This window comes from Adiantum capillus-veneris, chromosome 30, assembly GCF_014529385.1.
Source record: "Adiantum capillus-veneris isolate H3 chromosome 30, ASM1452938v2, whole genome shotgun sequence".
NCBI classification, from domain to species: Eukaryota; Viridiplantae; Streptophyta; class Polypodiopsida; order Polypodiales; family Pteridaceae; genus Adiantum; species Adiantum capillus-veneris.
The window spans coordinates 71,631,716-71,703,804 of NC_140960.1; the positions used below are offsets into that span (position 1 = coordinate 71,631,716).

At 44.2% G+C, this 72,089-nt stretch overlaps 1 protein-coding gene across 3 annotated transcripts; it reads right to left on the minus strand.

Annotated features, from left to right (window-relative positions):
• Window positions 1–17,881: 17,881 nt before the first annotated feature.
• On the minus strand, window positions 17,882–60,085 carry LOC147418173 (uncharacterized). Of its 3 annotated transcripts, none has more exons than XM_086507438.1 (5): window positions 59,928–60,085; window positions 59,206–59,773; window positions 18,862–19,071; window positions 18,577–18,738; window positions 17,882–18,492 (listed from the first exon to the last, which is right to left on the minus strand). In XM_086507438.1, exons 2-5 carry the CDS (start codon window positions 59,717–59,719, stop codon window positions 18,413–18,415), a joined length of 966 nt encoding a protein of 321 aa, XP_086363564.1. In that variant the 5' UTR covers window positions 59,720–59,773; window positions 59,928–60,085; the 3' UTR covers window positions 17,882–18,412. The 3 variants fall into 3 exon arrangements, with proteins under 3 accessions (XP_086363564.1, XP_086363565.1, XP_086363566.1); XM_086507439.1 differs by having other exon boundaries at window positions 59,206–59,791; window positions 59,928–60,077; XM_086507440.1 differs by lacking the exon at window positions 59,928–60,085 and having other exon boundaries at window positions 18,862–19,075; window positions 59,206–59,419.
• Between the last annotated feature and the right edge of the window lie 12,004 nt (window positions 60,086–72,089).

Here is a 72,089-nt window from a genome sequence, read left to right on the forward strand (position 1 = left end):
TTCCTTTTGTTGTTGAGCTAACTCTCGATTTTGTCGTCTCTTTACGGTACGGCTCAACTTTGGCTTCTCTGTAGCCTCTAGTTGTGTGATGTCAATGGGTTGTGGACTACACCATATAACGCTTTGAAGGTATTCACCCCAGTTATCTACCAACTTTCGATGAGCATCACATGCCCCTATATAATTAAGCCATTCTACGGTAGATTTCTTTTCATTTATTCTAGCACGCACATTTTCTCGATATTGTCGCCTCTTATATCTCTTACCCTTCTTGTTTAATTCTTGATTACGGTCAATTTCTAGTGAAGACTCACTAGATGAAGCACTACTTGTGTCTCCTGCTCCCTTGGATATATTATCATCTAGGTTACCACTGGGCCCTGAATGGTTTGTCCCCACATTTTCACTAAGATTTAACTCAGATCCTTTGTCCTCAGAGTCAATTTCAACTGATGATTCTGACCCCAAATCGTGTGGGCTATAGTCTTGTGAGGCGCTACTGGTTTCAATGCCAGTCAAACTTTCATCTTGTAGATCATCAGAAGCTATATGCATTGCTTCTAGCATGTTTAAGGGTACAAGTGGTGGTATTTCATCCCCCTCAGGTGTTACCCAGGTCGTCCCCCTATTTCCCCAAGTGTCTATGGTTGCTGCTAGGTGGACCCAATCCACATTGTCCGACTCAGTCATCCCAGGTAGTACATCCATATAAGGAGAATCTTCCCCAACATCAGTATCTGCTTTACACATGTAACAATACTGCAATGGGGCCGAGTGAACTGTGGTGTCAGATCTATGATCGATTATAAACCTGTTTCCTAGAGGATGTGCTCGACCCGTCACAAGATCCACTCGAATGACAGAATCCTGGAACTGCAAGTAGACATGGTTTTTAGACCAGTCATGCATCATTTTTCCTTCCCTCATGAAAGGACGTCCTAAGATCATCTCCGATGCCATAGTGTGTTTGGAGAAATCCATAACAATAAAGGTAATCCTTATTTTGTTGTTTGGAGAAATCCATAACAATATAGGTAATCCTTATTTTATGTCCAAAGACCTTGATCTTGAGATCTTCTAGCATCCCAATAGGTTTAACAATAGACCCATTGGCCATCTTCACTACTATGGTTGTGGTCGCAAGGTGAGGTCTTCCCATAGTTTCCCAGCAATTTTTAGTCACAATGCTAACCCCAGTGCCACCATCAAGGATTCCCTTCACAGTTAATCCCTTAGTAGTGATTGGTATAGTCACATTAGATTCATCACCCTCAAAGTATTGTCCCAACTTGTTAAGAGGTATTTCTATAACAAGGTTCTCATCTAGGTTCGGTTGTGGATCTATGTATTCCTCCTCTATTGGCATCTTCCCAACTCCATCCATCTGTGCAAATTGTGGTAGCCCAAACTTCAATTCTCCATTGAGGAAGGCTCGAAGGGCTGAGACTAGCTCGGGGTCTTTATATAGTTTGGACATGATGGTGGTTCTAACTTCTGAAGACATGAAATCCATCAATTTGGCAATGTTTAACGGCACCTTTTGGCCTTGAGTCCCTTGACGTGGGGAAGATGGGATCTCCATTTCTTCGATAGGATCAGGTAGTCCCTCTGTAAACATTCTTTCCATCAAGAAGTGAGTACGCCCACTTTCCCATGACTTTAAGTCACTTTCTTCTTGGATGACACTAGGTATGTCCAAGGGTCTATGGACTTGGTGAGGTTGTTGTTGCGTAGGGAACACTATGTCTGTAATCTGGATCTTCCTAGGTGCTGGTTCTAGATCCCTTTGGGTATCTTCTACCAAACTCCTTAATTGCTTGACTCGCTCAATCTCCTCTGTAGGGTTTGGGTAAGTTCCTATCTTCTTTTTGGATCTTGGCCATTGTGGCTCATGAAGATCTTCCTTGTTGGTTTCTATGTTAGTGGTCGTTTTGGTCTCCATGGTTTCACCTGAATCAGAATCTTCTTCAGCGTCGTTCATATATACGGGGTCGTCACCAGTCCCTATGTTGGTCTTTGAATTGGGGTCTGACTTCGCTGCTTTTTGCGATCTCTTTCGTGTTTTCTTCTTTTTCTGAGATTGGGCAATTGATGCCGTGTCTCTTTCCTCAAGAATATAATTTTGTTTTTGGAGCATCGATCGTGTGAGTACGTTTACTGGTACCACGGGTGTACTTGGTGATGGCTCCTCGGTAACTTCAATCAAGTTTAATGGCGTGATCTTCGGTGCATTTGGATTATTTGGACATTGGGCAATCAAATGATCTATGCCACATCGATTACACATGAGTATCAGCATTGTAGACGTGCTCGCTTGATTGGTTTGCATTAGTGTGGAGTTCTTTTGTAGCCTAATAGGACACTCGGCTACACGATGTGGACCTCCACACTCATAGCATTGAAGAGGTGGTCTCTTAGCAGTGTAATTTATATTTGGGCCTCTTGCCACAAGAGCAGCTACTTGATATACAGGTTTGACTTGTCCCCAATAGTCCTCCATGTAGTATTGTGGACTTTCTTCAAGCACATCCATTCCATAGGCGATATTAGGATCTATATCTTCCTCATAGCCTTCCAAAAAAGAAATAGATGACTCACAACCCACTTGATTCACAGAAGTGATTCTCGGATGTGGTGGTTGCGGTCCTAGCACTAGAGGTGGTAAGGGTGTTGTTTGAACAACATTTTGGGCCCTAGGGACCATGTGTTGTGCTGTTTGTTCAAGAGGTGGGGCCGGCATCAAGGCAGGCACTCGAGGTGTGTTTGTCCATGCTAAGGTTGGTCTATTGGCCATCGCACGCTTAAATACTATGCAATCCTTAGCTTGATGACCATACCTCCCACATGCATTGCAGTTCCCATTGAATTTCACTCTAAAAGTTGGGCATTCACTGGTACTATGCGGTCCATAGCATATTGAGCACCATTGCTGCTCCCTTCTTGGATACATATGATTGTTTTGCGGAGCACGATTTTCTCTAAGACTCTCTTGAATAGCCTTGGTGAGATCTGCTAAAGTCATCTTAGATATCTTTGGCTCCTTAGCAATAGGCTTTAGGGTCATTGGCTGATGCCCTGATGCTTGCGAGCTAATAGATTTAGGCTCAACAGACACTCTTTCTCTTTGAATCATTAAATTATCCTCCAATTGGATCGCATTGGTGGTGACTGCTTCCCAAGTGGTGATACCTCTAATGACTAGGCCATTGTAGATATCCTCATGTCGTAACCCCCTAATGAATCTATCAAGCAATTGGTTATTGTTGAAGCGCTCATTTGGATTACAACGAGAATTCAAATGCTTCAAGCGACTTATAAAGTCTCTCACCGACTCTCCTTCCTCTCGTTGGGCTTTCTGGAGCTGAGAGGCTACACCCCAAAGCACTCCCTCTCGTATGTATTCCTTTAAGAACAGTCTCCTAAGAGTAGGGTAAATCGTTTTTTCTTCCACCCTTAGGGTTCTATACCAATCCCCAGCCTTTCCACTTAAGGTTAGGCTTAAAGCATTGCTCTTATGTAGGTCATTGTGTTCTCCTAGAGAATCGCATATTTGTTCAAACACTTCGATATGCTTTCTCACATCCCCGTCTCCACTAAATTTTTGTGTGAGCTTGGCTATTTGTACTGCCTTACTTCTAGGCTCTCTATCAGGCGTGTTACGCATATTCTCAGCAATAGATTGACCAATAGCTTGAGCAAATGTTGCCAAGTCACCTAAGTGAGCAGGCACCATGGGTGGAGGTGCTCCAGAGACTACATGTGGAGTAGGTATTGGCATCGGGCTTGGCGCATAGGAAGCCCTTGGGTTCCACGTTGGGTACGATGTTGTGCCATGTGGTGGTCCATAGTTCATATGAGTGGCCCTAGGCATAGCAGACGTCGGATGTGACATGCTAATGCTAGCCGGTATAGTCCCATGGAAATAAGAACTTGTGTATTGTGGTTGTGAAGCATAGGTAGTTGAAACAATGGGAGGGGTAGGGACTACATGAGTACATGGACCCATAGGTGCATACGATTGGTTCGCACTTGTAGGTACTATTGTTGCAGGCATTGAGCTACCATGTAGCGGTGCTTTACTAACAAACGAGGTCCATGGTGTGTTTCTTGGCATGCCCATCATTGGGGTAGGCATGGTAGCCGTGGTGTCATCAAGGGGAAGATGAGCTAGACTTGGAAAAGTAAAGCTATCACTTGTGGGCTCAGATTGCATTGAGACCCCTGGCGAAACAACATATGGGGGATCGATGGGACTCACTGGGGGAGTCTCCATTTGTGATAGAGTGGGTTGTTTCCCTTTGCCCGTGTCTAAAAATCGCATAGGACCCGTCGAAGGTATGTTTATTCCTCGATTTTTCCTTTCGGACCGGATAATCCTATGGATGACATTGCAGATCATGTGTTGTTGTTCCTCTAGACTAGTGGCACTAGATGTAGATTGTACAACTTCTAACCAACCCACTTGGTATGTGTAGCCCATGTATAGGTCGGTCAAAGTCTCCGTGTGTAGGTCATATTCCCAATTCTCATTGAGAAATACCCCATCCAAACTTGGTGTACTAAAGGGTTGCCGTGAGGTGGATGCAATGTTGCTTCCCGTGTTTTGACTTTTAGTCACCGCTACCTTAGAGGTGACTTTGGTAGGGGGCCCTCATTAAATGAGGTAGGTGGAATGTCCACGTGGACACTCTGAGGGAGTGTGGGGTCTACAGGAGATATGAATGGCGATTCTACTTCTCCACCCCCTTCGTTAAGTTCACTAGCCGTAGGTTTAGAGTGCGTAGCTCTACTAAAAGTTTCCATCAAATGGCTAAAAACACTAGTTCCAGGTTGTTGGGCCCAGCTAGGTACGGTTTCATTTGTTCCCCCGGGGCTTTGTCTAAGATGCTCTTCCATAATATCGAAGTCAGAGGAAGAGTCGCTAGCCGCTATATTTGGATCTTGGGTTGCACTACCTTGGGTCCCCGCCGAGGGCGTAGACCCTAGAGTGGAAGGATAGTGAGTACCCCCGTAAATCGAAGCACTAGCTAGTTGTTCGGACTCTAGCACACGACCAGAGCGTAGATACATGTGCTTTGGGTGCCCTACAAGTGTCGGCGGATAACCTCGAAGGTTAACCGCTTACCTCTTTTAAGCGTCCGTTTTCACTCGTGTTTTTAATGTTTGATTTTTTTTATTAAAGTGTGTGACAGCTCCAAACGAGCGTATCACTTAGAGGGTCGCTGTGTGCTTTACAGCACAATTTTCGGGCATCTGACGTTCCGTTGGTCCTCAAAAAATCGATTTTTAGCTACGTGTGAAGCTAAAATTCGTTTTTTTTAAAAAGACGACTAAGGCCTAGGCCTGAGCGTGAGCTTGGGCTTGGGTCTGGGCTTAGATCTGGGAGATATTCCCGATCCCGGTCCTACCTTAAAAAAAATTTTTATTTTTTTTTTATTTTTTTTATTTTTTTTTTTTAAGGATAAGGCCACCACGGCCTGCGTGAGAGCACACACACACTCTCTCTATCTACTTCTAAATAATACACCTACTCTTACACACTAACACACTCTACTAACTCTCACTAATTTACTTCTAACTAATACACCTACTCTTACACACTAACACACTCTATTAACTCTCACTAATCTACTTCCTACTTACTGTACACAGAAAACTAACTACCTTAATACACAGAGAATAAACACAGAACCTTTGAAATCTCTATTAACAAAGAAAACTAACTACCTTAATACATAGAGAATAAACACAAAACCTTTGAAAACTCCATTAATAAAAAAACACACACAGTATAACACCAAATCCCTCTTCTCAACACACACACACTCCTTCCTTACCTTTCCTACAATAGAAATTGCACCACGGAGAAGCACAGAGTGCTACTCGAGCTTCATGTATGGCATTCCCCGGCAACGGCGCCAAAAATGTGCGCGTATGTCGCACGTGTCAATGCAAGGAACTTGCCAATACACCGTGTGCGAGCCACAAATGGCTCCAAGCACACAACAAGCCTAAACTAGTAAGCTCAAAGAAGGCGATGGTGTGTCACTCACCGCTCTACGCTTGCTTTGTGGAGGATTCCTCGTCGCGAAGAAGAAGGAGCTGCCGCTTCGCCGTGTTCAACCGCTTCGCCGCCGCCGTCGTGCCTTCGTAATGCTCGATCGCCCACACTCTCTCTCTCTCTCTCTCTCTCTCTCTCTCTCTCTCACACACACACACACACACACACACACACACACACACACACACACAAGGAGGTGAAGAAGAAGAAGATGGAGATGGAGCAAGAGCACTCTTCTATTGCACAAATGAGAGAATGAGTGAATTTTAGGTTTAGTTGACTTTTATATGAGCTCGCCCCATTCACACTTGGGCGCCCATGCTTAGCCAACTAATCCCTTGAATGTTCCAGTTAGAGTGCGCCTCTCATCGGCGATCACTCTTACCCTTTTCCTATTGGACCGACAAGCCCGGTACCTGACTCTACCAAATAAATAATACAATGTCCGCCGTAGGTTACAACGTCCGTCGTAGGTAATAGGGTGTCCGTGAGCCGTGAGGGTTAACACTTCTAGAGGACTTAATTCTCATTGGTTATTTTATTAAGTGTTTTTAAATTAATTAAACTAGATTTACTCTAGCCTAATTCTCATTGGTCCACCTCCAAGGCCATCCAATAGGAATTGGGTACACCTTGTGGGCATCTGGGCTAGGGAGCTGACATGTGTCCCTCATTCCCTTTGTGTAAAGGGAGCTTGTGTGTGTGTGTGTGTGTGTGTGTGTGTGTGTGTGTGTGTGTGTGTGTGTGACTTTCTCTCTCATCCCCTACTCCCAAGGCTAGCCCTCTCCTATGTAGGGATTTGTAAAGACTTTTTGGGTCACACACCAAGCATCTAATTCCCCTATGGTTGACCTTTGGACACAACCTTTGAATTTTGGAACCTTAGCATTTTGGAAGTCTTAATGGGCTGAACCTTAGGGTCTTTTTAGCCCATTGTTTCACATGGCTCTTTTGCAGATGCCCCCCCCCTTTGGATCCCTATTTTCCCTCCTTTGGATCTCTATTGTGGCCAGTGTTCTAGCTTAACCAATATTCTAGCTTTTTCTCCCCTGGCAGTTCCCCATATTAAATAATCAGTTTAACATGAGGAAATCATTTAGGAGAATTAGATATTGATTATTATGACATTACGTCTCTCTTAAAAACATAGTCGTCCTCGACTATGGTGTAGAGAAGATAAAGCATATTCATGAGTCTTTTTCTTAGCGGGTAGAGGATCCCTATGTTACCCTGCGACATCATTTCACAATGGATGACTAGTCCATTTGGTGCTTGAGAGCCTGAGGCTGCCGCAAGCATGTCTACACATTAGTCCTATCAATCTTCCATAGTAGAGTGACAAGCTCAACTTGGTGTTTGGGAGACGTCGTCTCCGCAAACTTGATCTAAGCATGCATACTACTTCATTTTTGTGCACAATAAAGAAAAAGAGAGTCTTATAAGACAAAAACTTTGTTCATTTTTAACATTTTGTACATTTGCTTACTCTTGGGAATCATTGTAAGCATTGACAAGGTTTAGGTTATCCTTTAATTGTATGCCTTGCATCCATCTAGCATCTTCAAAAGGATAACTCTTAAACTTAATAAGATATCGTCGGATAGTCTTACCGCCTCTTAGTACCTTGTCTTCATGTCGGAGAATGGACTCGGGCTGCAGCACCTCCTCTTGGTCCTCGATCTCCGGTGGGTCTTCAATAGTTGGTTCTTGAGGTGGATCTCCTTTGTAAGGCTTTAATAGGCTCACATGGAAAGCATTGTGTATGAGCCAATGATTGGGCAACTTGAGTTGATAGGCCATCTCATTGATTGGCCTAAGAATCTGGAAGGGACCATAGTTCCTTTTTGCTAGTTTAGCATAGTACTTTTGGTGTCCCGTAGGATTCTTGCCCGTCGTGTGCCTTAATCGAGCCTTGGGAAACTTTAATAAGACCCAATCATTTTCTTTAAAGGCTTGGGCCCTTCTGTGCTTGTCAGCAGCAAACTTTTGCCTTTGCTGTGAGATACAGATAGCATCCTTAATCTTTTGAAAAGATTCTTGTAGGTATCGGCTATACTCATCTGCAGCGAAGATCTTCCCATGTACCTTAAGTAGCAAGGGACTTTTTTATCTTCCCTCAATTACCTCGAAAGGTGCTTTTCCCGTGGAAGTATGTACAGTGTTATTGTAAGCATACTCCACTAAGGGTAAGTACTTCTCCCATTGGGATATTTGATCTACTTCCGTTACATAGGCTTTTAGTAGATCGAGAATTGTTAGGTTAGCTATTTCACTATGGCCATCCGTTTGTGGATGATAGGCCGAAGAGAAGTTTAGCCTTGTCCCTAAATTCTCAAAGAGACCCTTCCAGAAATTACTAGTCATTCTAGGATCTCTATCCGACACTATGGACATTGGCAAGCCATGGTACTTGAAAATTTGTGAAATGAAGAGGGTTGCCATTTGATGAGCTTTGATAGTCTTTTTGACAGGTATAAAATGAGCTTGTTTACTGAACCTGTCTACTATCGTCCATATTCCCGTATTCCCATGGATAGACTTAGACAATCCAAAGATAAAATCCATGGATATGCTCTCCCATGGTGAATTAGGGATTGGCAAGGGTTGAAGCAATCCAAGTTGCTTCCCTCTATCAAATTTTGTCTTTTGGCATACCACTCATTTAGAAACATACTCTTGTATGTTCACTTTCATGGTAGGCCAATAGAAATATGTTTCAATTCCCTTTAAGGTAGACTGAATCCCTCTATGCCCCGCATAAGGTGGGGCATGAGATTCATACATTACTTTCTCACGTAGTGAGTTAGTAATACATATTCTATTGCCATAGAGAAGATAACCATCTTGTAAAGTAAATGGTTCTTCTTTCTTCCCTAATGCAAGGGATGAAATCACATCTCTAAAATCGGGATCAATAGCATACTCATCTATCATTGAAGATAGATCATTGTGAGTTGCTATGGAAACTGCATTCACTCTCGGTCATCTTGAGAGTGCATCAGCTACTTGGTTATGCTTGCCAGCAATGTGAGCAATATGAAAATGAAATTGTGAAAGGAAATTTGCCCACCTCATTTGTTTGTCGAAGAGCTTGGTCTGCGTCATGAAGTACTTAAGACTTTGGTGATCCATTCGCAGAATGAAAGGAGTCCCCAATAAATAGTGCTTCCATGAGTCTAAGACATGTAGAACTGCAAGGAGTTCCTTTTCATATATGCCTAGAGATTGCTCAACCGGGTCGAGCCTTCGACTCTCATAGCCTATGGCGTGCCCTTCTTGAAGCAAAACATCTCCAAGGCAATCACCACAAGCATCACATTGGACCACAAATGGTTTTGAGAGATCCGGTAGTGTAAGCATAGGTCGAGAGATAAGCTTTTCTTTAAGCTTTTCGAAAGCATTGTTCTCCTTAGCAGACCATGTATACCTAACGCTTTTCTTTGTTAGGTCATGTAATGGTCCCGCAATTTGTGAGAACTTTTCTATGAAGCGTCTATAGTATGCACACATACCTATAAAGCTTCTTAGTTCATGAAGATTCCTTGGTTTAGGCCATCCTTTTATTACCTCTAACTTTGATGGATCCATTTGGATACCATCTTGAGAGATAATGTAACCTGAATACTGAATCTCTTGCAAGAAAATTTCACTTTTCTTTCGATTAACATAAAGTTTATTCTCTCTCAAAACTTGAAATATTACCTGGAGGTGTTGCTTGTGTTCGTCTAATGAATTAGAGTAGATGATAATATCATCAAAGAACACTACAGTGAAGGTTCGATGAGGCCTGAACAGCTTCTCTATCAAGCGGTTGAATGTGGCTGGTGCATTGGTTAAGCCAAAAGGCATGACAATGTATTCGTAAAGACCAAATGTGGTGCGAAATGCGGTCTTTACAATGTCTTGATCAACTATCCTTATTTGATGATAGCCACTTTTTAGGTCAATCCTACTGAAATAGTCGATCCTTGTAGCTTATCAAATAGGTCTTCTACCCGTGGAACGGGAAACCTATTCTTGATAGTGATCCTATTTAGTGCTCTATAGTCGACACACATACGATATGTGCCATCTTTCTTTTGCACTAATAGCACAGGTGAGCAAAATGGAGATGAGCTAGGCCTAGCCATGCCCTTCTCAACTAACTCATGCACTTGCCACATAATCTCCTCTTGTTGAGCTTGAGAAACTCTATAAGGAGGTTTGTTAGGCGGTGAACTTCCTCGAAGAAGTTCAATTGCACGGTCATCATTACCTCGTCTAGGAGGTAGCTCACAAGGGATGTCGTCAATAAAAACATCTTGAAACCCCTTGAGAAAATTGGATAACTCTAATTCCTTTTGGTTGCTTTTATTTTATTTTGCTAAAGCATTAGGTTCATTTTGAGAATCTTTAACAAAAATCATGTACATGGAAATAGAGCTCTTTATTGACTTGTTGAAAGATGGTGTAGGTACAATGGGGATAGTGTTACCCATTTCCTTAGCATCTATATACATGTCTTTTTCCCTAAACTTAAAGGAGATTCTCCTTTCAAAAAATTTAACATTGGCAGCCAGGCGATCAAACCTGGTGCCCTTAGGATTACATCCTCATGCTTGAGAGGAGAGATAAAGAAGTCCTCTTTGTCCACATAGCCTTGGACATGAAGCCTCAATTTCCCGATTAAGGGAGTGACTGAAGCTTCTTGCCCCTTGAAAGCACTGTCTGCGGGTAGGACATCTCCCATCTCGTAGGCTTGTATGCCTAGCTTGGTGGCCAACTCTATAGATATAAAATTGTGAGTAGAACCAGGGTCAAAGAGAATAAAAGCATCATGTTCTCTTACCTTTCCCCAAGCATGGCATAGAAGAGATCCGTTGTGGTGAGTTTGGTGAGTCTCCTCCTCTTGGATTTCAACCAAGGAAGCTCTAGCAGGATCTTGGCGGTTGTTCTTTTGGGGACAAGCACGGTACGCATGCCGTTGTTCGCCGCACTTGAAACACCGGTTATCCTTGCGATAACGCTCAAGCTCTTCAAGAGAGAGTTTGTTTTTACCTTTGTAAACTCCCTTCTCTTTAGCTTTGTTGGAGTTGCCCTTAGGAGACTTTTGGACATTCTCCTTCCCCTTAAGCTCGTTGGAACCCTTGTTTTCCGTGGGCTTATTATTTATTTTAGCCCCCGTTTGGAAATTGATCACCGCCGATATGGTACGTGGCCTTTGGGAGTTGACATACTCCGCCATTTCTTCGGTTAAGCCTGCACAAAATTGTTGCTTTTGCTCTCCAAAATCCAACTTTTTGAAGACAGTGGCTTTGAGTTGTAGGTCCCAAAACTTGTCTACATATTTGTGGATGGATTCATAGGGAGAGAGCTTTAAGCTTTGCCATTCGGTGAGTACTTTGTCTTTGGCATCAGTGGCCAAAAATTGCTTCATAATGGAAGCTCTTAAAGCTTTCCATGTTCGTGGAGCTTCACCGTTGGCTCGTAGGCTAGACCACCATTGCCTGGCGGACTTTTGAAAGTGCATAGCTACATGGCGTAGCTTAGAGGAATTCGTGAAGCCCTCATCTCCAAACGCCGCATTAAACTGTTGGATAAAGGCCAAGACTTTGTCCGTAGCACCAAAGGTGCCATCATAGGTAAGGAAAGAGATGCTCTTCCCTCCCTCTTTGAATTTCTTCAGCTTGGACGACCTCTTCCATGCGGCATAGGATTTCCTATGGCCTCTTCTTTTTTATGGTTCAAAGGTTGCACCATCACTTTCTTCAGAAGGTGAAGAATTTGAAGAAGGTGGAGAAGAGGGTGACCTCTTTCTCGCCTTTTTCTTGTCTTGATCTTTGTTGTCTTCACCATCACTTTCATAAGAGGAGAGGATGAAGAAGATGGAGAAGAGAGTGTCCTCTTTCTCGCCTTTTTCTTCTCTTGCTTTTTATCATCCCTCTTTGAATTATGGTGTGGAGAAGGGTGTGATGGTCTTCTCCGCTTTGGGGGTGATGGAGAGCGTTTAGCCCGCTGTCTTCGTGAAGCCATCTCCGCCGAGGTGGCGGGAGACTCACTTCTTTCTCGTTCCTTCGGTGGAGGCTCTTGAGTTCTCCTTTGGGAAGGAGATGCATCATCAAGAAGTAAATTCTTGAGCCCTTCGTATGGATTCTCTTCTTCTTCCTGAATCGGAGAGAGACCTCTTTTGGGAGTCTCACAAGGAGGCTTCCTAGGTGTTCTCTCGTCATGGTGATGTGCTTGGAGAATCCCGTGAGCACGGAGCTGTTGTTGCACTTCACTTTGGAGAGATGGATTGCCCATGGCTTGTTGAAGCCTAGAAACAAGATAGTTAACAAGCATCGGAGCATCATTAGTAGCTTGCTCATTAGCAAAATCAAAGTTATCAACATTAATTTCACTCTCTTTACTATTGTCAGCCATTCTAACAACTTTTAGGTGTAAACTTTTTAGGTGTACTTTGGCACTTCAAGCCCTAGTTGCTACTCCTCTTTATCCCTTTAGAAAAAGAACTCAAGCTATTGTACCCGTGGCTCGAATACCATTAATTGCAAGGAATAGAAGAGAGGTTCTTTCAACACCAAAACAGCACCGGCTCCTGTCAAGCTTCTAATAGCTCAATAGTGGTTAAGCTGTAGGCAAGCCCCGTAGGACTCCACTATTAAGACCATAGCTCTCGATGGTGATGCCCCGTTAACTGCACGAAGGCAGGCACATTGCAAGGCTGAAAAATCCCTATTCTACTTACTCACAGGCAATTAATAATACCAACCATTTGTAGCTAGCTTGAGGACCTCCCTTCTTGAGCAAGAAAAGAGAAACCTTGTGCTCTGATACCAATGTAACATTTAATGGCCTAAAAACTTGTGTGTAGCGGAAATTAGCATGAACATAGTGGGCATTTCATTAGAATAGATTCCTAATGAGAATTACAAGAGTGCTTGGGTGGAGAGAGCAACAAAAAGCATAACACCTAGTTAGATAGCATGAACAATACTTTCAAAAATCAGCCCCCTCTCTCTCTTGGGCGAGCCCTCTTGCTATTTGCTCTTGCTATCCTCCCATTGGACTTCCCTAGAGCTAGCCAATGACAATTAAGCAGTATAAGTGATAGACTTCTGACATGTGTCCCCCTTTCCCCTTTTGTGAGAGCTTAAGGTAATTTAATAATTCAACTAAACTCTCATTGGACCTCTTTGCCTCCTGACCAATAGGAATCAAGCAAGCCATTGGGCTGTTGAATGCTCATTGGACCCCTTGGGAGACTGTCCAATAGTCTTCTAGAGGACTTAATTCTCATTGGTTCTTTTATTAAGTGCTTTTAAATTAATTAAACTAGATTTACTCTAGCCTAATTCTCATTGGTCCACCTCCAAGGCCATCCAATAGGAATTGGGTACACCTTGTGGGCATCTGGGCTAGGGAGCTGACATGTGTCCCTCATTCCCTTTGTGTAAAGGGAGCTTGTGTGTGTGTGTGTGTGTGTGTGTGTGTGTGTGTGTGTGTGTGTGTGTGTGTGTGTGTGTGTGTGTGTGTGTGTGTGTGTGACTTTCTCTCTCATCCCCTACTCCCAAGGCTCGCCCCCTCCTATGTAGGGATTTGTAAAGACTTTTTGGGTCACACACCAAGCATCCAATTCCCCTATGGTTGACCTTTGGACACAACCTTTGAATTTTGGAACCTTAGCATTTTGGAAGTCTTAATGGGCTGACCCTTAGGGTCTTTTTAGCCCATTGTTGCACATGGCTCTTTTGCAGATGGCCCCCCCCTTTGGATCCCTATTTTCCCTCCTTTGGATCCCTATTGTGGCCGGTCTGCTAGCTTAACCAATATTCTAGCTTTTTCTCCCCTGGCACTTTCCCATATTAAATGATCAATTTAACATGAGGAAATCATTTAGGAGAATTAGATATTGATTATTATGACACCAATGGTTGAGTTTATGAGTTAATCCCTTTTTGTGTTGCAATACATCATTCCATTCATTGAATTTCAGTTCCACCTAGACTTCATTTATTTTCTTTAGCAACATTATCTTTAGTCCAATCAAGATTAGCCAACCCAACCCCTTTGTGGAGAGATATAATCGACTAGCAAGTGGGCCACACATCGTTCCAACCCTATCCTTGCCTTTCACCCATATAAATAAACAAGTCAACTAGCTTTAATAAGCATATCTTTGTAAATTATAAGTTGTAATAACGCAAATTCAGACTACATCAATAACCAATATAGTTACGGCATAAGTCATTTTATCAAAAGTAATGTTAACTTCAAGACACCGATAGTATTTTTTAAAAGACTAACTTGATGTATTACTTTGGCAAGTAATACATCACTAACCAATAGAGTTACAACATAAGTCATTTCGTCAAAGTTTAAAAACCATTAAGTAATGTTAACTTAAAGACACAGATAGTATTTTTATAAGACTAAATTGATTTAACAATTATTACTTGGTCAGCCTAATGAGGTTTTTTAGCTTCCAAAGCTTACAATTGGCTGCTTGGCATAATCTAAGCCATTGCGGTATATTGTTGTCGCTGCCTCTCGCCCCTGAGGACTCTCAGGAGGTTCCTCAGTTCCTTGTTGTGAGTTGGCCATCTGCACTCAGCCAAAGAGCAGACCCTATGGAGTAGGGGCAGCTTCTTCCTAAGTTGCTCACAAAACTCCAAAATGGGAGAGTTTTGGATGGTTTAAAAGTAGCACATATAGACTATGGATATTCACATTGTTTTCATGAAGCTTAACACAAACAACATCCTCTATCTTGCACACTTAGATGATATCTATAAACGATTACTAGGTTAGTACTGCATTTCAATTTTTAGAGTTCATCAATGCTTTTTGTATTTTCAATTTGCTAACGATTCTTTAGTTAATTTAGCTACATGTTCTCTTCGCTAGTAGATGCTTGATGTCAATTGTATATGCTTAGTAAATACACATAATTTTTTATTACAATTCGGCAATGCATCTTATATATTGCATTAGACACATGCTTACTTGTTTGCTTTAGTAATAGATGCTTGATATCAATCTACTTATGTCTCTTATGTCCTATGTTCGGCCTCTAATTTTTAAATTTCATGTTGCCCATTTTCATATCTATTAAATCATATCTCATTTTTGTTAAACTGCCGTTCTCTCTACACTAACATTCCTTGACAACATTCTATAGCATCTTCACTCTCTTTTAGTTGCATAGGGCTCATCGCCACAACTGCCAAGCCTCAAGGCAAGGAGAAGAAGAAGTCATATGAAAACATGTTTAGTTGGAACATGTTTCGATAATAAGGTTCTGCTAAAAAAGATTGTATTGTGTGTGTGTGTGTGTGTGTGTGTGAGAGAGAGAGAGAGAGAGAGGTTTTTTACACGAGTGTGGGATACTAAAAAAATCAAGACAAGGAACTTTACACATAGGCAGAAAATACTAGTTTTTACTTGAAAGTGAGTTGAGGTTTTCATATGGGGACAAAGAAAACTATGCTTGTGTAGCTCGCAATGGTGGGCCGGGTCCTGTGGCTTGAGTTAGGGGGTGTCTCTCCTTAGGAGGGCCATGAACATGAGTATGGACCTCTACATTTTCACCCCTCTTCATGTTGTTGGGCGATGCATCTAGCATATCACAATCAAAGCCCTATGTTTTAGGAAGGTGTCCGTCCATATTTTGATCAATTTTGTTGAACCTTTTTTACAGTTCTAATGAAAATTTGAAGTGGGGATAATTTGAGTGACATTTGACTAGTTTATGTAAGTAACTGAGAGCAGTTATTGCACCGCTTCTTCTCTATATAAAGGCAACTGAGACTATGTGGTGCAACGATTTTCCTTGCATTTTCTTGTTTTTGTTTTGTGGTGATATTTTTTCTTCCTTGAGTAAGCTTTATCATTTGGGAGTTATGGCAGTGTGGAAGGAAGCTAATTAAGGGTAGAGTATGGCTAATTGTACCAAGGGTTAAGAGAGTTGTCAGGATCCATCACCGCACATTTAGTCAAGTGAGGTTATTTCTTCATCCTCTTCCTTTGCAAAGGTAGGAGGTTTTATAGAGGTGAACCCCATAACCTTCACGTTTGGTGCCCCCATGGAGCAAAAGAGCTCGATCTCAGCACCTTGGTGGCAGGGCTCGAGAAAAGGTAGTTCCACTTTCTCAAAAAACCTGTTCAAATCTAACAATGGCCGTCTCAATTTCTGCAAGGATGACTGAGGCCCCCGTTCAAATTTCGAGATTTTTAGTGCAAGGCTCAAATTTATGTAGAATTTTCCTTTTGAAATGTGGTTTTCACCTTCTCATACAATGATGAAAAGGATCCGAAGCTGTCTCCATAAAATCATTTTCTCAAGCTTGGTAATTGTAGCGAGGCCTCTCTCTCTCTCACCCAATTGGGCATCACTCTAAAGGATCTCAACGCCTTGGCGGTTGTTCCACCCAAGTTTTTTAACACTGCGTATAACATCGACATAAAAGTGGACGACTACTTTCCAAAGAATTTTAATACCACAAACGTCACTATTGAATAAGGGGCCCAGCTCTTTAAAGTCCAAGCATGTACCTTGCGGTGCTCAAATTAAGCATAGGAGCTCAATCACCAAGGGCCTTCTGCCTTTGCAAACAGGACTTGCTTTCCTTCCGTTCGGCTTGACCATTGGCCACCCAAGCATGAGAGAGCTCCGGAATAAGACATACAAAACAATAATGATCTGGTTAACAGTGCTTGGAAGTGACAAGTCCCTCACTAAACTATAGTGAGATGTATATGTTCAATAAAGTAGTAACTCTACCAAATCCCCTGCCTGAGGATAGCTTAAACTGGTAACTAATGAGGATGCTCCAAATCCCATACAAGAAACCTCATAATATAATATAGACAAATCCGAGGTCATTCTTATAATCCAATGTTAAGCCTTACTGAAGTTTATCATAAGATCGATCATTTAAAGCCACAGCATCAGGCAGACCCATATTCTGAATGCAAATTTTGGAGGCTCTCGCATGTCGGGTAGAGGCGTGACCATGCTTGTTTCATTCCATGGGCGCTAAACCAAGTTTCGCCTACACGAAAAATAACCCCCCCGGACCTCATGTTCGCTAGAGAAAGATCGCAGACAAAAGGAGACTGGAACACCTAGGTGCTTGTAAAGGCACAGATTCAAACTCTATTTCTTTCGATGGAGGGTGAGCACATGTGCCTCTCCACTAAGATGTCGCTTACAATGTTGGGGTAAACCCTTGCTACAATGGAGGCCGTCACCTTATTGACCCCTCCAGGCCCTGTAGATGGTTATCAAAAGAGAGACTTTGGAGTCATGCAATCATTCCTTCATTCCTAAATGCATGGACACAGAAGCATTCGAGGAAACGACACCAGTACCATAAAATCTCCACGTTACTGGCCATCCAAAAGAGTATAGCAGCAGCATCTCCTCCCAGCTCCAACATAAAGTATCCACATAATCAGTTGAAGAGTATAACAGCAACATTTCCTCCCAGCTCCAGTAAATGCAGGCTAAATTACTGCAATCAAGGTGTTCTCACAAACTTCATTGAGGAAGTTGTCAAATGAGCTGGGAATCGCCTGATGTAAGACTGTGCTCTTCAGCCAACGGGACACGTTGCAAACCTGTAACATGAACCAATTTCCTGCAAAACATGAATCAAAGCCTATTTTTTCCACATATAAATCAACATTTGACATTAAAACAGCAATATTAGCAAGAATATAGAAGTTCAATGGGCCCCTGTATTCCTCAATAAAACAAAGAGATGGTGTTCCATCATGAGAGACTCACGTGCCTTACCATGTAACAATGCAACTCTGTACACAGTATTCTACATCCCATTTTTAAAGGGTCTCAAGTTGCACCTCATATTTAAATTCATAACATGGACAAAGATGTCATACATGTACCCCAAGCAGGGGAGATGTGTGGAGCATGTACTTGCTCACGCGGATTATGATCATCACCTCTGTTTCACATTAACTGATGATACATGTTTTAACAGCAATATTATGTGCCCATCCTGTGGGTCATGCCTACAATGAGAAGCAGCCTTATTTCAGAGCGCATCAAATAACTCCCATCAATCCTGTGAAACCAAAGGAGGTGTGAGCAATTTCCTTATTCCATTGCGTGCCATCTTATGACTCCAAGAGCACTAAAACATCCACTCAAAAGGAAAAACGTCCATGAGGAAAGAGAAATCTGGTTTGTAATTTGCTACAATGACCCCTCCATCAGCAATACTAAAAATTCGTGGCTGGGGTTCTTTTTTTCAGGTTCTTGGCCTTCAGCACGAATCTAGCTCTTCAGTTTTTTTAGAAACTTTTGCACAAGTCTGAGGCAGACCTGCAGCACACAGCATGCCACCATTAATCACTCGATCGATGGCTTATGCCCTTGCCTTTGTCAACCTGTGCTTTGGACGGATCACAAGGGTCATACTCTAGACCTGCCACATCCCAAAACAAAAAACATCATGTGTAAAGACAGGAAGATACACAAAAAATGTCGACATAACAGCTAATAAGTTCACCTTCCAGATCAACGAGGCACTGGTTGATGAATTGGACAAGCACAGGCGGTCTGGCATCATTATGTGTGTTGTGGCTTTGTTGAGTAGATCCACTCAAATCAGCAATTGAGTTGTCCTTAAAAGCATGCATATATTGATCACTGCAAATGGAAGTGGCAGTCTCTGCAGTGTCAAGCAGTAAAAACTTACTGTGATTCGTGCAACAAGAATTGTTTTAGACGTTAGTCAGGTGCTTATTCAAGCAGAATCAAACAGATATCAGCTACTGGGAGGGATGATTCTAACCTTCAATGTGTTGTTCTGAGTCAAGTCTTTCTGGTTGGCGATGCACTGCGCTACATTGTTGCGCCTCAAAAGCAGCTGTTTCAGATTGCTGTTGTATTTCCATACGTTGCTCTGCCTCAGAATTAGTTATTTCTGATTGCTGGTCCCTCTCTAAACCATCCTTTCCTGACTCTAGCGAATTTGCATTGTACGATAGGATTTCTGAGCTCACTGTCTTCCAAAGCACAATCAGTGATTAGAGAGCACTCCAAAGTTCAAGATAATATTGAATTACTTGTTCAACATAGCCACTCAACATTCTGTCTATCCAAAGATGCTTGAACCATAGAAAAACTGGCCGACTCCTGTCCATATGGCTAAAGCTAGTTTAACATTGCACCAACTTGATGATGTAAATGTGAAAAATGACTAGTGGAAAGGAAAAGTAGATTAAGAAACGCAGTGTCTGGGCACCCGTGCCCACTAAAAAGCCATCTTTCATTGCATTCTAGCACTAGATAAGTAGCATCTTATAAGCAGTATGACTTCTCACAGCATTTGCATGACACAAGATCATTGAAATGCATTCAAATAGTAGGCTATAAGTTGCATTCCAAGGACACTGTCGTTCAAGAATCTTAATGTTTCAAACTCTTTTCATGTTGTCCAATGTACCTGCAGCGCTATCTATGCCTTGCTCAAAGAAGCTCCCCTCTTTCCTCTTATCTCATTACTCAACATGTACTTTATCCTACACCCTCCGATGTCCATAGCCTGGAAGAGATATTTACAAAGCATGCTTCTTGCATTTCATCCCTCTCCATAGCTTCCATGTCAAGTGCGCACTTCACTTGCACTACGTGGACATGTTCTGCCACAGTCTAGCATGATCCAGTAGCGTAGGATTGAGCCTGGCACCCTTGTGAGCCTCTAGCAGGATGTGCATGTCCAGGCCGGTCATAGTTGCATACCCTCTCTTGCATGAGAGCAGTCATTTCATCATGCAGGCATTTTACCGCATGAACCACCTCTTATAGGTCATTTATTAATAAGTGACTTTTCATTTACCCTTGTTGGAATGTAGGTAGGGTAAATGGCTAAAGGAACTATAAATATTAAAAGGAAGCATGGGGCGCTCAGTAGAGGCAAAAGAAGCAAACACAAGGAGGCAGGCACCCGATCAGTAGCACCTCAGGATCTCTATCATTTTCTCAGATTCAGGCCAGTGTTTTCAGCGACAGAAGACCAGCGTTTTCAGATCAGCCCTGAACCTCGCCGTACCACATCCTTCCCAGTTGCACATCCTCGCCGCATCGACCATCAGCACCCAGATCAGACTAGCATTTTTGGTTTCAACCCAAAGCAGCCAGCGCTTTGCAGATTTAGCCCAGAACGGCTAGCGTTTTTGGATTTCAGTTTTGCATGCATTGGCGGTTGCAGATCCTCGCCGCAAAACCACCGCAAATTGTAGATCTCTAGCAGAAGTACCTAGCGTTTTCGGATTTCAGCCTTGACATCGTCATTGTCGTAGACACCATCGTCGTCGTCGTCGTCATCAAGTACCACACCATTAGTACCCATTAGCATCAGCATCTCAGCATTCAATCATTGTATGAGCATTTGTGCAAGAATAAAGAAAGTACTTGCTCTGGCAACAGAGCAAGGGGGCCCTTGAGGGTTGGACCCGACATCCCTGTGTCGTCTCTTTTCTCTCTCGTCTCTCTTTCTGTCACAAACCAGTGACGTGGCATAGCCCTAGACACACAAGTGGGTAGCAGACCCGAGCACACCCAGGCTGGCAGACAGGCCCGAAAAACGCGCTGGCTCTGCCACGTGGCAACAGTGTACGGAAACCCGTGATTTGCGGCGAAAATTGCGGCAGCCTGGCTGAGCATACAGAATTCCGCTTTTTGCACTAAAGTGTGTGGAAAAGCAGCCAATAGAATCCTACACAAATTATTGAGAAGCTTTTCAGAGCTTTTGCTTTATTTTTGTATGCTTTTGATTTTGGCAGCTTTTGGGGCTCTGCTTTTGGCATCCCTTGTAATCAATAAATAGATGGGCAGGGCTCCCACTCTGCAGAGCACTGGACGCAGAGTCTGAGAGTGAGAACCCTCCCACTCTCTTGTCCTTGAACACAAATTAATACAAAAAGAAATACCGAAAGAGGCGCCAGTCTTGGGGCCAATATCTCTAGGCACGGAACTCCGTTGGGCCGTGTTGCGAACTGTGAATTGTTTTGAAGTGAATCTCTGCTATGTTGCGATAGAATCTTGACTTGGAGTGTCCAAGTTTGTTACAGTGGTATCAGAGCGCGGTCGATTTCTCTTCTATCGGGAAATCCGATCCTTTTCTCGCAACACTTATGGATTCAAACAGAGATCAATCGACTTCCTCTGCATCTGGGGATGCGGGAAGAGATCACGAAGAAGATTCTCACGAGTACGGCCCGCCTTGGCCTACTCAGGCGGAGATTGAAGAGATGGAGCGTCGACAATTGGTTGAGGATGCGACAAAGATGATGATCAATCTTGCGAAGGATCCAAAATTTGCAAAATTTTTGACGCACACATCCTTCGACGAAGTGCACTCTCAGTGGCGTAAGGCCACAGAACCACCCCTCAAACCGGCACTCAAAAAACCTCCTATTTTGAGGATGTTTACAGAACAAGAATTAGAAGAGGTGGTTAATACACGGATTACCCAGCTTTTTGATGCAACCAACAAAGCCAAAAAGCACGACAAAAAGCTGAAGCAAGGACCTGACTTCCCGGGTTATTTGGGTCATCAATCTGCTTTTGCCTCGGCAAGAAAACAGAAGAAGCACGTCAGATTTGAAGGAGTATCCAGTTCTTCTTCTCCTTCTTCTTATGACAGTACTTCTAGCTCTTCTGACTCGAGCGAAGCAAGAAGCAAAGCTTTGGAAAGGGCAAGGCAAAGAAGCCTAAGTTTCGCCCAGTTTCTGACAATTCTACAGAGGACTCGTCTTCAGATAGTTCGGACTCCGATGATCACAGATTTTATGCAAAGAAGAATTATTTCTATAAAGCCAACCAGTATGACTTTCTGAGGATAAAAGCAAGAAAGTTCAAGAATTTAAAGAAGGTGGACAGTCAATTAAATTTGACACTTTTTCTGGATTCCGAGATGCTTCGAGGGCTTTGGCCTTCATACAGCAATTTGATATAGCTCTCTTTGGAGGACATTACTCAGAGCACTCCAAGATTCGGAGGGCTACCTCTTACTTCAAGGGAAATGCTCGAACATGGTTGTCCACTCTTCTGTTGAAAGCGCCAATTAAATGGCTGAAATTTAAAAGGCTTTTTATTTCTTCTTGGTTGACTCGAGAGTACAAATGCGACATACGAACTGCTTGGAACCATCTCCGGATGACCAAGAAAAATACCTTGGACGCATATTGCGAGAGATTTTGGAGCTCTTTTCTACCTGGTTCTTCATTTAAGAAGATCTCGTTTAAAAAACAAATTGAGCGGTTTACCTTGGGACTTCCTATGGAGATCCGAGATCACTGCTTAGAGCAAAAGTCACATTCTATTCAAGAATTGATGAGTCATGCGAAACGGGGCTTTGTCATTTACTCAGGCAGTTTGACTTACCCCACAGATGAGATCATGACGCAGAAAACAGAAGAATCTTCTAAAAAAGAAAGTAGAAAGAAGAAGAGCCCCCAAGATCAGAAAGATAAGGATACACGACCCCAGCTCACTCCTCGGGAGAGAGCAAACTACATTAAAGAGGGGAACTGTTTTGGATGCGGGGAACAAGGACACCGTAACAGACTTGGACACTCCAAGTCAAGAATCAACCGCGACAGCACCAAATAACCACTTCAAAACAATTCACAGATCACAATAGATTTGCACTGGCCCGGCGGAGTTCCGTGCCTAGAGATATTGGCCCAAAAGACTGGCGCCCCTTTCGGTATTTCTTTTTATATTAATCAGATCAAAGTACAAGAGAGTGGCTAGGGTTTCACTCTCAGACTCTGCGTCCAGATGCCCTGAGAAGTGAAGCCCTCACCACTTATTTAAAGGTTACAAGGGATGCCCAAAAGCAGAGCCCCAAAAGCTTCAAAATCAAAAGCTCTGAAAGCCAAAAGCATCTGCCCTTTCTCTCTCTCTGAGAGACCCAAAGAAAAAGCAACCAAAGAAAAAGCAAAAAGACTTTTTCTCTCTCTTTCTCTTGCTATTTGCGTAGAAAAAGCAGAAAAGCTGCCAGCGCAAATTCCGCCGCAAATCACGGAAATCCGTACTGCTGCTGCCACGTGGCACCCCCGGCAGAATTAGGGTTTGCTGAATTAGGGTTTCAGCCTGAAATTAGGGTTTGCTGCAAATTAGGGTTTCTGGTAGATTTTAGGGTTTGCAGAAATTTTAGGGTTTCAGCCAGAAATTAGGGTTTCTGCTGTCCGCCACGTCATCACTTTGTGACATACCCCCCCCTTGAAAGCATTGTAATCGACCGCGAATACGCCTGCAAAACCGACAAAAGCCATAAACCGTCTTAACAGACACTGACTGTTAGTACCTACGTACTAGGAACACACATCTAGCACATATACCAAATCGACAGTCACATCACACGACATCGCAGGACATCACATGACATTCAACATTCTTTCGGATCTTAGACCATGATTTATCGGCAATGTAGCTAGCAATCACATCTAGGTCCAATCGGGACCTCATCGATGTCCAATTGACTAACCCCTATTGCAACCATGTCTATTCGAGATCAATCAGACCAAAATGCTGCAGTCATTTCGGCTATCAGTTCCTGCACTCAAAAGAAGTCGAGAACAAATCAATATCATTATCAAGAATTCCATTTCATAAAGTCATACAGCAGAATACTGTCAGCTCTCAGTATCCCTGAAGCTCAAAGAGACATCAATGACTCTAGTATCTAAATCAAGGCATCTGTTGACAAAGGAGTGGAGTGACTCCCCTTTTGTGCATCCCACTGCACCAGATCTCCGGCCAAGCTGAATTCTGGGTTCCATTTGGAGTAGACTATGCTAAACCAAAAGCATCGAGGTAAAGTTTCACAATCTGAGGAGTATCTGCTAGGTCCTCCTCCTCCATCCACTTCGCATCAAGTGCAGGATAATTCTTGAACTTAACCAAGAACCGCCTTCGGACTTTACCTTTATTCTTCGTATCCTTATGTGCCAAAATCTGTTCAGGAACAAGGATCTCCTCGTTTTCTTCCACTTCGGGTTGCTCATCAGGCTCCCCATCATCAAGCACATCACCTTTAAAAGGTTTCAAGAGACTCACATGAAATGCATTGTGAATCCTCCAAGTATCTAGCAGTTTCAATCGAAAGGAGACATCATTTATCTTTTCAGTAATCTGGAAAGGGCCGTAGTGTTGCATACTAAGCTTTGGAAAAAGCCTCTCCTTTCCCTTTTTCTTCCGTAGGCGTGCCTTCTCAAAACATAAGAGCACCCAATCATCCTCCTTCAATTTCATGTCGCAACGATGGCGATCCGCTGACTTTTTCTGTCGTTCTTGAGACTTCTGCAAAGTCTCACGAACCTTGGCAAAAGCCGTATCCAGATCTCGCGTATATTCATCCGCTTCAAAGATCTTATCTTTCGTGCTCAGGAAGGGTGGAACCTTCGCAGCACCTTCAACAATCTCAAATGGCGCCTTCCTCGTCGAAGAGTGTATCGTGTTATTGTAGGAAAATTCCACCAAAGGTAAATATCTTTCCCCTTGAGTCTTCTGATCTGAGATATAAGACTTCAATAAATCTAGAACCACTGAATTGGCAATCTCGGATTGCCCGTCAGTCTGCGGGTGGAACGATGACGAGAACTGCAACCGCGTGCCAATGTTCTCCCAAATTGCCTTCCAAAACAAACTCGTAAATCTGGGGTCTCTGTCAGAGACGATCATCTCAGGCATGCCATGTAATCTAAAAATCTGGGCCACAAATAGTCTTGCTAAATGGTCCGGCTTGACTATTTTCTTCACTGGAATGAAATGAGCCTGTTTGCTAAATCTGTCAATAAGAGTCCAGATACCATCGTGACCACTCTGTGTTCTCGGGAGATCAAAAATGAAATCCATCGCTATACTTTCCCAAGGGCGGGTGGGTATGGGTAAAGGTTGTAACAATCCATGTGCCTTATGCCTGTCAAACTTGACTTTCTGGCATACCAAGCAACTGCGCACAAATTCTTCCACATCCTTCTTGAGTCTCGGCCAAAAGAAGTATCTCTCTACCCCTTTCATGGTGGTAGCAATGCCGCGGTGACCCGTAAAAGGTGGACAGTGGCATTCAGTCGTAACCTTTTCCCTCAACGGCTGTGTAACCAGCTACTGTCTCCCCATCCCGTATCCGTGTGAAAATATCTGCAAAATCTGTATCTGTGGCATACCGATCGACCATATCCTCGAAGCTCCTATGATGTATCGCGGAAATAGCAAGAACCAACGGTTTCCGAGACAAAGCAACTGCCACCACATTCTTCTGTCCCTGCACGTGGACAATCTGGAAGTGGAACTGTGACAAGATGTTTGCCCACCGCATCTGCTTTTCCGAAAGCTGCTTCTATGACAAGTAGCGTAAACTCTGATGGTCTGTAAAGACAGTAAAATCCGCTCCGAGTAGGTAATGCCGCCACTGAGTAAGAGCATGGATAACCGCCAAAGGCTCTTTCTCATAGATCTGTGTTGTCATCTCCGGCCTAGAGAACAAACGGCTCTCGTAAGCTATAACATGGCTTTCTTGCATCAAGACCACACCCAGACTACGACCACAAGCATCACAATATACTTCGAATGACTTCTGTAAGTCCGGCAAAGTCAAAATTGGTCCCGTAGTCAATTTCTCTTTCAATGTCTGAAAGGCAGTCACCTCTGTGGGTCCCCACGAGAAAGGTACTCCTTTTTGTGTCAAGATATGCAAAGGGGAAGCAACCTCTGCAAACTTTCGTATGAACCGCCTGTAGTACGAACACAGTCCCAAGAAGCTTCTAACTTCATGGACATTCCTCAAGTCGGGCCAATCACGGATAGTCTCTATCTTGGCCGGGTCCATTTGCACTCTTGCTGCTGACACAATGTGTCCCAAAAAGTGTATCTCTGGTAGAAAAAATTCACTTTTCTTTGCATTAATCACTAACTTGTGATCTGGTAATGCCTGAAAGACCTGAAGCAGCTGATCTCTGTGTTCTGCCTCATTCTTGGAGAAAACAATGATGTCGTCAAAGAAAGTGCCAACAAATAGCCTGTACTCTCGAAAAAAAAAAATCCTGTCCATCATCCGGTTAAATGTCGTAGGATTGGTTAAGCCAAAAGGCATCACCAAAAACTCAAATAACCCAAAAGTCGTCTGAAAAGCTGTCTTGTATCCCGGCGCTATCCTGATCTGATGATATCCACTCTTCAAGTCAATCCTGCTAAAGCACGAGGATCCCTGTAACCTGTCGAGTATATCATCGATCCTAGGAATCGGAAATCTGTACTTGATGGTGATTTTGTTGAGAGCTCTATAATCGATGCACATTCTCCAAGATCCGTCTTTCTTCAAAACCAACAACATTGGAGAGCAATACGGTGAAGTACTAGGCTGGACAAGACCCTTTTCCAAGAGGTCTTTCACTTGGTTGATAATCTCTTTCTGTGCACGGCTCACCCGGTAGGGTGGCCAGTTCGGTGGTGTCTTCTAGGTATCAGATCAATGGTATGATCTTAAAGACGAGCAGGTGGTAACTCACCTGGCAGGCCTTCTGAGAAGCAATCGGCGTGAGAGTGTAGAAAATCTTGGCGTTCTTTATCAAGTTTAGACATATTTGTCCTATCATCATCACTCAACTCTTTCATAAAGATCAAGTAAACAAACAGACTGGACTTCATTAATTTTGAAATGGCCGAAGCCGATACAATAGGGACAGACTCGCCCTTCAGTTTAATATCAAGTCCAATTGTTCTGCCCTTTTCTGTAGTCAAAGTCGCTTTTCTCGCCCAATAATCGACCACGGCGTTGTTCTTGTGGTACCAGGGAATCCCTAAGAGAACATCACAACCCTCCAAAGGCATTATGAAGAAGTCCTCATGCCCCAAATACCCCTGACAATGCAACCGAAGTTTGCCAATGACAGGTGTAATGGCTACGTCCCTGCCAGGTGCCGCTAGAACTGCCTCTGCAAGTGGTCCCATCTGATCGGGAGTAATCTTGAGCCGCGCCGCCAATTCCGGTGAAATGAAGTTGGCCTTCGCTCCTCCATCAAAGAAAATCAGGGCCTCTTGATCTTTCACTTTGCCCCAAGCTCGGCAAAGTTCTGTACTCTCATCCATGGTGTCGGGATCAATACCCACACAATCTGGAACCAGTCCTGTTTTCATCTTGCCTTTTTATACACGGTCCTCAGCTGCTCTCGAACTCTGAGGCCTTTCGTCGTCCTTGTCATTTCGTTCTTTCTATGCCTTTTTAGGGCACTTCGCGGAGATATGTCCAAGTTCGCTGCATCCAAAGCACTTCCCCTCCCTGATGAAGCGAGCTCTCTCCTAAGGAGTAAGCTTGGGTCATGCATCCTTTCTCTCTGGGTTGCTCTTTCTCTTTCTACTTTCATTCCCAGAAGTCTGTCCGAGTCGTTGTGTCATGGCCTCATCTGTGGGGTAGGTCAGACTGCCAGAGTGAATGGCAAAGCCCCGCTTCGCATGACTCATCAACTCCTGAATAGAAGCTGACTTCTGTTCCAAGCAGTGATCTCGGATCTCCGTAGGTAGACCCAAGGTAAACCGCTCAATCTGTTCTTTGAACGAGATCTTCTCTAATGAAGAGGCGGGTAGAAAAGAGCTCCAGAATCTTTCACAATAAGAATTCACTGTATCGCTCTTGGTCATCCGGAGATGGTTCCAAGCAGCTCGGATATCTCGTTCAAACTCTCGAGTCAACCAAGAAGAAATAAAAAGCCTCTTGAATTTCAGCCATGTAACTGGCACAGTCTTGCTTAATAGAAGTGTGGACCACCAAGTGCGAGCATTCCCCTTAAAATAAGAGGCAGCTCTCCGAATCTTGGAGTGCTCTGAATAGCGTCCTCCCGCGAAAGCGATGTCAAACTACTGTATAAAAGACAAAGCCTTCGAAGCATCGGAGTATCCCGAAAAAGTATCAAACTTGAGTGCTTGGCCACCTTCCTTAAACTCTCGGACTTTCTTGCTTTTATCTTCGAGAAAGTCATACTGGTTGGCTTTGTAAAAATTCTTCTTGCTCGCATAAAAGTTTCCATTGTCAGAGTCTGAACTGTCCGTAGACGAGTCCTCTGTAGAAGTGTCACTCATTGGGCGAGACTTAGACTTCTTTGCCCTTTCCGAAGCGTTGTTTCTTGCTTCGCTTTTTGCTTTTTCTGTCTTCTTCGCTCGAGTCTGAAGAGCTAGAAGAACTGTCAGAAGAAGAAGAAGAAGAACTGGGTAAGCCTTCAAACGTGACACGCTTCTTCAGTTTCTTTGCTTTGTCGAATGTCGAACGACGACCCAAATATCCCGGGAAGTCAGTGCCTTTCTTCTGCTTTTTGCCGTGCTTTTTGTCTTTCTTTTGCACGTCGAAAAGCTGAGCAATGCGTGCATCAACCACGTTCTCCAGTTCATTCTCCGTATATTTCTTGGAGGCAGAAGGTTTCTTGAGAGCGGGTTTCGGGAGTGGTGTTGTGGTTCTCTGCCACTCCGTCTGTACCTCTTCCAAAGAGGTCTGGTTCATATATTTTGCAATCTTCGGGTCCCTGAGCATCATCTTTGTTGCATCATCAATCAATTTACGACGCTCCATCTCTCGCTACTCCACCGGAGTAGGCCTAGGCGGGCCATACTCCGTGCCGAAATCTTCGTTGTGATCCCTGCTCGCATCTCTAGATGCAAAGGGAGTCGATTGATCATTGCCTGAAGCCATAGGTGCCGCGGGAAAAAAATTTGAGGATCGGATTTCCCGTAGAAGAGAAATCGGCCGTGCTCTAATACCACTGTAATAGACTTGGACACTCCAAGTCAAGAATCAACCGCGACAGCACCAAATAACCATTTCAAAACAATTCACAGATCACAATAGATTTGCACTGGCCCGGTGGAGTTCCGTGCCTAGAGATATTGGCCCCAAAGACTGGCGCCCCTTTCGGTATTTCTTTTTATATTAATCAGATCAAAGTACAAGAGAGTGGCTAGGGTTTCACTCTCAGACTCTACGTCCAGATGCCCTGAGAAGTGAAGCCCTCACCACTTATTTAAAGGTTACAAGGGATGCCCAAAAGCAGAGCCCCAAAAGCTTCAAAATCAAAAGCTCTGAAAGCCAAAAGCATCTGCTCTTTCTCTCTCTCTCTGAGAGACCCAAAGAAAAAAGCAAAAAGACTTTTTCTCTCTCTCATTCTCTTGCTATTTGCGTAGAAAAAAGCAAAAAAGCTGCCAGCGCAAATTTCGCCGCAAATCACGGAAATCCGTATTGCTGCTGCCACGTGGCACCCCCGGCAGAATTAGGGTTTGCTCAATTAGGGTTTCAGCCTGAAATTAGGGTTTGCTGCAAATTAGGGTTTCTGGCAGATTTTAGGGTTTTCAGGAATTTTAGGGTTTCAGCCAGAAATTAGGGTTTCTGCTGTCCACCACGTCATCACTTTGTGACAGACACATCTCCACGAAGTGCCCTAAAAAGGCACAGAAAGAACAAGATGAAGAAAGGCTTGAGAGTTCAAAAGCACTTGAGGAACGTGGACGGAAAGGCAAGAAGAAAGCAAGACTGGTTCCAAATTGCATGGATACTGACCCAAGCACAATTGATGAGAGTACAGAACTTTGCTGAGCTTGGGGCAAAGTGAAAGATCAAGAAGCCCTGATTTTCTTTGATGGAGGAGCCAAGGCCAGCTTCATTTCACCTGAATTGGCGGCGCAGCTGGAGATTACACCCAATCGGATGGGGCCACAAGCAGAGGCAGTTCTAGTGGCACCCGGCAAGGACGTAGCCATTACACCTGTCATTGGCAAACTTCGGTTGCATTGTCAGGGGTATTTGGGGCACGAGGACTTCTACGTAATGCCCTTGGAAGGTTGTGATGTCCTCCTGGGAATTCCCTGGTACCATACGAACAACACCGTGGTCGACTATCAGGCAAGAAAAGCGACTTTGACTACAGAAAAGGGCCGAACCATTGTACTTGATGTAAAACTTAAGGGCGAGTCTGTCCCTAATGTATCGGCTTCAACCGTTTCAAAATAAATGAAATCCAGTTTGTTTGTTTACTCCATCTTTTTGAAAGAGTTGAATGACAACCATACGACAAATATGTCTGATCTAGAAAAAGAACGCCAAGATTTTCTCCATACGCATGCTAATTGCTTTTCAGAGGGCCTGCCAGGCGAGTTGCCACCAGCTCGTTCTGAGGATCATACCATTGATCTAATACCTGGAAGCACACCACTAAACAGACCACCTTACCATGTGAGCCGAGCCCAGAATGAAGAGATTATGAACCAAGTGAAAGACCTCTTGGAAAAGGATCTTATCCAGCCGAGTACTTCACCTTACTGCTCTCCGGTGTTGTTGGTTTTGAAGAAAGACGGATCTTGGAGAATGTGCATTGACTATAGAGCTCTCAAAAAAATCACCATCAAGAACAGATTTCCCATTCCTAGGATCGATGATATTCTAGACCGACTACAGGGATTCTCTTGTTTCAGCAGGATCGATTTGAAGAGCGGATATCATCATATCCGAATCGCACAAGGAGATGTCTACAAGACAGCTTTTCGGACTACCTTCGGTTTATTCGAGTTTTTGGTGATGCCTTTTGGGCTTACCAATGCTCTAGCGACCTTTAACCGAATGATGGACATGATTTTCAGAGAGTACAGATCTTTTGTGGGCACTTTCTTTGATGACATTATTGTCTTCTCCAAGGATGAGGCAAAACATAGAGAACATATGCTACAGGTCTTTCAGGCATTACGAGATCACAAGTTGGTGATTAATGCAAAGAAAAGTGAATTTTTCCTACCCGAGATACACTTTTTGGGACACATCGTCTCAACAACAGGAGTGCAATGGACCCAGCCAAGATAAAGACTATCCATGATTGGCCCAATTTGAAGAATGTCCATGAAGTTCGAAGCTTCTTGGGCTTATGTTCTTACTTGCAGAGGTTGCTTCCCCTTTGCATATTTTGACACAGAAAGGAGTCCCTTTCTCGTGGGGACCCACAGAGGTGACTGCCTTTCAGACATTGAAAGAGAACAGGACCCGTTTTGACTTTGCCGGATTTGCAGAAGTCATTCGAAGTATATTGTGATGCTTGTGGTCGTAGTCTGGGTGCGGCCTTAATGCAAGAAGGCCATGTCATTGCCTACGAGAGCCGATTGTTCTCAAGGCCGGAATTGACAGCATAGATATATGAGAGAGAGTTTTTGGCGATTATCCATGCTCTTACTCAGTGGCGACATTACCTACTCGGAGCCGATTTTACGGTCTTCATAGATCACCGGGGTTTACGCTACTTCTTGTCACAGAAGCAACTATCGGAAAAGCAGACGCAGTGGGCGAACATCTTGTCACGATTTCACTTCCAGATTGTCCATGTGCAGGGACAGAAGAACTTGGTGGCGGATGCTTTGTCCCGGAAGCCGTTGGTTCTCGCTATTTTCGTGATACATCATAGGAGCTTCGAGGATATGGTCGATCAATATGCCACAGATACAAATTTTGCAGATATTTTAACTCGGATATGGAATGGGGAGGTAGTAGCGGGATATTCCATTCGGGATGGCTTCTTGATGAAGAAAACGATGTTGTGCGTTACACGGCCGTTGAGGGAAAAGGTTCTAACCGAATGCCACTGTCCACCATTTATGGGTCACCGCGGCATTGCTTCCACCTTGAAAGGTGTGGAGAGATACTTCTTTTGGCCGAGACTCAAGAAGGACGTGGACGATTTTGTACGCAGTTAAGGTCAAGTTTGACAGGCATAAAGCACAGGGATTGTTACAGCCTTTACCCATACCCACCCGCCCCTGGGAAAGTATTGCAATGGATTTCATTTTTGATCTCTCGACAACACAAAGTGGGCACGATGGTATCAGAACTGTTATTAACAGATTTAGCAAGCAAGCTCATTTCATTCTAGTGAAGAAAACAGTCAAGACGGATCACTTAGCGAGACTGTTTGTGGCCCAGATCTTCAGATTACATGGCATGCCTCAGACAATTGTCTCCAACAGAGACCCCAGATTCATGAGTTTGTTTTGGAAGGCTATTTGGGAGAACATTGGCACGCGATTGCAGTTCTCGTCATCTTTCCACCCGCAGACAGATGGGCAATCGGAAATTGCAAATTCAGTCGTACTGGATTTATTGAAGTCTTACATCTCGGATCACAAGACTCAATGGGAAAAGTATTTGCCCTTGGTGGAATTTGTCACGTGACACATCCAACCCTATGTGTCTGTGGACAAGCTACTTCATAACAAGGGTTCCGTCAGTCCAGTCGGTCTAGATTAGCAAGTGTTATGACACTTTTGTGAGTCTGTTCGTAGACCAGACCGTGCATGCCTAGGCACTTAGTGTAGATGCATATCCTCAGTGCAACAGTTGCACACAGCATGATCATAAGCATTCCCATCAGAATCCTTCAGAGGAATTTTCCAGTGTATTTTACCTATTTTCCCTATTTTTGACATTTGTCACATATTATTTTAAGTGACTTTTGTTGGGAACTGAGTAGGGAAAATTGGGTAAGATAATATATAAGCAAACCAAGGCTAGCACTAATTGGCAGAAGAGGCCACAGGCAGAAGAGGCCACAGGCAGCAGGTTCCCCCCCCTCTCTCTCAAGCGGGACTTCCTGACCATTGGTGGCGTTTCCCTCTCAAGCAAGACCTCCCAGCCTTGGCGTTTTCAGCAGACCTCATCGCCATCAGACACCCTGGCGTTTTTCATCAAGAACTTCATCGCCTTCCAACCCCAGCCTTGGCATTTTCCAGAAACCCAACATCGTCCCCTTTTTCCTAGCGTTTTCAGCATCGCCTAGCATCAGAATTTTCAGCGGTTTGACAGCCTAAACCAGCGATTTCAGCCGGTAGAACTCAGCCCAAACCAGCGTTTTTGGTCCCAGCAGAATTCAGCCCATTAGCGTTTTTGGGACAGCAAGGAAGTAGCATCAATTTTCAGCCTTAGCGTCGATCTCGTTATCCTTGTCATCGACCTCGACATAGCCTAGACTTGCATCAGTTCTCAGTCATCCACCTTACGAGTTTGTGCAATCAATAGTAGACCACTCTCGTCAACGAGAGTGGGGCCTTCGGAGGAGGGTTTTACAACGTCTCTGGTGTCGTATTCTCTTCTCTCTCTATCTCTCAGTCTCATACACTTTCACGCACAGTGTCCATTCACTTTGTTTGTGTTCATTGCACTCTCTCATGAAGAACGGAAGGCTCTCCCTTCCATAAGAACAAAAGGAACCTTGAGCACAGTTCGGAGCACTCATCTTGAGCAAAGTTCAAACATTCACTCCGCTCCACCTTACATTGGTATCAGAGCTTTGGCAGTGTTTGGTATCACTCAAGGAAAGACCACAAGAACCACAGTTTTTTTTTGCTTGTTGCGATCGCACGAACCCAAGTTCGCTTGGGTGTGTCGATTCCTAATCGTGTTTTTGAAGAGTGACAGGAATCCCAGGAAAGAAGGGCTTGTCAAGCCTCCCCTTGTGCCTTTTTTCACTCATTGAGAGCGGACCATGCACTAAGCGGCCGGCCAATCGACGTGAGGTGGGAAAAAGCAACCTTGGTGTGAGCGCAAGGCCGCCAAGGGGTGCGCCCGCGGAAAAGAGCAGAACTCGAGTGAAGAGAAGATCCTTCTCTAACACAGATTGCAAGCAAAAGAAGAACCTCAAGACCCTCAAGAACCCAAGAACCCAAGACCCACAAGGACCCAAGTTCCTCGTGAACTTAAGAACCCACAACTTCAATGTATGGTCATCACCTAAAGCGGAATGGATACCGGGCATGAGAGTGATGGGCAAGAAAGTAGTAAAGAAGAATTTCAACAAAACAGGGAGGTTTTCCTGACCCTCCCCCTTCACCATCTACGCCAGGAATTGCACCAAACCCCATGGAAGCTTTGGTTAAGACAATGATGGACATGATGGCAAAGCAAGAGGCGACTCGCGATCGCGATCGCTTGGTGGCCAAGGAACGGAAAGAAAAAAAAGCGGCAAGAAAGGCCGACTTGGAGCAAGCTCGCTTGGCGGCCAACACAAGAAGGGAAGCGGCCGAAGAAAGAAAGGCTACTATGGAGCGTGAGCTTGTGCAAGCGCGCTTGACAGCCAACGCAAGAAGGGAAGCGGCCAAAGAAAGAAGGGCTACTTTGGAGTTAGAGCGTGAGGCCCAGAGAGAACAACGCATGAACGACTTGGTACTACATGCCCTCACCTCGAAACCCGAACCGGCCAAAATGTTGGTGATTCATCAAGTGGCGCAAGCCGAGATTCGGACTCCAACAAGTTAACAACCCCATCACCGAGAAGTTGACGTTCAGTAAGTATGATGGTAAGATGGACGCTAGTGTTATTCATTCTTGGTTGCAATTTAATGCTTATTTTGCGAGAACTAAGAAGACGGGAAATAGCAAGGTTTTGACGGCAGCTATGTACCTTGCCGGTGATGCCATCAATTGGTACCATGCATGGCAAGAGGCACAGCTAGCCACGCATCTAGAGGAAGCCGACGGAGACGCGCCCCTTTCCTTCAATTGGGCCGACTTCCAAGACAAGCTCAAGGCGCGGTTTATGCCTCCTCAGTACCTAGCACGACTGAAAGAAGATTGGCGCAATCTCAAGCAACATGGTATGCCAGTCATGTCTTTTTCTAACCGTGTTTTGCAGCTCGGCACTCAATTACGCAAATCGGATGATGAGCGCAAAGAGGCTTTCCTTTTTGGGTTAGACGAATATATCAAGTTTAATGTAGAAGTCTTTGACCCCGCGGATCTCAACAAGGCGGTAGCGATTGCTCTCCCCCAAGAGATGAAGCACAACAAGGGAAAGCCTAAGGAGAACAAGACTTCTCAAGGCACCTCTCAGAATTCTCAGAACACGCAGAATCGTAAGAACGCTAAGAATGGTAAGAACGGAAACTCTTCTAGCCCATCTTCCTCTAATGCTTCCAAAAAGAACTCTCAAAATGAATCTAAGGGTAAAGCTAAAGCACTTGCAAAACCTAAGCTAACTGTCACCAGCGTGTGACTACTATCTATCCTTTTTGTTGATTTCTTTCTTATTATTTATTTACTTTCACTTTTTGGAAACACCCCTCAGGAAATCTAATTGCCCTGCATTGCATAGCTAGTGTGGAACTGTCCAGAGGGAGTCCAGGCCTGAGGGCAAGAGAGCACTAAGGTTGGACAAAGACTACGGTTAGCCAAAGTGGGCTCATTGACTAGCCAAAGTGGAATCCTTTGCTACAGAGGCTACATTTCAGTTTTGGGTGTGGCTGCAGTGTACAAAGGGGGTCAGATGACCTAGAAAGATACAATGGCAGCATCTCCTAAAATTTAGCGAACTGCTATTTTGGGACCTGAAAATGTCTTCGCATCATTACGTGCAGTTTGACATGGGGATCATTTTGTTACTCTGTGGCCAAGTCAACAGAGGCTGCAAGTGAGATATTTTTAGACCCGAGGGTCTAAAGCGGGAAAATGCACAAATGAGTGACACTCGGCACTCTAAGGCCAGTTTACCACTTATAGAGAAGGCAAAAACGTGATTTTCAGCTGTGAGCTCATTTTCAAGTTTCCTGTCACAGGTTAAGAGCTATGGAGTGCTTGCTTTCCCTCCTATGTACAGTGCGGTGCCAGGAGTGATGCCCTGCACGCTACGCACTGCCCTCTCTCTCCTCTATGGCAGTATGTTATGCCCCTCTAGTGGGCTTTTCAATTGACCAATGTATAGTTGTGTGGGTTCATGCGCGATTGCCGAGGCAAGAGCCTCTTGCACAGGTACTGGATTAGCTAGCGGCTAATCCCCCGCAGGTACAGGTGAATTCGGAGAGGTTTCACGCCAGAAATCTCGTCGGATTCAAAGGGCAAGTAGCCCTACAGGTGCGGGAGCTTGAGGACTTGCTACGGATGCGACCGGCACGCGAAATGGAGCCCGAAACAGTAAATTACAGCCTGCTATGTATTTTTGCAGGTTTAGGGTTTTGGCCCTAAACGGTCCCTAATACCCCCAGGAGGTTCGAGGACGCGAGGGGACCGCTCTACAGGTGATCTGGCGCATTTTCGGGGCTGAAAACAGAGAATTCAGCGTGCTGCAGATTCTCGCCAGGTTTTGCAAAGTGCTCGTATGCGTCGGGAAAGTCGTTCAATGCGTGGGAATACTGACTGTGAAGGGTCCTGGTACAATTATGCTGTCGAAATCGGGCCAGAACAGTTAAAATTCAATCAAATTTGTGCGGGGCAGCTTGTAGAGAACCACAACGTTTATTCCCTCTTTTTAACAATAAAGAAATACCGAAAGGGGCGCCTAAGTTAGGGGCCAATCTGGTGTCGGTCTACTCATACAGGTGCAATCTAACAGCCTGTATCCCTCTCCCCTTTGTTGTGTCTTGAAAGTACAGGTAAAGTGGGCGACAAATTAAATGGGTGAAAGCAAATAAGGTTTAAGTCTAAAGTCTACCGTCCTTTTTGGATTGAACAGGCCAGTTTCATGGTTCCATCGACGGGATTAAATCACTTTTTCCCATAGAAGTGAGCCTTGGTCAGTTTGGGCTTGAAGACACACGGGATCATAGACCAGACACACGAAATTGCAATTATGGCTGACAGACCAGATGATGTGACTGAAGAGGTTTCCTCTTCACAGGGTCAACAGACACATGAAGTGGGTGAGTCTTCAAGACCACCACAGACGGATGATGATATATTCAGGACCCAGTTGGCTACTGCTGTGGCTATGTTCACACAAGTAATGCAGAACCCGAGGTTTTTAGCCTTTCTGCAACCTCCTCTTCCGTTTCAGCAAGTTGGGTCACTGGATCATATTCAAAAGCCTGTTAAGGCTCGAGCACAGGTGATTCATACTGCACAGTCAATGGAAACACCTGTACACTTGACGGAGAACATGTAGTCTCCACAACCTGTGCCTAAGGTGCAAGAACAAGTGGCTGAGATGCCAATCTTTCAAGCTGTACCAGTTCAGCCAGCCACTTTTCAGCAGCCTATAGCTGGTTCGAATGGGCAGGGAAGCAACCTACAGGCTATGCAACAAGTCTTCCCACCACCTTCAGTACACCCTGGCTATTTTGGAGGTGGATCGGTATTCCAGAGCATGGCTGGTCATGCACCTGGAAATCAGTTTTACACGCCAGGAACAGTGTTTGGGGGTGCTCAAACGATGACGCCTAACCCCATGTACAGTGTCATGGGTATGCAACCAAGGTTTCAAAGCACTCAGGGCCAATTTGGGATGCCACAGGCAAATTTTGGTATGGCTGGAATTACAAATCAGCAGCCAAATATGGCATTTCCAGGTCAACTTAATTGCGGTCAGGGAACACAAATGAACTCTAACAGTGTTCCCATGTTTCAGTCACTTCCATATGACAATTTAACGCCGTTGGAGAGGCCAACTCCGTACAAAGAAGGTGGCAAAGGTGTGACTTTCACGACCTTTACAGGGTTTGATGACAGGAAGAAGGCTCTCTCATTCCTCCAGCAGTTTGACAAGGCCTATGCAGGGGGAAACTTTACAGAGGCTTCAAAGGTCCGCAAGGCAACCACTTTCTTGACAGGGAATGCGGGACAATGGTGGACAACTTTATTGCTTCAAGGGCAAGCTCCGTCCACATGGATTTACTTCAAGCAGATTTTTGCAGCAGCATGGTTATCTGATGACTTTGAAGCAGATGTCATGACAGAATGGCACTAGCTTAATGCTGCCACTTGCAAGAATCTGGATGACTACAATCGGAAGTTTTGGAAAGCTCTACTTCCAGTAACTTCCTATAGGTTTGTGCCATTGACAGAACAGATTGAAAAATACTGCTGTGGCCTACCCAAAGGATTGAGAAAGTACTGCACGAAGACCAAAGTCACTACTTTGACGCAGCTCATTGAGGTAGCAAACACTGGCAATGGTTTGCTCAAGGGAGAAGATTGTGAATTCAATACTGGTGTCAAGGAATGATCAGCCAAGAAAAATTCAGCGAAGAAGCACGTTCCCAATGAGGCTCCAAAAGGGACTCAGGAGCCAACCAACGCAGGGAAAGGCAAAGCTTTGGCTGAATCAGAAAAGGGACTAGCGAAGAAATGGAAAAGACGTTTTCCTCGCAAGTCGGAAGAGCAAAAGAAGGTCCTGAGGTCAGAGAACAAATGCTTTATCTGTGAGCAGCCTGGCCACATTGCTTACAATTGTCCTACAAAGAAAAGGCCAACTGATTCTGAAGACAAGGGAGACAAGAAAGGAAAGAAGCCCATGGCTGGTCTAGTGCCAGATATGGTGGGCGACAAGCCAAATTCAGATGCAAGTGAGCTTTGCAGAGCATGGGGAAAGGTCAGGGATCAAACAGTGCTTATCTTCTTTGATCCAGGTGCCAAAGCCAATTTCATTTCCCCAGAATTGGCTTCAAAGTTGGGAATCAGACCTGAAGAGATGGGGTATACAGCAGAGGCAGGTTTGGCATGTCCTGGCCATACAGAGGCTGTGACACCCATCATCGGAAAGTTGCGCCTACATATCCAGTCCTATGTAGATGCTGAAGAATTTTACATCATGCCACTGGGCGGATGTGATGTGTTGCTAGGTATTCCTTGGTTGTTTCGTGTACAGGGAATCATGGATGCCTACAACAAAAAGATCACTGTACAAAGCAGGGGAAAGACTCACATTCTGGATGTAAAGCTTAAAGGGGAGTCTATTCCCACTGTATCAGCTTCTGCTATTACTTCTGTAATGAAAAAGCATCTTTCTGCGTACTTGGTTTTTGCACGTGAAGTATCAGATTGTGATGAATCAAATTTATCTGTGTTAGATAAAGAAAGGTCAATGTTTTTACAACAGTATAGTGACTATTTTTCCGATTCATTACCGTCTCAATTACCGCCAGAGAGACCCGAGGACCATGCAATAGATTTGGTGCCAGGCAGTAGCCCACCAAATAAGCCTCCGTACAGGGTTAGTGCGGCTCAACAAAAAGAGATAATGGGCCAAGTACAGGAGCTGTTAGAAAAGGGGCTGATTCAGCCCAGTTCATCTCCATTCTATTCTCCAGTGTTGTTGGTGCAAAAAAAGGATGGCTCATGGCGTATGTGCATCGACTACCGTGCACCGAACAAGAATACCATCAAGAATAGGTTCCCTATACCTAGAATTGATGATATTCTGGACAAATTAGAAGCAGCAACTATGTTTAGCACGATAGATCTAAAGAGTGGGTACCATCAGATCCGCATTAGATCAGAGGATGTGCACAAGACTGCTTTTAGAACAACATTTGGCCTTTACGAATTTTTAGTGATGCCCTTTGGTCTCACAAATGCTCCTGCTAAGTTCAATAGGATGATGGACAGAATTTTCCGTCCACACCAGCAGTTTGTTGGTACATTCTTTGATGACATGATAGTCTACTCAGAGAATGAAGAGGAGCATAGGCATCACTTGGCCATTGTGTTCAAAGAGCTACGCAGTCATAGGTTGCTCATCAATGCAAAGAAAAGTGATTTTTTTTCTGGAAGAGATTCATTTTCTCGGACACATTGTCTCAAAGGATGGTGTCAGAGAGGCAGCCATGCTACTCTGCATGGAGTCGAGTTAGCAGCTTGGGAGAGGTTGTGTATGACTTTGAGGATCTCGGATACATGGCAGCATTCTGGCTTTGTGAGGCCTCCAAAGAGTCTTGCCTTCTCTAGATCGGACCGCAGAGTGGGAGTAGTGAATCTATCGCGGATAGATCACTTCTACACTAGTGACCACTTCAGTGACTTGGGGGGATCAGTGGGCATCCTGGCGGAGACATCCTTCTCGGACCATGCACCAGTGATCCTCACACTGGCAGACAGGCAGAGGAGTGGGAGCACGATGCTTCGCATCCCAGCGCGGGTCTTGTTGGACTCAGCACTCAGAGAGAGGGTAGAGGCTCTCTGGACAAAGGGCATGGACAGCCAGGCTCTACCTGCAGACAGAGTGGCCTTAGGCCTAGCTCAGCTTAGCCACTTTTTTCTCCAAGAGTCTCTGGCTCGACGGGCTGCAGCGAGAGAGGAGGAGTAGCGTCTCAGACGAGGCATTGCTTCACTACAGAGGATGCAGGAGCAGCATCCAAACAATCCATGGTTGGAGGAGCAGTTACAGCAGGCTCGACAGGAGCTTGCTTGCACAGAGGAGAGGCGCCATGAGTTTGCCTTTCACCAACACGCATCTCAGTGGACTCAGGTGGGTGACAGAGTGACGGGTGCTTTTTTTGAGACAGTGGGACCTCGGCACTTGCATGCCAAGGTCAATCAGTTGAGGAGACCCGATGGGTCAGTTGTTTGTGAGCCCGAGGATATGCGTGCAATTACTGTCGGCTGAGCCCCAGTCAGAGAGACAGGATGCATGCAGGGAGCAGGTTTGGGCACAGATGCCTTGTCTTGTGACTGAGGAGATGCGCCAGAGGCTTGAGATACCTCTTCAGCTTGAGGAGCTGCACACGGCTCTTAGGGCCCTCCCTCGTGGTAGCTGTCCAGGTGAGGATGGGCTGACTCCCAGCTTCTTCTTGGAGTACTGGGACCTGCTTGGCCCAGATCTTTGTAGTGCCTTTCAGTACATTCTGCACACAGGAGTGATGTCGGATAGCATGAGTGAGGGTCTGATTTACCTCATTCCAAAGGAGGGTGGCTCCTTGGATGAGATTCGACAATGGCGCCCCATCACCATCCTCAACTCAGCCTACAAAATTCTTGCCAAGGCTCTGAGTTTGAGGATTCAGCCACTTTTGGAGAGCCTTATAATGGGACTCAGACAGGTTTTGTCAAGGAACGCAGTATCCTTGACAACATCTTCACTTTCTGGGAGGCTTCTGCCCTGGCACGACTCCGTGGGGAGGACCTTGTGATTCTTCTTCTCGATTTTGAGAAGGCATACGACAGAGTTTACTGGGACTTTCTAGAGGGCACGCTACGCAGGATGGGCTTCTCAAATGCTTGGATCAGAGGGGTGTCAGCTTTGTACAGACAGGCTCACAGTCAGGTGCTTTTGGCAAGAGGTAGAGGTGAGCACTTCATGCTCACACGATCGGTCAGACAGAGTTGTCCTCTTGCCCCCTTTCTCTTTCTGTTCTATGCGGAGGCGATGAGCAGATTTTTGGTGTCAGAGCAGGTTGGTCTGAGGGGCTTAGCACTCCCTATACAGGGAGATGAGCTTCTGGACGCTGAGTTTGCCGACGACTCAGCCTTGTACTTAGAGGGCCAGGAGGCCAATTTACACAGATGTGAGCAAGCTTTGGAGACCTTCTGCTGTGCATCGGGCGCACTGATCAACTGAAGAAAGACAGTGGCTTTCTCGGTTGGCAGTGCTTCTGTGCCAGATTGGATGCCAGGAGAGGGTTTCAGGTGGATTCCTCCAGGGACTGCAGTTCCGTACTTGGGTTGTCAAGTTGGTTTGGACTTGTCCCCCGAGCAGCAGATTGCTCCTCTTCTCCTGTCCATCAAGAGAAAGCTGTTACATTGGAGCTCAGCACGACTTTCGCTGGCTGGTAGAGTAGTAGTTGCCAACCAGGTGTTGTTGGCGACTATGTGGTACATCACTTCTTGCTGGATCTTCTCGAGTTCTTGTATCAGCCAAGTAGAGAGGCTCATCAGGAACTTCCTTTGGTCAGGTCGCGACACTCAGATTGCCCGAGCCAAGGTGGCTTGGTCAGTCATCACACTTCCTTGTTCTCAGGGAGGGCTTGGGATCATTGATCCAGCACAGCAGAGCAAAGCCCTTCTTGGGAAGTTCGTCGTCAGAGGACTTCTTCCAGGCGAGGAGCCATGGAAGGAGTTCTTGCTGCAGAGGCTTCGTGCCAGGGTGCCTCAGTCAGGAGGCCCTTGGCAACCTTCGACCAGATGGATCTTTACAGAGTTGCGCCGAGTTGGTTTGAGCAGGAGACTGGAGGACCGATTCACTGTGAGTTTGCTTTGATCTTGGGAGCTCTTACGGCGTGGCCTAGAGCAGAGACAGCCGACGTGCACGGAGGAGCGCCTACGGCAACCCCTCGTCTGGAACCCCATGGTTAGCACTCAGAGAGGCCACTTGGTTGGGAGTCGGCCTCATGTTTCTTGGGGTCCCATGGCAGCAGGTCCAGCGCTCTAGGTGACTGGCTAGAGTTCACAGGTTTGTCAAAGGAGGTGCAGGCTATCTAGCTACAGGGCATGAGAGGGGTGCAGAGCATGTGTCAGGACATCTCAGAGTCAGTTCTAGCTGAGTGGCTCACGCCTCTCGAGCCAGTAGCACCCCGGTGGATGGGAGCCTTCACACGACTCGAGATTCTCATTCCAGTCAGGGCTTGCTCAGAGACTGTCCCAGCCCTGTTCTTTGAGCTTCAGGGTGGGGGACGCTTACAACGAGTTGCAGTAGAGGCCCCGCAGGTAGCAGAGTGCTGTTTCCAGAGGATCCGAGTTGTGGGAATCTGTGGGAGGACTTGCATCATAGACCCTGACCCAGCAGCTCTTGAGACAGGACACTGGAGGCTATGGGCTTGGGAGTGCTGTCCACTGGCACGAGTACAGTGGGATCCTGGTGAGTGGCTATGGAGGGACCCCTTTTCTTCTGCAGACCGCCCAGGAGTCCCCTTTTTTCAGTACACTGTTCGGCTTGGACGTCATATACTTGCAGCACAGAGAGAGGCCCGGCCCGCTGCAGCACGTCATTGGCAGGAGGAGGGCCTCACAGTCGAGTTCTTGGCAGCTTTTTGGCAGAGGCTGTGGGACTCCAGACAGCCGAGGCGCGTCACTTTGTTCCAGTGGCTGGTTGCACACAGAGCCACAGCAGTAGGGAGCTGGCTTGTGCATAGTGGTCTCTCGGCCGCATGTGCAGCCTGTGACCAGTTGGTGGAGAGTCAGCGTCACTGTCTTTGGGATTGTCCCTCGGCCCAGCAGGTGTGGCTACGAGTTCTTCGGCTGATGCCTGCCCTCTCCACGGCTCGACAGTACACTTGGGGAGCAGCGGCTTGGTCCACCCTCACGGGCCCGGCACTTCAGTTTGAGCTATCTTCCACCAGCAGGATGATAGTGATGCAGGGGGGGCGACCTACACTCCAGCCTGCTACAGATCTTACTCCACAGGAGTGGTGCAGTGAGAGAGAGGAGTGTTGGGAGCTCATCAGCGGCCTAGCTCTCTGGTTCATCTAGCGGGCCCGCTGTTTCCGCATCTTTGAGGCTCACCCTGTGCCAACAGCAGAGACTGTTCGTGACTTTTGGCTAGAGCTGATCCATACTCTCAAAGGACAGCTTGAGGGACTACAGGGCAGCTCCGACCGCATGCGGGAGCGCGCGAGGCTTTCCTTCGACTCTGGCGCCCTAGGCCTTTCTACACCATTGTCCAGGGGGTGCTCAGATGGCACTACTGTCCACCTGTGTGGCTCTTCCCTCCTCCCATCTCTTGATTTAGCCCCATTGTATATATGCTGTTTTTTTTCATTGGGAGTGTCTCCCCATCATGCTTGTTGTAGCCCTCTCCTGCAGAGGTGGATATAGCCCTATGGGCAGTTTTCATTAACTAATAGAAGGATCTTTTTCTCGGAAAAAAAAAGGATGGTGTCAAAATGGATCCTGCTAAAGTTGAAGCGATCAAGTCATGGCAAGATTTGAAGACGGTGCACGATGTCCCAAGTTTCTTGGGACTATGCACCTATTACAGAAGGTTTATCCGAAATTTCGCTGAGATTGCTTCACCTTTACATGCTCTTCAAAAGAAGGCAGTCACCTTTAGATAGACACAGAAAGATTTTAGCTTTTAATCTCTTAAAGGAAAAGATGACTTCAGATCCAGTCATTGTGTTGCCAGATCTTAGGAAGTCATTTGTGGTCCAGTGTGACGCCTGTGGTAGTAGCATTGGTGCAGTGCTAATGCAAGATGGCAGGGTAGTAGCCTATGAGAGCAGAATTTTGCAAGGGCCAGAGATGACCATGCAGGTCTATGAGAAAGAGTTATTGGCTGTGATTCATGCGCTCTTAAGTTGGAAACACTACCTGCTAGGTGCAGATTTCGTTGTCCAAACGAACCATCAGACCTTGCGATACTTCTTGACACAGACAAAGTTATCTGAGAAGCATATGCGATGGGCAAATATCTTGTCCATGTTCCATTTCAGATTGTGCATGTGGAAGGCAAGAAGAACGTTGTGGCTGATGCCTTGTCAAGGAAGCCACAAATTTCAGCTGTGTCAATTCCTTATCATCATGAACTTGATGATATGAGAGAACAGTATGCAAATGATGAAGATTTTGCAAGGGTCTTCGGGCAGCTAATGGATGGACAACGTCATGAACACTATCTTCTCAAAGATGGGTTCATGATGATGCATGGCAGATTGTGTGTCACAAAGCCATTGCGACGCAAAGTTATGGAAGAGAGTCATGTCCCACCGTATGCAGGGCATCATGGTATTGATGCTACAGTTAAAGCGGTTGAGACATTCTTCTACTGGCCTACATTGAGAGGAGATGTGGATGCCTTTGTGCGAGAATGCCTAATATGCCAGAAGGTCAAGTTTGACAGGCAAAAGGCACCAGGGTTCTTGCAACCACTACCTATTCCAGATAAACCATGGGAAAGTATTGCTATGGATTTTATCTTTGATCTTCCGAGAACGCAGACAGGAAACGATGGTATTTGGACCATCATTTGAAGATTTAGCAAGCAGGCTCATTTTATTCCTGTCAGGAAGAAGATAAAGCCAGATCAAATGGCACGCTTCTTTATGAGCAATATTTTCAAGTATCATGGCATGCCACAGTCGATTGTTAGCGACCGTGATCCACGCATGACAAGTTTGTTCTGGAGAGGCTTGTTTGAGAATATGGGCACAACGCTCAAATTCTCTTCGTCATTTCATCCTCAAACAGATGGGCAGTCAGAAGAGGCAAATTCTATTGTCCTAGGTCTGTTGAAGTGCTATGTGTCAGAGCATAAAGGAAAGTGGGAGCAGTATTTGCCATTGGTGCAGTATGCATACAATAATACAGTGCATTCATCAACTGGCAAGGCACCTTTTGAGATAGTTGAAGGTGGCAAGAAAGTTCCTCCCATACTGCATACAAAGGACAAGATATTTGAAGCAGATAAGTATGTTCAGGACATGGATGAAATGTACAAGAAGGTCAAAGTGGCCTTGGAAAAGACTCAGGCAAAGCAAAAGAAAGCAGTTGATGGTCACCGTCGTGAAGTGGTATTTTCACTTGGTGATTGGGTGCTTTTACGCTTTGAAAAGGCAAGGTTAAAGAAGATGAAGGGCAAGGAAAGACTATTTCCAAAGCTCAACATGCGTTACTATGGGCCTTTTCAAGTGTGCGACATAATCAGTGATGTTGTATATAGGCTGAAATTGCCTAACAGTTGGAAGATTCACAATGCGTTTCATGTGAGTCTTCTCAGACCCTATGTGGGTGATGTGCCAGAGGATATGCAGCTGAAGATCAGCCGGAAGTCGAGGAACTTGACGAGATCTTGGTCCCGGAACAGATTTTGGCACATAAGGAAAGAAAAGTGAAAGGCAAGGTAGCTAGGCGTTACTTGGTAAAGTTCAAAAACTATCCACCAATGGATGCTAAGTGGATGGAAGAAGGTGAACTTGCAGAGTCACCAACTGTGTTATCACTTTACCTTGAAGCCTTCGATTTGCAACCTACCTTGACCCCTTGAGTTTCAAAGCTACATGGATTGTCAGTGTGACAATGGCTTTTGAAACAAATGATATACATGGTATTTAAAGTGAGCTCAAATGAAATACCTGTTACATGAATGTTAGAGCTGTACAGATTGTCAGTTTGGCAATTGCTCTTATGGAATGTCCAAAAGTTTGGTTAGTGCTATGGAAGTGAGTATTTCTTGTCAGTTTGCCAAGGATTCAGTAATTGCTTCTATTAAAGGGTACATGTGTAACTGCATTCTTAAACTCTCGGTTTGGGTATGCTCAAAAGTGTTACTGGGCCCAACGTGTACTATAAGACAATGGCAAAATGTGTAGCTACCATTTTGTCATTGGAAAGTTAGTGACTCAAAGCAATGGCAGAGTGCGAAGCTACCACTATGTCATTGGGACAGGGTTCACACGCACGCAATACATGTGTTGACGAGGTGTTGAATACACCACGGTTGACAATGAGCATGTATGTGTCGTACATGTGTCGACAGGTGTTGAATACATCAGTGTTGACTGTGAGCATGTACGACATAGATGCAAACGAGGACGTTTGAGATTTCAAGAGGGGGGTATGTCACCAGCATGTGACTACTATCTATCCTTTTTATTGATTTCTTTCTTATTATTTATTTACTTTCACTTTTTGAAAACACCCCTCGGGAAATCTAACTGCCCTGCATTGCATAGCTAGTGTGGAACTGTCCAGAGGGAGTCCAGGCCTGAGGGCAAGAGAGCACTAAGGTTGGACAAAGACTATGGTTAGCCAAAGTGGGGTCATTGACTAGCCAAAGTGGAATCCTTTGCTACAGAGGCTACATTTCAGTTTTGGGTGTGGCTGCAGTGTACAAAGGGGGTCAGATGACCTAGAAAGATACAATGGCAGCATCTCCTAAAATTTAGGGCACTGCTATTTTGGGACTAGAAAATGTCTTCGCGTCATTACGTGCAGTTTGACATGGGGATCATTTTGTTACTCTGTGGCCAAGTCAACAGAGGTTGCAGGTGAGATATTTTTAGACCCGAGGGTCTAAAGCGGGAAAATGCACAAATGAGTGACACTTGGCACTCTTAGGCCAGTTTACTACTTATAGAGAAGGCAAAAACGTGATTTTCAGCTGTGAGCTCATTTTCAAGTTTCCTGTCACGGGTTAAGAGCTATGGAGTGCTTGCTTTCCCTCCTATGTACAGTGTGGTGCCAGGAGTGATGCCTTGCACGCTACGCATTGCCCTCTCTCTCCTCTATGGCAGTATGTTATGCCCCTCTAGTGGGCTTTTCAATTGACCAATGTATAGTTGTGTGGGTTCATGCACAATTGCCGAGGCAAGAGCCTCTTGCACAGGTACTGGATTAGCTAGCGGCTAATCCCCCGCAGGTACAGGTGAATTCGGAGAGGTTTCACGCCAGAAATCTCGTCGGATTCAAAGGGCAAGTAGCCCTACACGTGTGGGAGCTTGAGGACTTGCTACGGATGCGACCGGCACGCGAAATGGAGCCCGAAACAGTAAATTACAGCCTGCTTTGTATTTTTGCAGGTTTAGGGTTTTGGCCCTAAACGGTCCCTAATACCCCCAGGAGGTTCGGGGACGCGAGGGGACCGCTGTACAGGTGATCTAGCGCATTTTCAGGGCTGAAAACAGAGAATTCAGCGTGCTGCAGATTCTCGCCAGGTTTTGCAAAGTGCTCGTATGCGTCGGGAAAGTCATTCAATGCGTGGGAATACTGACTGTGAAGGGTCCTGGTACAGTTATGCTGCCGAAATCGAGCCGGAACAGTTGAAATTCAATCAAATTTGTGCGGGGCAGCTTGTAGGGAACCACAGCGTTTATTCCCTCTTTTTAACAATAAAGAAATACCGAAAGGGGCGCCTAAGTTAGGGGCCAATCTGGTGTCGGTCTACTCATACACGTGCAATCTAACAGCCTGTATCCCTCTCCCCTTTGTTGTGTCTTGAAAGTACAGGTAAAGTGGGCGACAAATTAAATGGGTGAAAGCAAATAAGGTTTAAGTCTAAAGTCTACCGCCCTTTTTGGATTGAACAGGCCGGTTTCACTAACCCCGGATGAAAAAGCTGCACAAGGAATTATAGGAGGATACATCACGGCTGAAGAACAAGTGATTTATGCTAAGGAAGGTAAATGCTATCAATGTCAAGTCAAGGGTCACAATAAGAAGGCTTGTCCTAAGACAGCCCCACCTAAAGAACCTAAGGCACCCACAGCAACCACAAGCACTTTAATGAACCAAGTTGAATCTTCTCATGTCTCTGACACTTATTGATGAGTCTCTCATGAAGTGTTATGGTCATGTAAAGGGTCAGCGTTTTATCATATTGTTTGATCCAGGCAGTATGCATGATGTTATTAGTGCCTCTCTTGTTGAAAGAGCCCGCCTAGAGGTTAGTCAGAAATCTCCCCTCGAGGTTTCTGGCTTCGCTCCTGGTATGGACTCTCTCATCACGAAAGAGTGCTTTAATGTGATGTTTAAGTTCAACAAGCTACTTTCTGTCCGAAATTTCTTGTGTCTCCTCTTTCAGGATGTGATATGCTTTTGGGCATAAGATGGTTTCGTGAGCATAACCCTCTCATTGATTGGGAGGCTAACACTCTCACATTAAATGCCAAAACTGACTCCCCCTCATCATTCGTGTTGAGGAGGGCTTGCATTCTTTGCCTCTCATCTCTCATGTGCAAGTAAAGCGTGAATTACGACGAGGAGCACAAGCAGCATTAATCTATGCTGCTCCAGTTTCCCACAGCATTCAGGCTCCAGCGAAGTATTCAAATTTGTTTACCAAGTTTAAACATCTCTTTTTGCAGGATGATCTTCCACCTCGTCTCCCACCCAAGAGGCCGGAGGACCATCGCATCGAGCTTATGGAGGGGGTACAGCCTGTCAGTAAGGCTCCCTACCGTTTGAACAAGACACAGGAGGAAGAGTTAGAGCGACAACTCACGGAGTTGGTGGCTAGAGGATTCATATGTCCTAGTGTAAGTCCTTTTGTTGCTCCTATTTTGTTTGTTCGCAAGAAGGATGGTTCGTCTCGTTTGTGTGTTGATTACAGGGCATTAAACAAGATGACCGTCAAGAACAAGTTTCCGATGCCTGGAGTTGAGTATATCCTAGATAGGCTCAATGGGGCAAAGGTTTTCAGCAAGGTCGATCTCAAGAGTGGATACCATCAGGTATGGGTATTCAAAGGCGACATCTTCAAAACCGCCTTTCGCATCGAGCGAGGGCAATGGGAGTATATTGTTATGCCTTATGGATTGACAGGTCCCGTGGATACATTTAATCGTCTCATGGTACGTCGTTTCGGCGATATGGTCGGTGTATGTGTGTTCATCTTTTTGGATGATACTCATTTTTTCTGCATCGTGGAAACAACATGAAAGGGATGTCGAAAGGGTACTAACCCATTTGGATGAGTGTCAGTTGTACATTGCAGCTAAGAAGTCTAAAAATTTTCTTACTGAAGTCACTTACCTGGGTTATATCATTTCTGCAGAAGGCGTCAAGCTAGATCCCGCAAAGGTGGAACAGGTTCGTAATTGGGGTTTGCCCAAAACTGCATATGATGTGCGTTCTTTTCTTGGTTTATCTCAAGCATATAGTTCGCACATAGAGAACTTTGCACGCATTGCTGCACCTATGACTGATGTCTTGAAAGGGGTAAAGACTCGCCGTCAACGCGTAGACTTGCCCGAAGCAGCCATTGAGGCTTTCACAGCTTTCAAGGTTGCGGTGACAGAAGCACCGTGTCTTATCCTTGCCTCTTGGGATGATCCCTTTGAGGTATGGACGGATGCGAGCAATGTCGCCATAGGCGCTGTGCTTCAGCAGCATGGTCGTCCTGTAGCTTTCCTTAGCCTGAAGCTCAATAGTGCGGAAAAGAATTATTCAATTTATGATAAAGAACATTTGTCTGTAATTCACTCTCTTAAGCATTGGAAGCATTTTCTTTATGGTAGAGAGTTTACAGTTCGCACAGATCATCAAGCCCTCAAGTGGCTCCAGTCTATGCCTAGTGCACATTGGAGTGATCGCCAGGCACGGTGGTCACAATTTTTTGAGCAATTTGGAGGTTTGATTGAGTATGTGCCTGGAAAAGCTAACCCTGTTGCAGATGCGTTGAGTCGCAAAGGACAGATTTTGGCTCTTGAGTCAAGATCCACATTTTCTATTCAGGGTGAGTCTTTCGACAGCATGAAGCATCAGTATGCGGATTCCGAGTTTGGTAAGCATTGGTTGCAGGCTCTTGCTTCCCAAGGACCAACCAACTATCTCATTCGTGATGGTTTGTTGTATTTTCGTCAATGTTTATGTGTGTTGCCCTCTCTTAGGCCAACCATATTGCATGATGCACATGATTCTCTCACGGGTGGGCACAGGGGAATGAACATCACTTTGAAAAAAATTGAAAGATTCTTTTATTGGCCTAAAATGCGAAAGGATGTGTTTCGTTATGTCACTCAGTGCACTATATGTCAAAAGGTAAAAGCTCCTCGGAGTAAGCAGCAAGGCCTCTTACTTCCGCTGCCTATTCCCGATGGACCTTTTCAAGATATTTCCATGGATTTTGTGACTAACCTTCCACCAAGTTTGCATTCAAGGAACACTCAATGTTTAACAATTGTTGATCGTTTCAGCAAGTTTTGCATGTTGATTCCTTGTAAAGCTACAGTCACTGCAAAAGATGTAGCACGGTTGTTCATTAAGCATTGGTACCACCTCTGTGGTTTGCCAAAATCAATTGTTTCAGATAGGGATGTTAAGTTCACGTCCAATTTTTGGCGCGCACTCTTTGAAAATTTTGGCACTAAGTTTAATTTTTCATCAACTTTTCATCCACAGTCAGATGGTCAGACAGAGATTTACAATCAATTGGTCAATGTGTTAAAAGTCATATGTGCATGATCAACAATCTCAGTGGGAGCTCTATCTCCCATTGGTTCAGGCTATTTTGAATGACTCTTTTTCGTCTGCCATTGGTCGAACTCCGTATGAGGCAGCTTTTGGCCATCCGTTCCAGTCACTTTTGACTCGCTCGATCAATCAAATGCCTGATGCCAATACTTAAAGTCAGTCATTGGATGAGATCTCTGAGAGTGTGAAGCTGCGGCTAAGCAAGGCTCAGGAATCTTATTCACGGCAGGCTAATAAGCATCGTCAGGATGTTTCGATCAAGGAAGGGGATTGGGTGTATTTAAGAATCATGAAGCAACGTCTTAAGCAAGTTGGAAAGAAGTATTCCAAGTTGTCTTTTCGTATGTATGGTCCATTTCCAGTCATTAACAAGATAAATGAGGTTTCAATGAAATTGCAGTTGCCTAACTCATGGTCAATGCACAATGTTTTCCATGTTTCTTGGTTGAAAGTGTTTCAGAGAACACCTCCAAAGGACATTTCGGAAGAAGAGAACCAGAGATCATCGATGAAGCTGAAGTCATGGAGCCGGAGCAAGTGTTGTTGCATCGGTTTTGACATGGTTCGAAGAAGCAAGTGAGACAATACTTTTTGAAGTTCAAGGATCGAGGGACCCACGAAGCGGTGTGGGTTGACGAAGAGTTTTTCAAGGACTATCCAGAGTTGTTGGCAAACTACAAGGAAGCCATGCAGCTCGGTACTAGTACCTCACTTTAAAAAGGAGGGGATGTCACGTGACACATCCAACCCTGTGTGTCCATGGACAAGCTAGCATTCCCATCAGAATCCTTCGGGGGAATTTTCCAGTGTATTTTACCTATTTTCCCTATTTTTGACATTTTTCACATATTATTTTAAGTGACTTTTGTTGGGAACTGAGTAGGGAAAATTGGGTAAGATAATATATAAGCAAACCAAGGCTAGCACTACTTGGCAGAAGAGGCCACAGGCAGCAGGTTCCCCCCCCTCTCTCTCAAGCGGGACTTCCTGACCATTGGTGGCGTTTCCCTCTCAAGCAAGACCTCCCAGCCTTGGCGTTTTCAGCAGACCTCATCGCCGTCAGACACCCCAGCACTTGGCGTTTTTCATCAAGAACTTCATCGCCTTCCAACCCCAGCCTTGGCGTTTTCCAGAAACCCAACATCGCCCCCTTTTTCCTAGCGTTTTCAGCATCGCCTAGCATCAGAATTTTCAGCGGTTTGACAGCCTAAACCAGAGATTTCAGCCGGCAGAATTCAGCCCATTAGCGTTTTTGGGACAGCAAGGAAGTAGCATCAATTTTCAGCCTTAGCGTCGATCTCGTCATCCCCGTCGTCGACCTCGACATAGCCTAGACTTGCATCAGTTCTCAGTCATCCACTTGTACGAGTTTGTGCAATCAATAGTAGACCACTCTCGTCAACGAGAGTGGGGCCTTCGGAGGAGGGTTTTACAACGTCTCTGGTGTCGTATTCTCTTCTCTCTCTATCTCTCAGTCTCATACACTTTCACGCACAGTGTCCATTCACTTTGTTTGTGTTCATTGCACTCTCACATTAAGAACGGAAGGCTCTCCCTTCCATAAGAACAAAAGAAACCTTGAGCACAGTTCGGAGCACTCATCTTGAGCAAAGTTTAAACATTCACTCCACTGCACCTTACAATTTGCCTACAATGACACGATTCACTCTTCGACGGGAAAGGCGCCATTTGAGATTATTGAAGGTGCTACGAAGGTTCCACCCTTCCTAAGCACGAAAGATAAGATTTTTGAAGACGACGAGTACACACGGGACTTGGACACGGCTTTTGCCAAGGTTCGGGAGGCTTTGTAGAAATCTCAAGAAAGACACAAAAAGGCAGAAGATCGACATCGTCGCGATTTGAAATGAAAGGAGACATTTGGGTGCTCTTACGTTTTGAGAAGGCACGCCTGACAAAGAAAAAGGGAAAGGAGCGGCTTTTTCCAAAGCTTAGCATGAGATACTATGGACCTTTCCAGATTTCCGAAAAGATTAATGATGTCTCCTTTTGACGGAAGCTGCCCGATACTTGGAGGATTCACAATGCTTTTCATGTGAGTCTCCTGAAGCCTTTTAAAGGCGATGTGCCCGATGATGGGGAGCCTGATGAGCAACCCGAAGTGGAGGAAAACGAGGAGATACTCGTTCCAGAACAGATTTTGGCACATAACGATAGAAAGGTAAAAGGTAAAATGATAAGACGGTTCTTGGTTAAATTCAAGAACTATCCCACATTGGATGCGAAGTGGATGGAGCAGGAGGACCGGGCAGATACTCCTCAGATTGTGAACCTTTACCTTGAAGCATTTGGTTTAGCATAGTCTATTCCAATTTCCAAATAGAACCCCGAACTCAGCTGGGCGGAATTTGGTGCAGCATGTTTGCACAAGAGGGGAGTCGCTCCACTCCTTTGTCAACAGATTGCCCCGATTTTTGATACTTAAGTCATTGATGTCTCTTTTGAGTTTCAGGGATACTGTGAGCTGACAGTATTCTGTTGTATGACTTTATGAACTGGAATTCCGATAGTATGATACTGATTTGTTCTTGACTTGTCTAAGTGCAAGAATTGATAGACGAAATGACCAGCATTTCAACTTGAAAGATCTTGATAGACATGATTGCAATAAGGATTAGTTAATCGGGCATATATGAGGTCCTGAGTGGATCTAGATGCGATTGCTAAATACGTTGTCAATTGATCATGGTCTGAGCTCCAAATGATTTTTGAATGTGATATGTCAAGTGATGTCCTGTGATGTGATTGTCGATTGGTACATGTGCTAGATGTGTTGTTCCTAACAACCAGTGTCTGCTAAGACAGTTTATGGTCTCTGACTGTTTAGCAGGCGTAATCGAGGGCAACTACAATGCTTTCAAGAGGGGGATATGTCACAAACCAATGACGTGGCATAGCCCTAAACACACAAATGGGTAGCAGACCAGACACACCCAGGCTAGCAGACAGGCCCGAAAAACATGCTAGCTCCGTCACGTGGCAACAGTGTATGGAAACCCGTGATTTGCGGTGGAAATTGCAGCAGCCTGGCTGAGCGTACAAAACTCTGCTTTTTGTGCTGAAGTGTACGGAAAAGCAGCCAATAGAATCCTACGCACATTGCTGAGAAGCTTTTGAGAGCTTTTGCTTTATTTTTGTATGCTTTTGATTTTGGCAGCTTTTGGGGCTCTGCTTTTGGCAGCCCTTGTAATCAATAAATAGATGGGCAGGGCTCCCACTCTGCAGAGCATCTGGACGCAGAGTCTAAGAGTGAGAACCCTCCCACTCTCTTGTACTTCGAACACAGATTAATACAAAAAGAAATACCGAAAAGGGCGCCAGTCTTTGGGGCCAATATCTCTAAGCACGCAACTCCACCGGGCCGTGTCGAATCAATTGTGAACTGTGAACTATTTTGAAATGAATCTCTACTATGTTGCAGTAGAATCTTGACTTGGAGTGCCCAAGTTTGTTACACTTTCTTTCGATTCAGTTCAATATTTCAAGTGAAGTAAAGTGTCCCCTATATTTGTGCGGAGTACTAGATCCGAGCTAAATCCATAAACACTTCCGCTACACCTGACATTCCCTCTCTAGGTTGGCATGGGATCTGTTTTCTCCTGAAAAAGGAGAAAAAAATAGGTAACTCCTCTAGAATCTCTCTGTTCTCCGTCCAACAGGATCTCGGATTCTTTATGGCTTATGCCCTGTCACAAAGTGATGACGTGGCGGACAGCAAAAACCATAATTTCTGCCAGAAACCCTAAAATTCCTGCAAACCCTAATTTTTGCCAAAAACCCTAATTTCCGGAAATCGCGGAGGCGGATTATTAAAAAAAAAAATTGTTGAGCGACGCAAATCTCAGCTTTTCGCTTTGATTTGGGTGAAAGAAAGAGAAAAAGAGAACTTGCTTTTTACTGACTCTCATTGAGGGAGAGAGAATTTGCTTTTGCTTTCAAGCTTTTGGGGCTCTGCTTTTGGGCATCCCTTGTAACCTTTAAATAAGTGGTGAGGGCTTCACTTCTCAGGGTATCTGGACCCAGAGTCTGAGAGTGAAACCCTAACCACTCTCTTGTACTTTGATGATTGATTAATACAAAAAGAAATACCGAAAGGGGCGCCAGTCTTTGGGGCCAATATCTCTAGGCACGGAACTCCGTCGGGCCAGTGTACATCTATTGTGATCTGTGATTTGTTTTGAAGTGGTTATTTGGTGCTGTCGCGGTTGATTCTTGACTTGGAGTGTCCAAGTCTGTTACATGCCCCTTAAGACAGAGCAATGAAGATGGCAGCGCGCCCGATGCGCGACGGACCATGGGTGGGAGTGGTTAGTAAGTTCAGGGCTGGACACGAAGATTCTTTGATAAAAAGAATTGACTGCTCTGTCTGCTCTTGAAGAACCAATATGCTTTCAAAAAAGCACACACACCTGAAGCCCTGATACCACTGTAATCACTTTCGGCGAGTGATCGGATGGATACATAGAGATAACTGCAATCTACACACTTGGCAACACTTTTAGTACTTCAAAACAACTGTAGAAGGGAAAGAGAGAGAATCCACGCAAGACACAAAGTGGTGGAGTTCCACCCCTAGAAGCATTGGCCTCAAAGACTAGCGCCCTTTCGGTATTTCTTTATTATTGATTCGCAAAAGTACAACTCCCCAGGGTCGACTCTCTCCGAGACTCTGCGTCCACATGCCCTCAAAAGAGTGACAAGTGGGCACTTATACATATTACAAGGGATGCTAAAAGCAGAGCCCCAAAATAATTAGGTTTAAAAGCATCTTATCCCAAAAGCAACTGCTCCAAAAAGCTAGCGCTAAAAATTGTCCAAATCAGCCAACGCGAATTTCGAAAATCCGTACAGTTGCCACGTCATCACTAGCAACGCAAATCGCGGAATTTCCATAGAATTGCTGCCACGTCATCAGTCAACGCAATTCTCGGGTGTCCGTTAAGCTGCTTCGTCACTACCTTGTCACATCTATTGTCCTTGTCAAGCCTGTCTTTGCCTTTGTCCTTTTTTGAGCTCTTAAATTTGCCTTGGGCTTTGCAACCTCGAGACAAATAGGTCATCATCTCTCTTGACGACTTGGGGAGTGCCGCAAGAGTTAATCTATCCATAGCCGTAATTGATGAAAAATCACCATGGTCAAGGTTGATGCAGGAGCCGATGGCCTACTCCAATCACGTCTCAAAACGCAACCATATGTCACCCACACAATATCTCCAAAACTTAGTCGTTGTCACAAACTGTTGACATGTCAAGTCAGTAAAGAGCAGAGCCAACCTTCAGATCACTGCCGAGGGGCCTAAACCCTAGAAGAACAAGCAACAACAGAAGAAGAAGTCCTACCAACTTATGGGACCCCGTCTGATGGGGCCCAAGAGACATAAAGGAATTAAAAATAAAGATTGACCCTCACTTGCGCAGAAATTGATGACGTGGCAACTACACGGAAAACCTAAAATTCTGCTGACAATGCTGACGTAGCAATTGTATGGAATTCCGTGATTTAGGCTAGCAACTTTTTGGCATTGCTTTTGGACCAGAAGCTTTTGAGTTTGAAGGCTTTTCATGTAAACTGCTTTTGGGGCCTAGGGCCTTTAAATATGAGGCCATGGGCTCATTCTCTGGCATGCTTCCTGGAGAAGGTGCAGAGTTTGGAGTACCGGCTTGTACTTGTTGATACAATATAAAAAAATACCGAAAGGGGCGTCAAGGTTTGGGGCCAATACTCTCTGGGGTGGAATTCCGCCACTCCTTGTCGCTTGTCGTCTCTCTCTCTCTCAGTTCAGTTGTTATTGATGTGCTAAAAGTTTGTTCAGTCTGTTCTTTTCTATTGGCACGTGGTGCCCGTCTTGTGGCAGTCGCCCTACAGTCATATCCTTAACTTTCCAAAAGCGTGCTATTTCGAGTCAAAAAATGAAACCCACAAAGCCTGGGCATTCAACGGCGTCTCAAAACACTTACGTTTTTGGAGGCAACTATTAGGACTGGTTTCAGACCAACCAGCTAGAGTTGCAAGACGCTATGTGTAGAGGACCCTCTTGGCGAGCATCATCTCAAGCCTGCCCTGCCAACTGCGTTTCAAAACGCAAGGGGAAAGCGCAGCGAAACCGCGAAACGCGTTTCGGCAGGCCTGAAACGCGAAATGGGTGAAACGGCCGAAACGTTTCACCTGCAGGGTGAAACGCTTGGAATGAAACTCCTTTTTTTTTAAAATCCCTTTTGAGAATTTGGGCATTGAATAATTATTTATTTATTATGTATATGCTATTTCAAGGTTAACATAGCATGTGTCTTTACTCACTGCACTGTGAACACCTATTTTGTCTATACATAACACTATATACACACAAAATTGGCCTTTCGGTCTGACATTTCAGTGAGGCCTTAGCCTAAGGTGAAACGTTTCGGGGTGAAACGTTTCGCGGTTACGCTGGGAAAGCGTCCCTCCCCGCTTGCAGGAAACACCTCCACCGCGTTTCAAAACGCCATTGACAAGAAATGCCAATAGCATGCTTCCCCTTCTGATAGCCCTATGTTTTAGAACAGCGTTGCTCCTCTCCTGTTCCTCCTCATTGAGTGCAGCTTTTCTCCCTGCGCGATCAATGAGGCAAGTACTTTGATACCATGTCAAATTCGACGATGTGGAAGCGTAGAGCTAAGGAGAGAATGCTCGCGAGAGAAAGAGAGAGAGTTGTTGAACCAACCACCCACAACAAATAAATTTATAACTTACAATGGGGCTTGAGTGTGCTTATGTACTACACAATAGAAATTGCCCTACCTAGAATCATGTCCAAGACAAATAAATAACTAGGATCACATTGGGCATTCACTTGAGATGAATAAACTTTAACACAACATGATTCACTGAAGTGATAGAAAATATCCATGGATTGCAAGACAACCCGACTCTTCTTTATACTATAAAGAAATGCAAGCTGCTCTCAAAGCTTCTTCTCCAACAAGAAATATCTAAAACTCTGATGATTCATGTACACTAAAAAGTCTACACCGAGCCAAGTAATGCCGCCACCAAGTCAAAGCATGAAGACTACTAAAAGCTCCTAAGTCCTTTTCATAAATCTTTGCAACCCTCTCTCGCTTTGACAACAGGCAACCCTCATAAGCTATGACATGGGCATCTTGCAGTAAGACCGCTCCCAGACTCCTTCCAGAAGCATCACGGTAAACCTCGAAGGATTTCTACAAGTCAGATAATGGCCCAAATGTCAACTTCTGCTTGAGTCTCAAAAGCTGCAATCTGTGGACGTCCCAAGTGAATTGTACCCCTCTCTGAGTCGTTAGAATCTCCATTGGTTCTCTTTGTATCCCATTCTCTATATCCCACTTGGATTTGAGTGTTCTTCATCCTCCCGCAAAATGTAGTAGGTAAGATGTGTTCCTCTCTGTCATATTCACTGTTGGAACCCATGCATAATGGCAGAAAAATTGGATTGAATCCTTTGTAGGAGAAGAATCGTCTGAGCTCTGATAACTAGATTGGACACCCAAGCAAGAAATCAATAGCAATACACTAGCGGAAACTGCAACAAACTATAGCTCGCGGGGGGGGGGGGGGGGGGGGGGGGGGGGGGGGGGGGAGAGAGTTCCGCTTCGAGATGCCTGGCCAGACTTTTTCGAGATGCCTGGCCCTAAAGTCTGGCGCCCCTTTCAATACTTCTTTCTTTATTGATAATCACACCCTAATACAACCGCCCGAGGGATGAGCTCTGCAATCTGCAACCATGCAATGATCTGTCAGAAACACCCTCAGGGTGTCTAAATAAGTAAACGGGAGCCCCTAAACTGGGCGCCCCCAAAAGCCTTAGTCTGATAAAAACAGGGTCGTCCAAAAGCACCCTGAAAAACACGGCCAAAACTTCTGTACAGCTGTCCGTACAGTTTTGTGCGTTTTGCAGGCAGGGCTGCCACATCAGCGTAATTTTGGTCTGGCCTTCGAGTGTCCTGCTTGTCAAGTTTGCAGTGTGCACGTCATCAATATTGTGACAGGCCCAACATTCACCAACATATAGTTTGCCACACCTTCAGATTTTCTCATCCTTTCATGTCCGTCACAACGTGCCCACTGTCTTGCACAAAGTATGTATACACAAACTTGATTTTAGAAGTGCATGTACTGTTAAGGCGCTAACAGAAATTCATCATAAGAGGACACAGAGATACACTTGATTCCTAAGCAAGAAAGCCAAAGATTCTTGCTAAACAAAAGCCTTCTCATATGTAGAACGGTGGAACCATAAAGGTAAATGGTCTTCAAATAAATTTATTGGACATAATTTTACTTCGAGCAAAGTTGCGAATTATAATATATGATGCAAAACCACCATCCTAGGTATCTCAAGGCTTGTGAACAAGCAAAATAGCAGTCATCAACATTGATTGTCTTAAAGTTGGACAACTGATGGAGGGCAATGGATTCCTTCCAGAAATACTATAGATAATCTACAAGATACCCAGCAAAGTGTGCATCAAAAGAAAGCTAATCTCAAGCATAAGACATTTAAAACTCAGAAATTAAAGCCCAAGTACCTTCTCCTGCACTCGAGAAACCAGCAGTACTGTACCATAATTCCTTCCTGCTTTGAATGACATTTATGGCATGAAAAGTCTCCCGATCCAAGTTGAGAGACAAACCCTCTTTCTTTCTATCGCTAGCACTCATCAACCAGAAGCTTTTCTTGCCAAGAGGAATGCAATTCTCCCAACTTTTAATTTTGAAAAATGCAGTCAAGAGCCTCTGCCATCTCTGCCGGCATTGTTCAGCATTGCGACTTATTCCCATTGAGTAACAAAAGTTTTCTATTTCTTCCCACTTTTTCTTGCTGCTCTGTTCAGCATTCCATCTTCCTAACTTTTCAAGCTCAAGCTGCTGCTTTTCTATTCCTGCTATCAAAACCTGATTCTCATGTTGCTGCCACCAGCGTGGACCATTCTTTTCAGTTCCATCACTGCAATGCACAGCAGGTTCTGAAGCGATGCTCCTTGCAAATCCCCTCCACAGGTTATTAGCGAGAGCAGATGATTTCAACAAAAGGTATCTCATAATCCAAAGCTTTTTCCAGGTGAGCACGAAAAGCTCTTGAATGAAACGGAGCGCCTGCAAAGAGAAAATGCGCTGCTACAAGTACTCAAATAAGAAATTGTGTTTCAGGTGTGCAGCTGTGTACACAGACGCCCACTCTGTGTGTGTGCGCGACCTCGCAAGAAATGAGAAACGCATCTACGATCTTTGAAATATCCAAGCATAGTACCTCATGTAACGGCAGAGGACGAGAATGCCCCTTGCCACGCGGAAGCTGAGCATGAAGCAGAAGCCATCAATGAAAGTAATGCAAACAGACTCCGGTTACCAAAAAATTGATTAAAGGGCCGTGTACACGCAGCCCGTAACCTGCCCAAGCCTGGGTCTTCAAAAATAGGGAAAATTACCAAAATACCCTTGCATCTATTCTGATTGGATTTTCTAATCCTTATTCCTTTTTGACAATTTAGAGCCGTTTTTGAGTGCTTAGCATGTAATTTGTCACAAATTACCTTGGGAAAAGGGCAACTATGTCTAAAAATTGAAGAAATTCATCTCCAAAACCTACGTAACATACCCAAATTCTAGTTTTAGCACCTTGTATCGATAGACAATCAGTCTTCTTATGAAAAGCTACAAATTTATTCGTCTTTCAAGAAATTTAATCTCACGACCAGGGGTACTTTGGGAATCTTGGAAAAATTGAAGGGCATTTTGGGGATTTGTGACAAAATATTAGGGGTGTTTTGGGAATTTTTGAAATTGGAGGGGTATTTTGGTAATTTTCCCTTAAAAATAATACATGGGCAACCTTTGTCCAGCAACCTCGTTACACACACGCAACCCACCTGAAAATGGTAGTTTGATTGGTTGTGTTGATACTGGCCAACCTTGGACAGCCAAGACTCGTTGTCCAACTTCCCTTGCTGGATGGGCATGCATTGGAGTCCTACTCAGCAGTACCCACGAATGGCCTCGCACTGATGTGCAACAAGGTGCGTGATGGTTTGCATTCTGATTGGTAAGTGCTTTTAAAGGAATGCTACATTCTGTAGGAGTCCAAGGGCTGGCCACAAATGTGCTTAGGAAGGAATGGATCCAACCCACATCCTCTCCTAAAGTATGAGGTGATAATAAGAAAGAAGAGAGTCGAAGCAGAAGCTACAAAGCCAATCTATGAAGGAGATGTCAAGAATACAGAGGCTACAGTTAAAGTGGTGGACTCTCAACCAAGATGGAGAAAAGCCTGGCTCATAAAGTATCCAAGACTTTTGAAATACTTGGTGGAGGCCCCAAAAATCATTTGGGATGACCTCTTATTCTACCCCGTCCCTCGTGTCCGCACTTGGGCAAGTCATTTCAGAATCATAAAGCGACATCCAAACTGGCTTAACTACCCTTCTATGCCACCACTCAAGGAAGGAGAGAGAATATGTGTCTCTTATATGGTGAAAACCCTGAAGGGCACCATTAAGATTTTCACTGGCTCTCCAGACTTGACGTGCGTCATGATCAATTAAATCTGCAAAACTTTGTTGGCTTGTATTGAAGTGTTTGCGCCTTCCAAAGCCACGGATTCTACACTCCTATCAACGGGCGACATTGTCACTGCAATGACACGTGATTTGTCAAAATAGCCATCTCCAGAGGTTTTACATATATTGTATCAAAGAATCATGTTTCTGCCCAGCCATCACATGCAAGCTTTTGAGGAAGCTTTCTACACGGGTTTCTTTACATACGACAGCAAAATATTTGGCCCAACAGTCACTTTGGGTAATATAAGGTACGAATTATACTTGAAGTTGCTAAATCCACCAGGCTTCCACTGACAGAAGGACAGTTTTCATTGAAGTAGAAGAGCAATACCTGTCATGTTAGGGACAACATGGACGCGGAAGAGGGGAGTGTTAACGGTTGAACACAAAAGAAGTTTCCCCAATTTGTTGTATCATTATTTTTGAAGCAGAATGATATTTTTTTAAAATTTGAGCAGCCATTAGATTTTGTGGGAACAAGCCTCTAAGGAGGAATGTATATAAGTCAAATTTTGTAACCCTAAGCTTAACTTTTGAATTAATCAAATCTGGTTTTCATTGTGCGTTGTGTCTGAGAGAGAGAGAGAGAGAGAGAGAGAGAGAGTGACTTCTTCTCTTCCCTACGCGCGCTACAGAAGGTCCATTGCTAAAGCAGCAGCACCATCGTGTTAGCAACGGCGGGGGATTCCATTCAACGCTAAGAGTGTGTGATTTCGACTAACGCGAAGTGAGCTCCTACGAGCTTTCGGGTGAGTTTTCTTGCAAACCGAGTGTCCTTTTGGTGAGTTCTTTGCACCTATGGACTCACGGAGAGTAGGACTATGCACTAGGACCAAGTGCAATGAAAAACGGTAATATGTAATCTGCTGTCTGTCTTTATACAAGATTGTCGCAAGAGGTAGTTGGAGGTCGGATACCTAGTCGTAGTCCATAGGGTAGTGATCTTGTGATAAGGAGAGTATATTCTATGATTTTAGTGACATTTCGAATGCATTTGGTCTAGTTTTGGATAGCATGAGCATCGTAGGTTGGATTGCTCTCACTAGTGCATAAAAACGCTCAGATTTGATTTCCTCGAGTAGAGATTGTCTTAGAAGGTCGAGAAGGTGGTTGACACCCATCTTCTTGTTACCATGCGCCTATGGCTTAAGCTTCGTCCTCGGCCGACATAGAGTTGTTGGTTCTATTCTCGCTATGTTAGCGTCCACTCGCAGCGTATCCACTAACACACCCAAATCATCCATAAGGTGTCTCAGCCATACACACTCAACAGTAGCTGTGTGAAGACTGCCCTGTACTCAGCCTCACAACTCGAAGTGGACACAGTAGGTCGCTTCTTGCTCAACCATGATATACATGAACTGCCAAGCATGAAATAAAAACCACTTGTGGAGACGCGCATGTCAAAACAACCAGCCCAATCTGAGTCTAAAAAAGGCATGTAAGTCTGGCGGCAATGATCCCCCCTTGGGATAAAACAAGCCAAGATGTAAAGTGCCACTCAAGTAGCGGAAAAACCTCTTGACAGCCTGCCAATGCTTAGACCCTGGGCTATGCATAAATCTGCTAACCTGTGAGATTGCAAATTGAATATTCGGCTCATTCTGCGTACATAAATGAGGCAGCAAAGAGTGACATCAGCAGGATCACCAGCATCATGTAGACTCAACTTCAAACCTGTGTCCATGGGAGTGGCAATAGGTTTGCAATCCTCAAGTCCAAACTTACATAGCAATGTCTCTATGTAACTTTTTTGACACAAGGCAAGACCTCCATCACACTGCTTAAACTGTATGCCCATGTAGTGATGCAACAGATCCGTATCTTTCATCTTGAAAGTAGCATCCAAATCAGCCTTAAATTCAGCAATATGTGCCTCATTGGGACCAATGATTAGCAAATCATCACATAAAGAACAACAATGAGAAGTACATCGCCCTCACGCTTGACATACAATGTGCTTTCTGTTGGACTGTTACAAAGCCTCATTTGACCAAATGAGTGTCAGCTTTCTCATACCAAGAACGAGGAGATTGCTTCAACCTATACAAAGCCTTCTTACATCTGCACACTTTGTCCTCTTGTCCTTTCTTGAAAAAATCGCGAGACTGTGTTACATAAACTTCCTCAAATATGTCACCATTCAAGAAAGCAGTAACAATGTCTGATTGATGTACATCCCAACTAAAATGAGCTGCCAATGCACATAGAAAACAAACAGTAGTCATATAACAAGTGGGAGCAAAGTTTCTTCATAATCTGTGCCTTTTTGCTGCGCATAGCCTTTTGCAACAAGTCGAGCCTTATGGCCACTTGTAAACCCAATTGTAAACCAATGGCCTTTTTGCTAGAAGGCAAATCACATAAAGTCCATGTGTCATTTTTTTTATAAGTGCATCATATTCTGATTGCATGGCAACCATCCAATTTTTCTAAATCATGTGCTTCATCAAAAGACAGAGGTTCGTCAACATCAAGTAAGCTAGACACAGCCAAAGCATAACAATCTGATAAGCATAAGAGGCATTGCGAGAACCTAAACGAGTATGACTAGACAAAGGTGCATCCAATTTACTGTCACACAAAGTGTGCGCCAGCCATTTTGGCATACCTCTAGCCTGCTCATTTTCATCCCTTTCCTCATCAAGTACATCATGTACGTCTGCATCAGTGATAGACTAATTTGTAACATTTTCAGAAACCCCATAGGCTATACATTTGCGTCATTGGAATTTACATTCGTATTTCCACCACTGAAAAGAGGCAACAAAGTGTCATAAATGTCATGTGAGCTTACATTACTATCTCTAGTACATGATAGCAAAGACTGAACAAAATCTCCACAAACACAACATCACGTGAGACCAAAATATGCTTTGTCTGCGGATGGTACAACTTGTAACCTTTGCTTTCAGCACTATAACCAACAAAAATACATTTGACAGCCTTATCATCCAATTTTCTGCGATGCGCTTGTGGCACTAAACCAGAAGCCAAACATCCAAAAACACGCATGTGCTCAATAGATGGCTTTCTATCATGCCATGCTTCATATCGAGTCATAGACTGCAACGCTTTCGTAGGACAACTGTTGGGTACATAAGTGGCACACATGACAGCCTCGAGCCGAAATGAATGTGGTAAAGCTTGACTCTTGACCATACATCTTGTCATTTCCGTAAGAAACCTGTTTTTCCTCTAAGCAACACCATTTTGTTGAGCGTATACGGCACTATATATTGGTGTTATATCCCACGACTAGCCAGAAATGCATTAAATTCATGAGACATATACTCCCCCCCTCGATCGGAACGGAGGGTGCCCGTAGTACATTTCGAGACATTTTCAGCCATAGCAAGAAATTTCTTGAAGCACACGAACACTTTGAACTTAGCTTTCAACGGATATACCCATGCATGCATGGAGTAGTCATCAATGAAAGTCACGAAGTAGAAGTAATTTCCCAAGGACGGAGTTTGCATAGGCCCACAAACATCACTATGCACAAGTTGCAATCTGCATGTAGCATGAACTGCTTAGCATGCTGCATTTTACACAAAATAAATCCTTCACAAACATGTTTGACAGGTGCTTCAAGAGACGGCAAAGAAGCAACCATATCAGATTTTTACAAACGCAGCAAACTAGCAAAATTCAGATGCCCAAAACGTGCATGCTACAGTTTTGCATCTCAAACAGCCCTTGAATCTGCAAGTGCATTTGCAAAATTTTGTCCACACTTGTCATACAAAGTGAGCTTATACATCCCATGGCACAAAAGGCTAGATGCAACAATTTCATCACCAAAACTGAGATCATGAACTATACATCTGTCATCCACAAACTTGACTACAAGTCCAAGTCTAGCAAGTGCAGAGACAGACAAAAGATTCTTCTTGATCCCAAGTACATAAAGTGCATTAACAAGCATGAAAGAACTACCATTAACAGCAGTAAGCACAATTTTTCCAACTCCCTAAACCGGATAAGAGGCATTGTTGGCACAAGCGACTGAATTCCCATGAGGGACAGACAAGGGGGGGGGAACAAATCACAATGTGAGGTAATGTGCTTTGTAGCACCACTGTCAAAATACCACACATGTGAATTTGCAGCAACTGACATGCATACATCATGGACATCAAGATTATAGGTACACTCTACACAAAAAGCCCATTTTGCATCAACATCAGCATCACAGTCTCCTTTCACAGAAGACTCAACAATAACTGCATTTGTAGTGGAACCAACATTTGCAATGGAACCACCCTCTTTCTTCTTTGCCTCTTTGGCCTTCAACTTAGGACACTGCTTGATCAAGTAATCATTAGCTTTACAATAATGGCAACGCATCTTCTTTTTGCCCTTATCACCAAAATTTCCAGACGAATTGTTGCCAGCACAAGCATTAGAAACAGGTGATTTTCCACTCGCAAAAGAATCATAAGAAATGGCTACATTGATGTTAGCACCCTTTCCTTGAGAAGCAATACAAGCCTGTTCAAATGCACGCTGTCTAGTCCTATTTTTTTTTGGAAAGTGACTCTTGCAACAGCAATGTGCAGTGCATCAAACTTGACAACTTCAGGATTACCTTGGGTCATAAGTCTCCAAGTACTAGCAAAAGTCTAATAAGATTCTGGCAAGGCATCAAGAATAGTCTGCACAAGGGAACTTTCTGAAATGACTTCACCTGCAGAAATAAGTTTCTCATGGATATCCTTGCCACCAGCAAGGAAAGTTTCCATATCATCTTCCTCATGGATAAGAAATGGCTACATTGATGTTAGCACCCTTTCCTTGAGAAGCAATACAAGCCTGTTCAAATGCACGTTGTCTAGTCCTATTTTTTTTTGGAAAGTGACTCTTGCAACAACAATGTGCAGTGCATCAAACTTGACAACTTCAGGATTACCTTGGGTCATAAGTCTCCAAGTACTAGCAAAAGTCTGATAAGATTCTGGCAAGGCATCAAGAATAGTCCGCACAAGGGAACTGTCTGAAATGACTTCACCTGCAGAAATAAGTTTCTCATGGATATCCTTGCCACCAGCAAGGAAAGTTTCCATATCATCTTCCTCATGCATAATATTCGACTACAACTCTTTACGTAGCAATGCAATTTTTGCCTCATTGCGACTTGCATAAAGACCATCCAGAATATCCCAAGCATGTTTTGCAGATTTCACTGAAGAATGTGAGGAGTAATAGTGCACTTCACAGACAACACAATCAATGCATGAGCCTGGCATCCTTTACATCCCAACGAGCTTGTTTTGCCGTAGGCAAAACAACTCTAACAACAGCAAGACTGCAACATCCTCAACATCGCCTCCATCCTCAGAACCAGGACGTACATCAATGCTCTGCACAATATTCTAGACACCCTTTGACACAAGAACATGTTGCATCATGTAAGCATAGGGTAATTGTCCCCATCCAATTAGTCCAACAGTAAACATCTTGAGCACATGTGTTGTTGTCAGCAATGGAAAATGCATGCACCTGATGTGAAAACTGTCCGAAGTGAGGAGAAACTGAGTGCGACAAGCACGTGCTATATAGCACAACCCGCAGTAGACTGTACGGGACCTGTTATGCAGTAATTGACATTGACTGAAATTTTGCACAAAATGATGAAATAGCCTGTGCAGTATTGCTTGTAGTGGAAACGGAGGCCGAAATGAGCCCGAATCATAAATCTGAGCAGACTAAACTCTACGAGCTCTCCCTTTTTTTTTTGTTGACCTTTGAACGCTCGCCAAAGCTCACTGAAATCGGAGAAAGTGAGCAGGCGTGTGCTGGAGCTACTGGTGACTAAGCCCGGGAGGACGCAACCTACTCGGATACCAATTGTTGAAATTAGGGTTGCAGGAAAACAAACACAGCTTGGAGAAGACGAAGGAAGCTCAAGGCACACAATAGAGAGTGTATTACTTAGTGTGAAATGGAAAGATAGATAGCCCTAGAATGTTTGGCGTATATACAATGCACGGGGGAAAATACCTCCTAAAGAGGGAAAAAATACCTCCTAAAGAGGAAAAATACCTTCTAAAGAGGGAAAAAATGCCATGGCGGTCCTAAGTGTGTTCACACACATCACTACCACATGTATATGGTAACAACTAATCTATCCATAGCAAGTATCTCAACGCTCATTGCATCACCACCAAAACTAGTCACGTATGAATGCATCAATCCTGACTCTAGGATAGTCATCACCCCCTCATCGTCCACGGGGACTATATCCACATGTTCGGGCATCACCATGTCAGCTTCTAGCATGAGCATGTAAAAAACTTCATTTTTACTTGTTTCCATGGTAGGAGGCATCTCCGTCCTAAGAGAATCAAGTTGTTGTGTCTCGCTAGAGCATGGCCAATCTAACTTTGCATTTATAGACATGTTGTGAACAACACTTAGAAGATACGCAAAAGAGACTCCTCTCATTTCTCGCTGACATGCCTGCAACACAATGGAGACTATGCCATCTCGTACCTCAGATACATGCATAAGGAAATCCAAGCCAATCCTGGATCCTCTTGCAATGACTAGCAAAACACAATGCATCTAGAAGAACTCCTCTATAAGCAATACTTGACATCCACTGTCTCACCGAAATCAAACTCTGCCTCAGCTGAAGGACGTATCACACCTAAAAAAGTGTATATGATGTGCCACTTGGTAATGACAAACATATGTCTCATGCACCCTCTATGTCACACGTTGAACCATAAGCAAGTCGCACATAGGCAAGCCTCCCACTAGAAAAACTACTAAACCACTCATGACATGGTGTGATGTGGAAAGCAGCATGTCCATTTAGTAACCAATGTGGAGAAAGTGTGCTATACATAGACATACCTGCAAGAGATATACTTTGGGCAAGCGTGACATCACCATCATTGGCATATACCACCACTCCAACTGCCTTTCTAGCATGTATCAAAGCCACGTTTGCATCTTGCATACATATCCCCTGTTGCCTCATGTGTCTAAAGCAACATCATCTAATGTGCCATGTGTGACCACAATGTCAACATCTCAAGTGTGGATATGAACGAGATCGCTGTCTCACATGAGTTGTTGTCGTGGATTCAAAACTGTCGCGTATATGAACTGCCATACGTGAATGCAAAAGTGGGAGATCAACTCAATCAATATCACCATAAACATGGCAAATCCTAGGGGAAAACCAATAGAACCTCCCCTATATTTGGAGCAAAATCTCAACAGATTTGATACTATCAAAGCATATACAAGAGTTGCTTGCACCTCTACAACAAGCACAAGGGCTATGTGCATAAACCAATGCCAAAAAGAGGTGCACCAATCCTAGGTTGAAAGGAGATCTTTGCGGGGAGAAAATGTTCTCAAAAGAGCTCACTAGCACTCATAGTTATTAAGTGCATCAACACATAAAATCCCTCGTGTAGTGTAACCACATTGTGCTTTGCATTTGTCACACTAATGCAAGTCTCAATTGCCAAATGTACCTAGAACTTGTAGAGTCTGTCCTGTAAACTGTATGCAGTAGACTCGAGATCGGAATGTCTCTTGATAAAAAACAATGCAAACCATAAATCTATGTGTAGCCACTATGAGGATACCATAAATCTCACTCATGTGACAGTGGATACAAGAACACCAATCTATGTCCAAAACTAACAAAACCTACCAAAATGAGAGTCAAAACTAGATCGCTATCAAAGTGGGAGTAAATCTCAACCACAAAAGCGTCAGAGAGTAAGCTGCAGATACATAAAAATCATGGCAAGGATCTAGGGAAAAATGGACAAAGCTTCCCCTAAATTTAAGCAAAATCTCACCAAAACTCCATAGACCATAACAAACACTCAGTGTGTCGGTAGCAAATCCACATATGGTATACATAAATTGCCTAAATCCTAGCAATCTAGCTCACTCCTAAATAAGTGGCTCTATGGAAACCTACACATGTCCAAGATCCATGTAAACCTGTGAATTGGCCACTTGCAAGCTATAACTAGCTCACTTGGTATCTGCATATGCATGCATAACAAAAACCACACGAAACCTCGTGGAAATACTCTCTCTTCAACTTTGGCATCAATTCTAGCCAATTGCAACACAAGACTGTGTATGATATTAATATGAGTTTTAAGAGTTATACCTCTCTTCATGACAAATGAAAAAACTAAACTTAAAAAAAATGCATTCTTCATCTCTGGGCACCAAATAACTTGTCCAACTCTTGCCATGCTAGCGATGACGTGTTCATCCCCACAAATATGATGTTTAAAGTTGTCCAAAAGTGGAAGCGCAATGGTCATTATTTTTTTTCTCTTTCCTTTTAATCCATTGCAACTCAGCATCTCCAGTTGTCCGTTGCTACTTGGTTTTGCTAGCAATACTCCATAGATTAATGTGCACAAGATGAAATTTCACTTTTACCTGCCAGTTGAATTTGTCCAGCTTCAAGCAAATCGTTTGACACAAAGCCATTGGATTAGCCATAGATGCGACTTCAATGTCCACAAGTCATATTAAAGATACCCATAGCAAAATAACAACGTAAAAGAGTTCTCATCAACAAAGCGGGTAATAAACCAATGGAAGAAATTTAGAAACTAAGAAATTAGTTGATGTAAAATATAAGAGAATTTTGATACCTCCTTGATTCTAAAACAATTTTCGATGAAAAATCAAAGAAGTACAGTAGGAAAAATATGAACCCTCTAGGGGCCCTTTGGGATTAAGGTTAATTAGAGGCCAGCCAATAGGAAGAGGGTGGTGGACACACTCTATACTCTCAAAAAAGTAGGGGGACAAGGTAGCCTTACACCTCTTTATGGCCTCTTACCTAGTGAGAAGGTAAGGGAGGTGGCTAGGGGAAAGCGGGGGGGGGGGGGGACCACTTTGACATTTTTTTCCCCCACTTTTTGGTCCGGATTTAAAAATACACTAAAAAATTCAAATTTTCAAATTTCAAATTTTCCCTCTTTAAAAGGTTCCCAAACTTATTTCATGGTCAAAAAAGTATTTTTGACCTCCAAAAGTAAAAAACGTGCACTAAAAAATACAAAAATTTGAATTTTTTCAAAAAAGTTCAAAACATCATTTTCCACCCTCCAAAGTCTTTCCAAACCTATTCTATAGCTAAAAAGTGATTTTCTCTCTCTACAAACTCTTTTCTAAGCTCTCCATTGCTGCAACAACCACATGCACCCCTTATAGCGTAACACTATCTCTCTACTAGCTTTCTCCCATCTCCATTGTAGCACCAAGCAAGCTCCTCCCCCATCTCTTCCCCTTGGCCACCACATAGTTTCACACCAAGCTAGCCCCTCTTCCTTCTCTCACCTCCATTACACCATGAAACAAGATTCTACTCCTTCTAATTCTATTCACTCACACTACATGGAAACCTCTACTCCCAAAGATAGAAAAAATAAGAGCTCACATGACTTGAATACCACAACAATAGGAGGTGTGAATAGTGTGTGGGCCTTGCAAGGGTTGATCTCCAACATAAAGATAAAATGATAAGAAAACTACCCTTGTAGCTTACATTCAGAGCTTAACATCATCTCCATCTTTAAGTTTATCATGCTGGAGAGAATAAACCTCTTTATGGCTTTCAATGTTTAGGCTTCATACCTCATAACACTGGGTGGTGCTATTTTGTTGATGGCTTTGGCGTGCCATCTATAGTTGTGTAGCATGTGATTGAGTCTCACAATGCAAGTAAGTTGTGTTATCTATAGACAGTCATCAAAGATTTTTCTTATAATTTATTCTTTGTATAGTTGTCATTAGATTATCATTTTCTACTTTATAACTTTGTGCTCACATAATCTGTTGTTTACTTACAGAGTCAACTTCTTTTCAGAGGACATGAGCAAGCAAACATGTGCAGAGATGGAAATCACTCTATTTTTGTTCCATGAGGAACCTTTCACTACTATGTTAAAGGATTTTGATAAGAATAGTAGAATTTTTGTAGAATCTTGAACCAATAGGTACTCTCTAGGAGCTCTTAGAAAAGCCATCCATATAGTACTACTATCTTCCCTAGTGTCATAGACACACAAATACTCAAGTGTATATGAATCTCTAGATGAGGAAGACAAATACTTGTAAGAGAAACCTAATAACAACAACATTGTCTCCGTTTGTAATTATTTTCATGAGGCTGGATTCTTCTATAAATGCAATATAAATGTGTTTTTTTGTTAAATGGCGTCGCATTGAGTGAGAGTATTTAATTTAGATTACTGGAGTTTCATACAGATTTGAGAATTATTGTTGAACTTTATGGATATTTTTATTTGCCTGTAAGATGTTTCAAGTCTCAAGTCTTAATCAGAAATTCAAGCAATATTTTGATTTCAGTTTAAATTTTGGCTCTTAGTGACCCACGTTTTTGCTGATGTGGCCACACCTCTTTACTCCCTTCACTTTCAAAAAGCTAGAGAGAGAAGGTGACCTCCTACGTCCACATCCTACATGTGTCTAAAAAAAAGGCTAGAAAAGCCTACTCAAAACTAGCTTCTTGAATGCCCTTGTCCCCTTAACCCTACACAATATTAGCCTTAATCCCTAAAAATTAGGATTCCTTATAAGGCCCATGCAAGGTCCATATTTCTCCTAATGACTTCAAGCCCATTTTTATCATCCATATTGGCAATAGAATAGGGCTTCAGCTACTAGAGCTACATACCTTAGGTGTTGACAATGCGGCACTTTCACCACGGGCCTCTACCTTCATAGTGGGCTCAAAATGAACTAGGATGGAAGAGTCTACTTCAATTGGCTTTCCATTTTTCATGCAATGATGACGCTTGGGTGGTTGGACTTCACTTGACCTCTCT

What these genes read in the sequence shown, in the direction of transcription:
- LOC147418173 (XM_086507438.1), bottom strand. Translation starts at nt 59,719, where the DNA reads ATGAGATACCTTTTGTTGAAATCATCTGCTCTCGCTAATAACCTGTGG. An exon ending in TTTCTCGAGTGCAGGAGAAG is followed by an intron (nt 19,072 to 59,205) that starts GTACTTGGGCTT and finishes TTTGGAAGACAG; the next exon opens with TGAGCTCAGAAATCCTATCG. An exon ending in GTGCCTCGTTGATCTGGAAG is followed by an intron (nt 18,493 to 18,576) that starts GTGAACTTATTA and finishes GGGATGTGGCAG; the next exon opens with GTCTAGAGTATGACCCTTGT.